Here is a 72089-nt window from a genome sequence, read left to right as displayed (position 1 = left end):
GGTATTATGAAATAGTCATTTAGAGATAACTAGATAAGGTCCATTAGGATCCGGTAATACTAACGTCAAATCAAATCAGACTTTGGGTCATATTTGAATTCATCAAGATTTCGGACAAGGCATTAACATAATTATCATTTACCGCAATATCCATCTTTGTTTGTCTAACGGCTCATAAAGGTAGGACGGTCTCACCTAAGGTAGGTCGTTAGTTCAGAACATCTCATAACAGGAGCAATGCAGCATCATTGATGATGAATTCGTCGTATTTGTACTCGGGCGTACAAAAGGACAACTAGGCCATGATCAGGCTCGAGGATGCAATTCTAACGTTCATGAGCCAATATCCTAACATTAAGCTAACAGAGGTTTAGAGGTAAGCATGTGTGTGACAACAGTTCAGGGCTTTTCAATGTAGGATTACTAGTTCTAGTCTATTGTAAGCTCAAATGCATGGCTTATCGAATTGGCTTCAACTAGACGGGACACAAAACACTAGTAGTTCCCGATTAACAAAAGAGTTTACCTTTAGAGTAACACTAGTTATTCTTTAAAGTAACATTAGCATTTAATAACCAATGTGGGAGTCGAACCCACATCTTGTGCATTGCACAATGCTCTACCATTTGAGCTAGATGGTTTTAAAAATATTATAACATAGATACTTATAAAGTGAATCAATATACAAGCTTCATTCGAATACTTATCATATGAGTCGTATCCCCATGTCCTAAAATATATAAAGGGACAAAGATATACTTCGTATGTGTTACAATAACAATTTCGAGCATTACAATACAACAGTTATGTGATACAAACTTAGAATGACAATACTCATATGATAATAGTCGACAAAGATAATCTTGTTACAATAACCACAAATAAGTGTTACACTAATAGGTAATTTGTGTTTCAATATAAAAAAATTGTGTTACCAGCACCACTTACAATAACAATAGAAGTAAAATATATGTTATAATAAAAGCAAATTTGTGTTACAATAATAAACAACTATGTTTTACAATGACGGTATTCTTGTAGAATATGGAGCCAAAAGATAAATGTGTTATAATAACAACATACAGAGAGTCGGAGACAATAGACAAATGTGTTACAATAACAATAAACATTTGTTACAATAACTACAAACATGTGTTACAATAAGTATAAACATGTACCAGACAACTCTCTCCAGAATGCCTTATTACTAATTCAGCTTATCGCAAAAACATAACAGGGTATCTTGTTCATCTCAACATTCAAGCAGTCACAAAAGGCTCCTTTCAGCATCAACAAAATCTCACCAAGTGGTAAAGCGTTATTAGCGATGCGACATATCTAGACAATAAAAGCCTAATTTTATGAGTCAAGATGTCAGATTAGAGTCATAAATTTAACTAAAATATAATCAGATAAATCTTCAAAGATATCACCAACTAAAATTCAATAAGAACAATAATTAACACTAGCATAACCTCAATTCCTTATCTTCACAAAAGAAATAAAAAAAAAAAAGAATTTTGCGGTACATCGATATACAATAATTGCGAGAATTGAATCCATATGATTCATCACAAAGTTCAAAGAAAGAATAATAAATATACATGATTGATCTTCTTCTATGTTTATTGACCATAAATGCACCAATTTACGCCTGCCTTCGCCATTTTTTTCCTGATTTTTGTTTGAAATTGGGATGAAGATGTGGAGTTGGGGAGAAAGAGAAAGAGAGAGTATAAAATGAGGAAGAATTAATGTTTTTGACTTCCGCGTGTTTTTTGTTTCAATTTTGGGTAAATCATGGACGTTGATTTATTGAGATCCTACGGTCCTAATTGGTAGGACGGACTCATTTAAAACCCCGGACTCACCGGATCCCCGCTGTATATATATATATATATATATATATATATATATATTGATATTGATTGATTTGTGGATTATATGAGATGTATTTTAATCGAATCGAATATATAGAATTAAATCAGATGGAGGGGGTAGAAGTTTACCGTGATACATAAAATTCCACTGTGTAATTAAAATAGGTAAAAGGTTCAAGGCCACGCCCACTACCTCAAGAGCACTCATCCCTTTATAGTGTGATATACACTTGAAGAAATAACAAAATACGTTTTTTGGATCTACATTGGTTAGTTTGCTGCACAATATTGATGATTAGTACGGAGTAATTGATTTCTGCAACGTACATGACAAACTAAAAATATAGATCTCTCCAACGTACAAGCCATATGGTAAAAATTATACGCATTCATTCCTTTTCACAAACAAGACAGACATCAAATGCCATTGTGATCATTATAAGTAGCAAAAATTACATGACAAAAAGCACTTTTTTCGTTATCATCCATTCAAATTCTAATTTTTTATTTCAAGCAAAATGGGAGACTGGAAAATATTTTCCGCAGTGCCAGATTGCAAGCAATACAAAGTAAAGGCATCAGGCAACTCTCGAGTTCTCTTCGACGACCCATCTAACATGAAGCTCAAATCTCACAAAAAGTTTCTGACATCCAGCGACTTGACGTCTGGCATTTCCTCATCCTTGAATTCCTCCCTGTATAATAGAGGGGAAAAAGTCAGAGACAGGGCTTTTTAGATGGATGAAACATATCATTCACAGCACTAATATAATGTAATCAGGTAGAGACAATGTCAGCGCGGAGCTCCTTGTATCAGATACAGAGACTAACATGCGTGGCATAGTCAGTCAAAACATGTTATACTTCATAGAATACTTGTGCAAAAAACAATCTGTGGTCAGAATATTTTAGGGCAACCTAAAAATGGCTATCTGAAACTTTATCTGAGCCGGAGCAATAAAACTGGAGTGAAGAGATCTAGAAATAACTATGCAGGCTACTATGAAGTATAACAGAATTACAGAAGGCATGTCATGTATCAAAGGAACACAGCAGACATACTTCTTCTTTTGAGCTTCCATGGCATCAACGCAATCCTTCTTCAAGCCTATCAGCTGACCTTTTGCGATTGCAAGCTCCAGTTTCTCCTCATATTTGGGCAAATCCTTTCTGCTAATTCCAAGCCTGTTTGATCCAATAATATTGATCATGAAGAAGAATTAACAAGAATCTTAGGATAACCGAAGAAAGTAAGTGTCGATAAGGGATCTTGCAAAAATTAAGAGATAAAATAGTACTGACAACTGATTACTGGTATCCATAACAGATGCAGAGCACAAACTAGTAAAAGCCATAAAGACATACTCCCGAGGCCCGCCCATTTTATATGTTCTTCACAGTTTCTATATTTGGAAACGCTATTTGTTCTTCCCACTGCTTTTCATTCCTCATATGGTGTGCTCTTGATTATAAAATTACAAAATTATCCTTCTAATCGTTGCAAACTTATAAAAATTACCAATACTAAACCTAAGGTAATTCATTAATCCCTCCCACCAGCCACCTTCTTACCGCCAATAAACAACCACAGCCCACCTTACCTCCGACCACCCAAGCCACCGATCACCACCCACCTTACCCCCGACTCAACCCCCTTCCACCAACTGACATATATCTTGACTAACCGACCACCACTACTATGAGCAGTCGGCCACCATACCATCTCCGACCACCTACACCAGACGAGCATATCCATGGACAACCACGAACCTCCTTCACTACCTTCTATCGACGACCGTCCTTCGACCACGATACTACTTGTCCTTACCGCGCCCTCATTTGACCACTCCTTGCCCAGATCTCCCTTCAATCTCCTATTTGCCCAGATCTACAATCATCAAAAACTAACCTCTAACATATTATCCGTCCTTCGACCATGATACTTGTCCCCACCGCGCCCTCATTTGACCACTCCTTGGCCATCTCCCTTCAATTTCCTATTTGCCATATCTACAACCATCAAAAACTAACCTCTATAACATATTATCAGGCCTCCTATGTATCGTAACTGATGCTCCAGGGTGGCGTAAGTGATCTGGTGTTGGTGAGCGGTACTCCAGTGGTTTTGTTGAGCCCGGCGGTGGTGAGCGGTGTTTTGGCGGCGGTAACGGCTGATGGTGGAGATGCATGCTCATGTGATGGCTTTGGTGGGATAATCTCATTAATCAAATCATGTTTTGTTTTATCTATTTCTCAAGTTCATGTTTAGTGATTTTTATATAATACTTCCTCCGTTCCATTTAATTCTTTACGTTTGCTTTAAACACATATCAATGCACATTTTCTTTTGTTCATATATTTAGTTACATGTTACTAAAAATTATAAAAATTTGATATTCATAATGCACTCGGTGAGACAATTTAAGAAGTTGTATTGAAGATTTTCCTTATTAATGAATAGTGCCGAAAAAGCAAACGTAAAGAAATCAATGGAACGGAGGAAGTATTCCTTAAGGGTGTGTTTGGATAGCAAAAGTGGAGGGAAAGGGAGGGGAGGGGGAAGGGAGGTGGAATGGGGGGTGGATGTTTGGATACAATTTTCCTCCAAATCTTTCCCCTATTGTGGAGAGATTTTGATTTGCCTTGGAGGAGGTAAAATGGATCCCTCCCCCTCCATTTCTTTCTACCTTTATTATTTACTATCCAAACAAGGGATTTCAAATATCTAAAGATGTGTTTGGATATCAAAAGTGGAGGGAAAGGGAAGGGAGGGGGAATGGGGAAGTGGAGTTTTCCCTCCAAATCTTCCCTAGGGTGGAAGGATTTTGATTAGGCTTGGAGGAGGGAAAATGGATCCCTCCAAATCCCTCCCCCTCCATTTCCCTCCTACCCCTATTGTTATCCAAACAAGATATTTTGTATCCCTTCCTCCACCTCCCCTCCCTTTCCCTCCAGATCCCTTCATCCAAACAAGGACCAAGAATCGTGCCCATATGAAACGAGAAGAACATTTAGAATGGGAGGGAGTACCAATTAATGCTAATTCCTTAATTTCCACATTGCTTTATATGAAGAAAGAGTTGATTTGCTATATTCTCATTTCCAGTAAATCACGTTAGTAAAGGACCAGAAACTCAAAAATGATATGGAAAACTGCTCCAATAATTGTCAATATGCTGACATCACTACTTGTTCTAATATTGTGGACTGTTATGACGTGTTTTGGCAAAGAGATTAAAGACATCATAGAGAGAGGGAGGGAGGGAGGAGTCTATTCAGCCCCAAACTATCTTATGATAATATAAGAATGAAGGAATTTTGGAATAGCACCTAAAAGAAGTTCAATCCTAACATATGAATTATACCTAGTAAAAGGTTGCAGATGATGAAGAAAGCACCTTACCTCTTGTTACCCTTATCGTACTCAGCCGTTAAACGAGCCATTCCTTCTTTATCATCTCTCATGAGAGGTTTTTTAATTTCCTTTTCAACTTTTTCCAAGGCTTCAAACATCATCGCCTCTATGCCGATGTCATCAGGTAGGCCCTTACTGCACAATATTATCAAGCAAATAAGAATCACCTACAAGACTACCGCCGGATAATTATATTAGGGCACAACCAGTATAGCAATAATGGAACCTAAGAAAACGCGACAACTCTGTTGGGGAAGGTGTTTGATATCATTCTTGATGCAATTTAGCCAATTTTCATAATGGATCATCTAAAAACGAATCTGGCATAGTGTTGAGGCAACGTACATCGCCATTCTGCCCCTTGCCCCTTATAGACATTTTTTAGAGGCACACGGTATTATTATGGTTTTGATTAGGGACATAAGGGAAGTTGGTTATTAAACAGACAAGTCGAAACTTCATAAAAGCAAACTCACTTGATCCTGATCTCCTGCAACTTCAAAAGATAAGCGCGAACATCGGGAATACCCTGTGTTTGGGTTTCAATTGTACGTTTAATTTTTTGGGACTCGCTCATGAGCCCAGCCCTGCATCATAAACAACATACAACAACATCAGAGCCTTAATCCCAAAATGATTGGGGTCGGCTGACATGAATCATCCTTTAGAACCATGCATGGGTGGTCGCACACACAAAAAGCGAAAATATAGAAAAGGAAAAGTACAACATAATATAAGGAAAAAAAACTATCAATATTATCTAAGTACTAAACCTATTATGATTTATGAAGGAAAATCATAATGAATAAGAAGCTTAACTAAAGTATGATAATCAAAACATTTTTCTATCTTTCAAGTTCGAAACAAAAAGACAACATGTTATCTGAAGAGAACAATCAAAGTGAGCACGACAGTCTGCTATACTGCTATCAGAATATCAAAAAACATAATTACCCGGTATGGTTTAAAAAAAGGGAAAAATAAGTAAAATAAGAACCCTTTTCAACCCTCGGATGACTCTCATAAGTCTCATTGCATGATCTCCCATTATATTTAAGCAGAGAGTACAAAACTAGGCATAAAAATCAACAAGAAAAATAAACAAGTTGGGAACACAGGAATATGAATTATACACTCTCTAACTCTTTAGAATTACCCCCGTTTTTCAAAATGTAATTTTGAAAAATGGGGAAGTTCGAAGTATAGGTAGGAGTACATGGTAATCTAAGATAATGTGAGGGAGGGGGCGGGGGCTAAGACATACTTCTCTCGTGCCATCTTCAAGACATCAGCATAGCGTTGTACAGCAGCAGGGTCATCAGGGTCGATGGTGATCTTTTCCTGACGGAAAACACTAATGGCAGCATCAAACTTCTTCTTGACATCCAGAAAAATGCCCTTCAACATCTCTTTTGAGCCATGCCGATGTCACAGAGACAATTAAAAGGTAAGATCAATAAGGCATATTACTATGTCATCAATATAAGCAACTGAAATAGATGCAACGGCTGTACTTTTGTTTCATAGCACGTATAATGGCTTAAGACACACACACACATATGCATACGCACGAACTGATTATGGGCACCCTAAACCGACAGAGAGTACATGAAAGAGTGCACTTAACACACGGTTCGCTAAGTTTATCCAGTAACATAACTGCTGTGGTTGGATCAGACATGATGCACAAATAAGTCATTGACGCTCCCCGACCACAGAAAGAAACCAGCTTTTCATAACGGTTCGTGCACTCTTATATATTCAGCATTCTAAAGAAAGGCGGAGTGGAAGAGGTGAGGAGAAAGAATAAAGAAAATTCACAATGGAGACCATATAATGCTCCGCAGTTGTTCAATCGGTGTGTCTCATTGCACTCCATTTAAACACAATTTCAATTTCTTTTCATTCTCCAATGTCACGTTATGACAAAATATATAACAAGCCACTCACCATCTCCCTTGAGCCCTTTGGGAGCAGGGGGAGCAGGAGGAGCAGCAAAATAGCGAACAGCAATCACACGGTCCTTTGGTAATACAATCTGAGCATTGCATAGCTGCAACCACCAATAGGTAAATTCATAAGCGGAACAAACATGAGGTTCTACTAGCACTATTTCACACAATATGAGAAGACTCAGCAAACAACACTAGTACTTAAACTCACACGAAAATAATCCTATTCAAATCTTCCTATCCACCAGCCTAATTTAATATCATGCCAGAAAGCAGACAAATTAGCATCTCAAACATCAACCTTTCAACACATTTTGAGACATTGATGACTTATGATGAATGATGGCAAACCTCTCTAACAAACTAATAACAAACTATTGAGTTAGTTATAACTGATTCTATACAGCAGAAAGAGGAAGCTGACTCTGCATCGTTTCACACATTTTCAGACCCACTAGCGAAATACAACCTAATGTCGCGGTTGTGGTAACATGAAAGACCATTACATTGTTGTGCTATGGCCGAAATGTAGAAACAGTCTTGTAGCTGAATAGCAATAACTCAAACTATAATTTCTTGAATCACAAAATACGACCCAATCTCGCGAAAATGTAAATTCAATGTTCACTAAAACACGAATCTTTATACAATAATATAACTGAATTTCTAAAAGTAATAAATCTATCACAATGATGTAACATATATCAATAACGAGCTAATTAAAAGCACAAGGGATGTTAACAGATCAAAACTACACCACATTGCTCGAGATGCTTCTCATATAATAAAAATCGCATTGTGAATGAGTAGATCGAGAGAAAAAGTAGATCAAATGGAGAGATACCTGTTTGGATTTGGAGAGAAATCGAGAAGCAAACGCCATGATCAAAATCGAAGTTTCGAAACTGAATTCAGATTACTAGGGTTCCAACAAAATCCAATTTCTGATGAGAGGGAGGGGGTGAAAATGTGTGAGCCGACCAACCCAGCAAGCAAGTATCGACCACCTTTATATTTGGATTTTGTCCCTTCGTATTCGGGGTGAATGAGTAATCAATTTTAGATCGTTAAACGGATTATTCAGTTTGAGTTTGTGTGGGTGAAATTCGTTGTCATTATGTTTTTAATGTAAGAGTTAGCGCATTTTTTTTTTGATCAAATTGTATCAATCAATCAATCAACTTAACGGAGAATCGAATCAATCAATCAATGTAATTGAATCAATCAATCGATCCGAATCAATCAATCAAATAAAACTAAAAAGATAATAATAATAATAATAATAATAATAATAATAATGAAAATGAAAATGAAAATGAAAATAAAAATAAAAATAATAATAATAATAATAAATGTTATAATAATATTATTCCTTATTATTATTATTAATAAAATATCAATATAATATAATAATAATCTAATAAGTAATATAAAAAATAAAATAGTAATATATTAATAAATATAATAATAATAATAATATATTAGTAATATAAATAATATTATAAATAATATTATAATATATTAAATAATATATTATATTAATAATAATAATAATAATAATAATAATAATAATAATAATAACTGAAAAACAAATATGATAAGTATAATATAAATATTATAAATAATAATAATTAATATAAATAATAATAATAGATGTAATATAATAATTAATTAATATACTAATAATAAATATGTTATTAATAATATTAATAAAAATGAATATATTAATAAAATAATAAATATAATAGTATAATAGTATAATAATAATAATAGTAATAATAATAATAATAATAAATATTAATACCCTAATATTGCCATTAATCATAATAATATAATAATAAATAAATAGTAATAGTAATATAAATAGTAATAGTAATATAATAAATATTAAAAATAAATTTTAATAAAATAACAACAATAGTAAATAAATTAATACAATAATAATGATAACAATAACAATAAGAAAATAAAATAAAATAAGAATAATAATATTAATGTTGAAATAAACTACTATGAATTGAACTGAACTGATCTGAACTGAACTGAACTGAATAGAGCTGAACTGAACTAAACTGAACTTAATAGAGCTGAACTGAACTGAACTAAACTTATTAGAACTGAAATTAAGTCCAAAAGAACAGGGCCTTAGTCTCCAATTGTATTACTTCTAGTCCATACGTGCACATCTAACCCAAGTTTGTGACTGGGTCCGATCATGGTGGCTCAACGTATGTTCCTAAGTGGGAGACGTTGTGGCTCCACCTCTCCCTTTTTTAAAATGAATTCATTTTACGTCGATTAGTTTAACGTTGTTTTTATTTATAATTCGTTGTTTTGTTTTACATTGAATTAGTTTTAAAGTATTTTGATTCGTAGTTCGTTGTTTTGATTAGGTTGTTAGTTTCCATTTATCTATAATAGACCGCCCCAAACCTTGGGTCGGGAGCTGTTGCTCATGGTAGCTTACCAAGAGTCAGGACCCACGGATCCACACCGGTCATTTTCAGTGCATTTTGCCCTCTTTCATGCACATCACGGGAACTTTCCAGAATATCGCCCATCCTAAGACTACTCTTGAATAAACAAGCTTAAACTGTGGAGCTCTTATCATACGTTTCCAAACAAAAAAACAACACTTTATTTATATGAGTAATACTCTCAGTCCCTTTAAACACTAGTCCTTTAATCTTATCAATGGACCTTCTCGATTAATGTGTGGTGCTACATGTCGATTAAATTATTTGTCGATAGCTTAACTAGATTGTTCGGGGATATGGGTAGTTTGGGTAGTTCATTACAATTGTCCGCGATAACAAGTAATTTGTCGATGATGAATAGTAATTAGGATCAATTTAGAGAGGCAACGGGTATTCATTTTAAGTTTGTTTTAGTTCATTGCCGATCTTTAACAAATAGTTAGTCTCCTTTAATACTGAGATATCTCCTTTATAGCTAAAACGAATCAAAAGCTACACCATTTATATAGATGTAATGGACTAACTTTTGTTACTCCCCTAGATACTATACTTTTCTCTCATCTATATAATTGGCTAAGGCTGATATTTCCATCTTAAAACAAATTATTCAGTTGGTTTTATGTAATAAAAGTACGATTTATGACTCTTAACATTATATATTCTTATTTATTTATTTTTTTGAAAAGGTAAAAAAAATTAGGTTAATTGAAATTAACCTATAACATACACGCGAATGTGAGAGGTGAATGAAAATGGAAGACTTTCAATATTCCATCGAAATTGATGCGTGTATTTTATATAAGGTTTTTGCCTCATTTTTACACGCATTTCTGTACTATTTATGTAGCATCTAGCTACAAATACCCCCGAATAGTCTACTTTGGTTTGTCTTGTGAACATTGCAGGTACGGACCAGAAAGAAGATAAACCGAGCCTAAATTTGTCTTATTTGCATGAATTTGTGGAGAATAAGGAATCGGAGCTTGGAATCTATCACTTAAAAGACGCGTGAGCTGATCTCGAAAGGTGTCAAGAAGTCCTACGTGCTAATATAGCTCGATCGACCACTTATTAGTCGATTGAATGCTTAATCCTTTGAAGATTTACTCGATCGAGTTGTTTTGATACTCGATCGAGAAGGCTGATATAAGAAGTACTCGATCGAACTCCATTTCTGTTCGATCAAGAGGAATTGCTAATTTTTTCCTCGATCGAGTGGTTTCGTTCCACTCGATCGAGAGGTTTCACCTTGTACGTGTGTTTTTGCCTTATTTCGAGTTGGGCTTTGTAATTAGGATTTAAATTAGGTTAAGTAGTACGTGATACTACTTCTTCTTGAGGGGTTAGACTACGACATCTCTCTCTTCCTCTCTACCCTCTCATACTCTTACTTTAGAACTATTGCTGGGATCGAAAAAACGTGTAATCAGTATCTCTTTCTTTAATCTTAATCTTAATCTTTTGCTTCTCTTTAATTCTTTCTCTCTTTATTTACATTTGTTATCATCAATCTTTTGCTGCTTGCTACCATGTTTAATCCTTCTTGTTTATGTATGATTGTTGCTATTCCAATAATAATGCATAGCTAAATCCTTCACTAAGACATAGGGGAGCCATGATTTTAAGGGAATTGTAAATCGAATTATTAGGTTTAATGCTAGTTTAGTTTATGTTGTTAAATCGTTACAATTAATTGTTCTTGTCTAATTGAGTCGACGCAGTTAGTCAACAAATTACAGTAAACCTTGACCTAGATCGGAAGATTGGAAAGGGTGAGACTTGTAGCGAACATTAGGGCACCTAGTGAGGGCGGAAGCTAAGCTATTTGTGCTTTAGGGCGAATTGAGACCAGAAGGAGATATTCACTGCCCCATAGACCATACTTGCATTGACCTGAGACTTAGATTGCATGACTGAAGAATCATGGTGAACCAACTGTCTTAGCTGTGCTCTCTCTGTTTGCTTAATCTTTACTCCTTCGCCTTTTCTCTCTTTCTTGATCTCATTAGATTAGAACAACCCTTTCAAACCCCCAGAATTGGTTACCTAGACGGACTTAATTAAGGTTGACATTTTCCCATCTCCCTGTGGAGATCGACCCTACTTGCTGCTAGCTTCTGTTAGTTGTATCTAGGTATTTATTTTTGGTACCTGACGACGGAACCAAATTTTGGCGCCGTTGTCGGAGAGGTGGCGTAATTTCGTTGCTTGTATTAAGTTTGTCTCTCATCTCAAGGAATTTATTCCTTGAGATTGATCTCACATTTTTTGTTAGTTCTTGATAAGTCTTGCAGGATATCCGTTCTAGAAGAGAACATTGTTGTACCTGTTTCACTGTAAATTCTATCTGCTGGGATGCCGAATATAGCCAGTCATTCAGAGCCTACGGTGGATTCCCTTCCAAAAGGTTTCCTATTACCCACTACTGATTCAGGTACCTTTGGAATCCACCCCCTTACATACAACTGGTCGAGAGAAATCTCTTCAGGGGGGTACCTGGAGAGGATCCGTGCAAGCACATAGAATTATTTACAGAGTACTGCTCCACCATTCCTCTTGCTGCTGGGGTGACACAAGACAGAGTGAAGGGAGTTCTTTTCCCTTTTTCCTTGACTGATGATTCCCGGGAATGGTTGAGAGATTTAGACAGGGAGGCTGCCAGTGTATTTGACTGGAATTCCCTTGCCTTAGCCTTTTACAGGCGATATTTCCCACCACAGCGCACTAATGCGTTGAGAGCTCAAATTACTGCATTTGAGCAACTACCTACTGAAGACTTGAACGGGGCTTGGACTAGGTTCAAGAAGCTCGTCCGTTCTGTGCCTCATCATAGTTTCAAGCGCTGGTTCTTATGTACCCAATTCTACAATGGGTTGTATCCGGACCAGAGGGCTATCCTTGATAATGCAGCTAAGGGGAGATTTCAGAAGAATGTAGAGGATGATCAAGGGTGGCATCTTATTGAGGAGATGGCCATCCATGTTGCCGAATACGGAAATCCCCGCGCGAGGAGGTAGGCATGTGATTATGTGAACGAATTGGTAGTAGCTGAGGTGGAGAGTCCTAGCGGAAGTCTAGGTAGTCCGGAGATTATACAAACCATGGGTGAGTATGAACAAGTGTGTTTTATCACTGAGCATGAGATAATATGTGGTAGGTGCGGTATAGAGGGGCATGACCCTATCGGTTGTATGGCAAATGTAGAGCGTGTCCTTGCTTATCAAAAATTCAAGCAAGGAGTTCCTTTTTCCAAATTATATGAAGACTTGACCTCAACGAGTGCTTCTACTCCTTCTACACCAACGCCGTAACCGGATTCCCCCTCTAAAAATGGGGAGTTAGCCGAATTGAAATCCTTGGTACTGAACCTAACGCAACAGCTTGGGGAGAAATGCAACAAGGATAATACCACTATTGTGGAGCTAAGAGAGCAAGTTGCGCAATTAACACTCGCGCAAAACCAAGTGAACCAACCACCCTCGTGCGACCAAATCAATGCCATTAATCTCCAAAGTGGTCTCACTTATTATGAGCCAAAAATGTTGGAAGACGGGGTAGTGACAGCTGATGATACCCCGGATGACGAGTTGGAAGAGCTAATTGACGATATCCCTGCTGAATACCGTCCTGCTACTCGATCGAATGAAATTCCTGTTCGATTGAGTGAACTAGCCTCTCCCATTGCTCGATCGAGTATAATTCCAACTCGATCGAGAGGTGCCCAATTAACAGATTTCGATCAAGGAGTTTATTCCTCTCGATCGAACACTTTGGCAGAAAAAGTTACTCGATCGAGTGATTCTGGGACTCGATCGACAGAACCAGAAATTCAAGAACTCGATCGAGAGGTTCAAATGCCTCGATCGAGTGATTCTCATGATAAAACCATTCGATCGAGTGAAGAAACTGCTCAATTGAGTGCCAGAACCAGCGGAGCTTCAATTTTAATATCTAATTCTGCTACCGTGTCATATTCCCCTGCTGTGAAGACGTCACGTACTGATAAAGGTAAAGAGAAAGTCGCAGGCCCACTCATTGCTACCAGAGTGCCCTATCCAGGACGTCTAAAGGACGCCAAAGTTGAGCGACAGTACGGTAAGTTTGTGGACGTTGTCAAGAACCTCCAGGTAACTGTCCCTTTTACCGAACTTATTACCCAGGTACCTACTTACGCTAAATTTATGAAAGATATTGTGACGCGTAAGAGAGAGCTAAGTGAATTTGAGACTGTTGCTTTCATGGTAGAGTCTAGTAATTTACTTTTAAATAAAGCTCCACCTAAAATGAAAGACCCGGGTAGTTTCTCTATTACCTGTATTATAGGCAATGAAGTAATAGATAAGGCTCTTTGTGATTTAGGAGCCAGTGTCAGTGTCATGCCTCTGTCTGTCTGCAAGAAATAGAATATGGGTCACCTTAAAATGACTAATATTACATTACAGATGGCCGATAGATCTGTAAGACGATCCTTGGGTATCTTAGAGGACGTGCCTGTGAAAGTAGGCAATTTCTTTATACCAGTAGACTATATTGTTTTAGAAATAGCTGAGGATACCCGGACCCCAATTATACTAGGAAGACCATTCTTATGTACAGTTGGGGCCATTATTGATGTCAAACAAGGGCATTTGACTCTTGCAGTGGGAGATGACGCAATTACTTTCAGTCTGCCTAGTACTTTGGCTCGACCAATGATAGATACATGTTATTCTGTTGATATTGTTGACGAGTCTGTCTATGACTTCTGGTCGGGTTCTTTTATAAAGGACCCACTAGAAGCTCTAATGCTTTTGGATGAGTGTGCAGATAACCCAGATAACAATGACGCTGTGTTGGATTTGCTCGAAGCTGCTTTAGATGAGCGTGAACTCACCGACGTTGAGGGAGAGAAAGTAGAACAGATGATCAGTACTCTTTGCGCCATAGAGGTAAAGGTACCTGAGCGTAAGCCTTTTCTCTCTCATCTTAAATATGCTTTCTTAGATGATACCGAGCAATATCCAGTCATTGTTAGTGCTAAACTTGATGATGATCAGCTGACTGCTTTGTTAGATGTGCTTAAGAAAAACAGGAAGGCTATGGGTTATTCGTTGGATGACATCAAGGGGACTAGTCCCGATATTTATATGCACAGGATTGAGCTGGAGGAAGATCACAAACCTTGCAGACAGGGCCAACGCCGGCTGAACCAAAAGATGCAAGATGTTGTGATGGCTGGTAATGAAGCTGCTTGACGCAGGTATAATCTATTCTGTTGGTTATTCTAAGTGGGTGAGTCCAGTTCAGGTAGTTACTAAGAAAGGAGGGACTACTGTGGTCACGAATGACAAAAACGAGTTAATACCTACTAGAGTAGTAACTGGCTGGCGGATGTGTATCGACTACAGACAGCTGAACGCCGCCACAAAGAAAGATCACTGCCCCCTTCCTTTTATTGATCAGATGGTAGAAAGGCTAGCTTCCCATAAGTTTTTCTGTTATCTGGATGGGTATTCAGGGTTCTTTCAGATCCTTATTCATCCGGACGATCAGGAAAAGACTACCTTCACTTGTCCTCAGGGTGTTTTTGCTTATCGCAGGATGCCTTTTGGTTTGTGTAATGCCCCTGCTACCTTTCAAAGGTGCATGATGGGGATATTTTCTGAGTACATTGAGTCTATTATGGAAGTCTTTATGGACGATTTCAGTGTCTATGGAAGCGATTTTTCTAACTGTTTATCTAACCTTGATAAAGTATTGCAGCGCTGCATTGAGGTTAATCTTGTGTTAAATTGGGAGAAGTGCCATTTTATGGTCAACGAGGGAGTTGTCTTAGGGCACTTAGTTTCTGACGGGGGTATAGAAGTTGACAAAGCAAAAGTGCAAGTGATTCAGCAATTACCTCCTCCTGTTAATGTCAAGGGAGTGAGGAGTTTCCTTGGTCATGCTAGCTTTTATCGCCGGTTTATCAAGGACTTTTCAAAAATTGCTAAACCACTTACACAGCTGCTACTTAAGGACGCCCCCTTTGTATTCACCGATGAGTGTCTTTCTGCTTTTAACAGGTTAAAGCAGGCCTTGATTTCGGCGCCGATTATACAGCCTCCCAACTGGGATTTGTCGTTTGAGATTATGTGTGACGCTAGTGACTACGCACTAGAAGCGGTGCTAGGCCAAAGGAAAGACAAAGCTTTGAATGAAATTTACTATGCGAGCCGAACTCTGGATGAGGCTCAAGTGAAGTACACCACTACTGAGAAAGAGCTGCTAGCTGTGGTTTATGCTTTAGAAAAATTTTGTTCTTATTTGATAGGGTTAGAAGTTACTGTTTTTACTGACCATGCAGCACTGAGACACCTTCTTGCTAAGAAGGAAGCAAACCACGGCTGTTGAGATGGATACTCCTTCTTCAGGAGTTTGATTTGCAGGTAAAAGATAAGAAAGGTGCTGAGAACGTTGTAGCTGATCATCTGTCAAGACTGTCACAGCAAGAGGGAGAAGATTCTGTACTAATTGATGATTCTTTTCCTGATGACTCTTTGTTTGTTGTTTTGTCTTCTATTATTAACCAAGATCCTTGGTATGCAGATTTAGCTAACTACGTCGTCAGTGGCACGTTGCCGCCTGACCTTTCTCATCAACAGAGGAAGCGTTTTCTTTATAACGCTAAGCAGTACTTCTGGGATGACCCCTATTTATTTAAGGAATGTGCAGACGGTCTCTACAGACGGTGTATTCCACATTGGGAGACCAAAGTGATCTTGGAAGGCTGTCACTCATCCTCTTATGGTGGTCACCACAGTCCATCGCGCACCGTGGCTAAGGTACTTCAGTCTGGTTTCTACTGGCCTACCTTGTTTGCTGATGCTAAGGCTTTTGTTTCGGCTTGTGATGTCTGCCAACGATCAAGGAACATTTAAAAGAGACATGAGATGCCACAAAATGGTATCCTAGAAGTAGAGGTTTTTGATGTCCGGGGCTTTGATTTCCAAGGACCCTTCCCATCTAGTAAAGGTAACAGGTATATCTTGGTAGCTGTTGATTATGTGTCTAAGTGGGTGGAGGCAATTGCTTCACCCCATTGTGATGCCAGGACCGTGATTAAAATGTTTAAAAATATTATATTTCCCCGATTTGGTGTCTCTAGGGTCGTCATTAGTGATGGGGGAATGCACTTTAAGGAAAAAAAAACTAACCTCTATTTTGTCTAAGGTTGGTGTTCAACACCGGCGTGGTTTGACGTATCACCCTCAAACCAGTGGGCAAGTTGAATTCTCTAATAATGAGATTAAAGTGATTTTAGCTAAGGTAGTTTCTAAATCACGGAAGGATTGGAGCCTTAAACTAGAAGACACATTATGGGCTTATAAGACTGCCTTTAAGACACCGATTGGTGCATCACCTTATCGGTTAGTTTATGGGAAGTCATGTCATTTGCCTGTTGAGTTAGAATGTAAAGCTTGGTGGGAAATTCGTGAATTTAACTTTGATCCTAAGTTGTGTGGTCAGAACCGTCTATTGCAGCTAGATGAACTGGAGGAATTTAGGCTCAACGCCTATGATAGCTCACGCATCTACAAGGAGAAGACGAAGAGATGGCATGACAAAAGGATCTTACCTCGCGAATTTCATGTCAGGCAGAAGGTGTTGCTGTTTAATGCCCAACTGCGATTATTTCCTGGCAAGCTGAAGTCCAGGTGGAGTGGCCCTTATACAGTGACAGCTGTCACTAAATTTGGGTCTGTCGAGCTAGAAGGTTCCGAGGGAAATAGGTTCAAGGTGAATGGGCAATATGTGAAGCATTACCACGAAGCAAATGATGCAGACAACCATGTTGAAGTCTTGTAATTCAACGAGCTTGATAAGCCAGTTAGTTGAAGCCAGAAAGGTCGTGCGCGACCTCTTAAACCTGCGCTTTCCGGGAGGCAACCCGGATTGTTTTGTTGTACTTTAGTTTAAACTTATTTTCTTGCTTTCTTTCTTTTAGGTGTGTGTTGAACTTCGAACGGTGAACTATGCGTCTCTTGTATTTCCTATACTTCTTTTGTACGTTTTGCAGGTGCTGTAGCTTGATCGAGTGGTTTTTCTACTCGATCGACTACTTTTGCTGAGAATTTTACTCGATCGAGCCTCTGCTTTCCTCGATCGATATGCTGCAAAACCGTTTCTCTCGATCGAATAACCTATCTTCTCGATCGACCCCTTTTGACACCAAATCTTCTCGATCGAACTATTCTGATCTGTTTGATCGAGCAGTTACGTGGTCCAGCTGCTATTTTTCGCACTACTACAAATGAGCACTTGGACCACGGCTAAATTCGTGGCGCACGTGCTAAATTTCCGTGGCTAAATCATTTTGCCACGGGAATACCTTTCGTGGCGCAAGTAGCCGTGGCAAAGAGATAGCCACGGGAAAAACAATAACGTGGCTATTATTGAATTTTTGGCCACGGATTCTCACGTGGCTAATAACACTCCCGTGGCCAAAAAAAATTCCCGTGGCGAAAAATTATTTCCCGTCGCAAATAATATATATGAAAATTAAATAAATAAAACGTAAAATAATTTTTATTTTTCACAATGGATATTTTATTAGATATGGAACCGTGACAATCTAGGTACTTGTTTCGCTAGTTAACTCGATTCATTTGAACGTTATTTGGTTTAACTAGCCATGCATTCGTGCGCATCGGAGAGGCTTCCCAGGAGGTCACCCATCCCAACACTACTCTCACCTGAGCACGCTTAACTGTAGAGTTCTTTTCATGTGCTACCGAAATTAAATGTTGATTTTGTTGATATAATTAGCATTTTGAATCCTTTTAAGTTTATTTTTTTTCTTTCAAATCTTACCTTTAGTACTATTTAATTACAAAAATGTAACATGATTTACAAATTTTTGCGGGAAAAATATTATTTGGCCAAAACAATCAAATTTTCGATATTAACCTCTCAACTAATGATTATGACATCATTTTTTTTATTTTGCCGAAGTCAGCAAAACCAGTTCTCCAAAAAGTAAACTTAATCGTGTTTTTCAAACATTTTTTTTATTTCTTTAGTTTATCGACGTTCTTATTTTCATTTCTCCTGTACTCATTTTTTCGTATATTTTTCTCCGCAAATTCTATTGTATGACTGTCGTATCTGCGATATGAAAAATGTGACCATTTTTTGGTAAAATAATAACCACTTTTATAACTAAAGGTCTTTTTTTCCTCAAAGTGGTCACTTTTAACTATAACCCCACTAAAATTTTGGTCTAGGGTTTCCTAGGGCTCCGTCAAATTTTCTTTGTCTTTCTCTCCTTTTCTTCGAGGCTCATCTCACGTCTCTTGCGTGAGATTAGTTTTCTGTTATCGTTTTCTTTCGTTTGTTTCTTTGTTTTCTTTGTGCAGGTGCCAATGACAAGTGAATCTTCGGGGTCACGTCGGAACGGAAAAAATCCTATCGAGGAGGATGATGGTCCGATAGAATGGGACGAGGGTTTAGATGAGGGCCGTGATAAGAATCCTCTTATGTTGGTTGGGAAACTGTGGGCATCTAGGGCTATCAATGTCAAGGCGGCAGTGGAAACGATGATTAATCTATGGAACCCTACGGAGCCGATGATGGGCAATGTAGTCGATGCGAAGGAAAAAATCTTTATCTTTCGATTTGGTACGGACAGAGACAAAGCTAGGGTTTTGGAAGGACAACCATGGCATTTTGACAAGTTTCTCTGGTGCTTCAATGAACCGAATGAGTCGGGTAAGATTTCTGATGTTCCACTTTCTTTATTTCCAATCTGGGCTCGCGTCTATGATCTCCCTGTCGTGGGTCGCACAAATTTGACGAATGCTAAGAGAATGGGGGACTGCTTGGGTACCTTTATTGATGCTGAATTCGGTCCTAATACGGAGATGGATAGAGCAATAAGGTTACGCATACTCTATGATGTCACGAAGCCATTAAAGACCTCTGTACCAGTCCGAATGAGAGGACGAACTATTAACTTCAATGTCAAATATGAAAGACTCCCTACTTTTTGCTACGGTTGCGGGATGATTGAGCATGGGGAGAAGGATTGTGATGAAGGGCCGTATGAGGAAGACGAACTGCAATTCGGGGATTGGCTAAGGGCTTCACCATGGAAGGTTGTCAAAACAGCCAAAACAACCTCCGGAAAAGCGGCTAGGAATTTGAAGGAGAGATTCGATGAGGCTCCTAGGGATGATCCTGATGATGTTATTTCGAATATGATCACGAAATTACAGACGATTGCTATTGATCTTCGTTCGAAGAAGCAAGGGGCAGGGATAATGAAGGGGCAAGGGGACAAGGCTAAGGATGCGAATGCGAGTTGCGAGGAGGGAGGAATTAGCAGGTCGGGGGGGTCAGATATGGCAGGGGGAGGGATAGAGGAAGGTGGGGAAACTAGAACTGAAGAGTATAGAGGGCAGGAGGTGGGAGCACAGGAGGATCTTAATTCGATGGTAGGGATGCAAGACGGTTTTTCTGTCCATAGTACGGGTGAACGGAGGGAGATGAGGGTGAGTCAAGGGAAGAACGTGGGTGGGACTTGGACAAGGATTGGCAGACCGGCCAATACGGGTTTGAAAGGGATGGGAGAGCGTGGGGGTGGAGACATTACAGGGAAGAGAAATAGGGAGGGGGAGATGGAGGCAGGTGCTCAAAAAAAGTCGAAAACAGACGGGGGCGTCTTAATACCTGAGGCGGAGGCTGCCGGGGAGCAGCCCCGCCAGGCACAATGAATCTCTTGAGCATCAACTGTCGGGGCTTGGGCAACCCCGACACGGTTACTGCACTTCGTGCCTTGGTACGAAAGGAAGCCCCGACCATTTTGTTCTTATGCGAAACTAAATTAAGTGGTCGTGAAATGAGGAGGGTGAAAGAGAAATTGGAAGGGTTCTACGGGATGGAGGTTGATAGTGTAGGGAGATCTGGTGGTTTAGCTATGCTGTGGCGAAAGGAGGTTGACTGTACTTTTCTTTCAGCTTCAGTTCATCACATGGATTTTCTTGTTCGTAGTGAGAGAGGGGAGTGGAGGGTCACTGGCTTCTATGGCTGGCCGGCGGTGACTGACCGCCACTTATCTTGGGAGTTACTTCGCATTCTTAGTAGACAATCTTCGGTGCCATGGGTTTGTATGGGTGATTTTAATGAAATTCTGTACTCGACTGAAATGAAAGGGGGGAGCAGACCGCAGTGGCAAATGAATAATTTCCGAGCAGCTGTTGATGATTGTGAGCTTCGAGACATTCCATGGGAGGGCTACAATTTTTCTTATGACAATGGGCAGGCTGGGGACTCTAATAGACAGAGTATGATTGACCGTGCTCTATGTACGGCCTCTTGGCGGGATCTATTTCCGTATGCTAGACTTTATTATTTGGAGCGGGAGTGGTCGGACCATGCACCGATTAAACTTGTCCTTAATAGCAGAGAGGAGGGGCGTCCTAAGCAACGGCAATTTCGTTTTGAACAGATTTGGGTCGGGGAGGAGGGATGTGATGAAGCTGTGGAGCGTGGGATGGCACGGGGGAGGGAAAATTTGGTCACGGTTTTGGAGGAGTGTTCTCGGGAATTACGCGCGTGGAAGAAAACAAGTATAAATAAGATCTCTCGAGCCATGGAACGAAAACGCCATCAGCTAGCCAAATTAAATGAAGGAGACCGATCCGAAGGGAATATTAATAAACGGCGAAAACTAGTGGCTGAAATTGCAGATTTGACGAGACAAGAGGAACAGTATTGGAGGCAAAGGTCGAGGGCTCTATGGTTGAAGGATGGTGACCGCAATACTAAATTCTTTCATACTCGAGCTGGGGAAAGGCGACAGAAAAATCATATAGCAAAGCTTGTGGATGATGAGGGGTTTATTCGTGAAGGGGATGATGCCGTGTCAAAGGTGGCGAATGATTATTTTCAGCAGCTGTTTACCTCTGCGAATCCGACTTTTGGGGATGATATCATGGCGGGGTTGGAGAGCCGTGTGACTGAACCGATGAATGCCATTCTGAGGCAGGATTATTCCGAGGAAGAGATTGTTGATGCCTTAAACCAAATGCATCCACTTAAAGCCCTAGGACCCGATGGGATGAATGGCCTCTTTTATCAGACTTTTTGGAGTACAGTGGGACCGGAGGTTGTCAGGACGGTGCTTGGAATTTTACGTGGGGAGTTATCACCAAGAGCTTACAATAAGACCCATATTGTTCTAATTCCCAAAAAGAAAGCTCCGGACAAAATTCGTGATTTCCGACCTATTAGTCTCTGCAATGTCGCGTACAAGCTAGTTTCGAAAGTCTTAGCAAATCGTTTGAAGCAATTCCTCAGTGATATAGTGTCTGAAAATCAAGGGGCTTTTACGCCTGGAAGAGTAATTTCCGATAACGTGTTGATGGCCTTCGAAATTTTCCATTTGATGAAGCAGTCAAGAGCAGCTGATGGTTTCATGGCTATTAAATTAGACATGGCTAAAGCTTATGATAGGGTGGAATGAATTTTTTTGGAGAGAGTTCTTAATACTATGGGCTTTGATAGACACTGGACTGCTCGAGTCATGGATTGTGTGTCGTCTGTTTCCTTCTCTGTGCTAATTAATGGAAGCCCGTCACAAGAATTTCGACCGTCTAGGGGCATACGACAAGGTGACCCTTTATCCCCGTACCTTTTTATTCTCTGTGCTGAAGTCTTATCTAATATGATGCGAAGGGCAGTTGAAGCTAATTCCCTTCACGGTATCCGAGTTGCTGCGGGTGCTCCTTCTATCTCGCATTTGTTGTTCGCTGATGATAGTATTTTCTTCACAAAAGCGAAAATGGAGGAAGCGGAGGTAGTGCGTGATATTTTAACCCGCTATGAGCAAGCATCCGGCCAATTGGTTAATATCGATAAGACTACTATGTCTTTCAGCAAGGGCATTCCTTTGGAGTGCAGGGACAACTTGGCGAGACGTTTGGGGTTTGTAGTGGTCGATGAACAAGCTCGATATCTGGGCTTACCCACTGTGATAGGCCGGTCAAAGAAGGCGCTGACGGATATCATTCGCGATAAGTTAAGTAAACGACTCGAAGGATGGCGCGGGAAAATCTTGTCTAGGGCTGGTAAGGAGGTTCTTTTAAAGGCTGTGGCCAATTCACTCCCTACCTATGTTATGAGTATTTTTAAAATTCCCGTCCATTTCTGTGAGGAAATTCGCTCGCTTATCTCGCGTTTCTGGTGGGGCCACGAGGAGGGCAAACACGGCATTCATTGGGTTGCATGGCGGAAATTGTGTCAACCAAAGGGGATGGGAGGTATGGGCTTTCGAGACTTCCACTTATTTAACATGGCTCTTCTTGGCAAGCAAGTTTGGAGACTTTTAACGGAACCGGAGAGTCTCTGGGCCCGAGTGATGCGTGCTAAATATTACCCGGATGGCGGCTTGATGGATGCTCCGTTGGGGCATAACCCAAGTTATACTTGGCGGGGAATCATTGAAGCTAGAAATGTGATACGAGGGGGTTTAAGAAGGCGGAGTGGGGATGGCTTGACTACCCGAGTGTGGCAGGATGCTTGGCTACCAAACACGCATTCGGGGCGGGTTATATCTCCTATGGTTGAGGGGCACGAGAGTCTAAGGGTCGCGGATTAGTTGGAGGATGGGAATGGGAGCTGGAACGAGGGGCTTCTCGCAGCTTTGTTCCTACCATTTGAACGGGAAAGGATTCGCAATATCCGGGTTAGCCCGAATAGACCCCCGGATGAATGGGCTTGGTGTGCGGAAAAGGATGGGGTGTTCACTGTCAAATCGGCCTATGGTTTCCTAGCTGCTAATGGAGATGCTTTGGAGCTGGGGGGAGCGTCTGATTGGGGAAGGGAGAGGTGGCTTTGGACCAGGATTTGGAACGTTCCGGTATGGCCTCGTGTGAAGCTTTTCTTTTGGCAGCTGTGCAGCGAAGCATTGGCAACGAGGGCAAACATAGCAGCTCGAGTTCGAGGTGAGAATTCTTTTTGCTCTTTATGTAATTCTTTTTTCGAGTCGAGTCTTCACCTTTTCAGGGATTGTCGAGTGGCACAACGGTTATGGGAGGGGTTGGGTTTGGATGCTGCTGCTGCCGAGAGTGGTGGAGGAGTGAGGGACTGGATTGAAGCGAGTTGGAGGGAGCTCGGGGTGCGTGAACACAGCCTTTTCATGGTTGGATGTTGGGCCTTGTGGGAACATCGAAATAAGGTCATATTTGGAGACAATTGTGTTAATCCCGAGAATGTTATTCGAAGGACTTGTGATGTTTTGGATGAGATTGAAGGGGGAGGTTTTTTGAGGTCGAAAACGGGGGGTAATAGTGGACGTTTGACGAGGACAAGAGACAAGGGGTGGACACCGCCGCCTAGGGAGTATGTGAAGGTGAATGTGGATGCCGGGGTTAAGGAAGGGGAGGGCGTGGGGATGGGGCTGGTGTGCCGGGACGAGAAGGGATGTGTCTTGTGGGGTGCATCGATTGTGCAGGTGCAAAGTTGGGACCCAAGGGTTGCTGAGGCGGCTGCTGTTCTCGAAGGTGTAAAGGAAGCGGTTCGTTTTGGCCATACAAAGATTATCTTGGAAAGCGACTGCCTAGCTGTCATTGATGCGCTGAAGCGGAAAGCTGTGGGAAGGAGTATTTTCTCACTTGTTATAGCTGATATTTTAGCTCTTTGCAATTCTTTTATTTCTATTATTTGGTCTTTTGTTAGTCGAGCAAACAATTGTGTGGCTCATGAATTAGCTCATCCTTTTCCTAGAGTAGCTAGTAGTTTTGTTGGATCGGAGACTCTACCTCCGTCTGTGAACAATGCTGTACTGTTTGATTTATCGGTAATTCAATAGAACCTTCGGGTTTCCCCTCAAAAAAAAAAAAAAAAAAAAGTAGTCACTTTTTTTACCCAAAAAACACAAAATAGACTGTCGTACAAAAGAATCACTTAATTCCTAATCTGTTTCCTCTTTGTTAGGATTTATCGTTTCTTTTATCAAATTTTTTACATTATTTGCATATGTGACTTTAAATTTTTCACATGCGCTCATTTTCATGAAAAAAAATCTCCATTGAATTTTTATATTGATAATTTTTTCAATATGTTTTTTGCTTAATTGATTTGTGGGAGATCAGTTTTTTACTTTCATTTCTTAGCGCACTTATTTTATTTAATCAATTTTTTAATCTAATCGCCGTTTCTTTTCAACTCCTAAAATTTTTTTTCCCAATTTTTTTCTCAGCAAGTTATATTTTACGGAAATTTTCCATGGTAGCCTCGAATTTTGACAGATTACACATGGTACCTCATATTTTCAGTTTTTACATATGATGGTACTCCTGTGTTCACCTTTTTCACTCCCTGAATACCCTTTGGCAAACTTTCGTCATAACGTCGCTACTCATATGCCTTGTGATGTCTTTTTTTGTTATTTAAGACACTAACTATTAACCATCAAATACCTAAATCCTTTTTTTGTCTTATAAACTAACATTTAGTACCTAAATAATAAAACAATAACAACTTAACATACTCAATCACTCATCTAATTCCTTATAGGATTAACGACGTTATGACAGAATTTTGCGAAAGGGTATTTTGGGAATGAAAAAGGTAAGCACAAGGGCACCATGTGTAGAAACTTAAAATAAGGGGTACCATCTGGCAAAGTTCAAGGGTACCATGGGAAATTTCTGTAAATTTTATAGCAAATTCAAAATTTTCATGTAATATCTTACACATAATGTCGTAAATCAAATTTTGAATGAAACAGTTTAACAATATCCTTGAGGTTTAATTTTTGTGCCCATGGTACCCCCTAATGTAACAGTTGTTAAATGAAGGTTAAGTTTTGATGATGTGGGAATAACTTAGTAACTAAAAATTACGGAAATTTCACGTGATATCCCTTAATTTTGTCAGATTTCCCATGGTACCCCTATTTTTCATTTTTATTTCATTTTTATTTCATATTTTATAATTACTAATTCATTGTCACAACTCACATCATCAAAATTTAAAGGCCATCTAACAACCATTACATTAGAGGGTACCATGAGCACAAAAATGGAACCTCAAGAATATCATAGGCAGATTCTTAAAAGCAGAGGTAACATAGAAAATATGACAAAATTAAGGGATATCATGGGAAATTTCCGTATATTAATTTTAGATTTCTCTAAGATAGATGGTAAATAACTTATTTATTCAATTTGATATGCTATGCCTTTAAATATGATACATTCATTTAAGATTGTTATTCAAGATTATAAAGTTTAATTTTAAAAAGTAAAAGAAATTCACGACTTTAATAAACAGAATTATATATTAAAACAAATTTCTTAAATTATCAATGTTTTGAAAAACCTACAAAACATAAGTGTGATTTATAAGAAAATCAAAAAAATTAGACGATAAACTTTTCTTTGCTTGCATATAAGTTTATAAAATTTTAAAATTTCTTATTGAGTAAATAAACAATAAAAAATATTAACTAAATTAATCAAAGCGTTTCTAAAATTTCATATTTAAATGTATTTTCATATTATTATATTTGATTAAATTTCATTCATATTTTTTTATTTTCTAAGCAAGCAATTTTTAGGTTTGCCTTAACATGAAAATATCTTAATTTAAGTCGGAAAAGATACTCGCCACTGGTGTTTATTAGTTTGTGGCTAAATTTTTTTTTTGCCACGGAACAATTCGTGACTAAATAAAATTTCGCCACGGGTGTGACATAGCTCGTGGCTAAAATGATTATTTCCCACGGGTGTAGCCTAATTCATGGCGGAAGTGACTTTTTGCCACGGAAAAAGTTATCCCGTGGCATAAAAATTTTTCCAAAATAATGAATAAGTTTTTCCTGTGGCTAAGCAAAATTTAGCCACGAATTATAAATTCCTGTGGCATAATTCGTGGTGCAAGTGACAAATTATTGTAGTGTCGTCTGTTGAGCTGCTTTGTGACACTCCCATACTCCAAGTGCCTTAGCAGGACCACTCAGGTATAGGAACGTCACTGTCTCGGTTACCCGAGGCAATGATAATCATCAGACAATAAAGAAACATACATAAATAGTAAATAACTGTGGACGCGGGCCCACGGGGCGCTTGGGAACAAGCATTTGCATTTGTGGAGTCGCCACCAATTTATTGTGGAAAATTGGAAACCGTGCAAATACCTCGTGCCATGTCAAGACACAAAGTAATGACATGAACACCAAGAACTCGTTACCCTTAGCATTCTATGTCTAGAATGACTCTCGTGGATGCCAATGAACACGGATATTCACAGAGATCTGGAGTAAGGGGTGAGGGTACGTATTAGGAAGCTCTTTTGATCGAACACCTAATCCCGCCCGCCTCGATAGCGGCCTCTACTAATGATTAGGGAAATTGTCTATACTCGATATATTGTCGATTTATATGCATGCAATGCAACATCCAACGTTTTAGTCCTAGCATGTGAGAATTAATACTAAGTCGGTTAACACGTAATTTATCATACAAGTGGGTCGAATTGGGATTTAAATTGATTACATGTGAGAGCATACAAGCAATACAATAAAAGAAATACAATAAAATACAATAAAGAAAATTACAATAATTACATCGGATTTAATAATTTATGTCGAAAATACATTTAAAACGGATAATTTGAGAAAGAATAAATAAATAAATTAACGAACAAGAATTAGGGTGATAATACGATTAATAGTTAATTAATACGTAATTAATAAACTAGGTCAAGGCAAAACGGGAGTTCAGGGACATAAATCAACCAGAAAGTAGCAGCAGAGTAGCTCGTCCCTTGAAGAGGCGATTCGATTCTTTGCGTCCGTTCCTTGGCTTTCGATTAAGGCCGTGAAGCGGAATTGCGAGTTGTTAATATTCGTTGATGATTTTAATGATCGATTATATTATTTGACTCGGATGAAAGTGATTAACAGATTATTTACATGTGATTAAGGTCATAAAAATAATAAAACATGAAACAAAACAAATTAGGACTAATTAATACAAGATTAAAAGGATTATTACGGATTAACAAACTAAACAAGTTAATTAGGCTAAACAGATTATTAATGACGAACTAACGATGGCAACGGATGAATAACAAATGGGAATATCAAAGATCGAATTCTAGATACTCAATATGGGTAAATCGAATCTCTAAAACCCGAATTTGATTTTAATGACGAAAACCCGCGAATATGAATTATTTGGGATTTAAGTCGGGAATTAAAAGATGAATTAATTATGAAGAATTATTAACATGTTAAAATTATTATATTCAAATTATCGGGTTAAAAGAAATATGAACAATTGAAATCGAAACAAAACAATCGAATTATCAAAAGACGAAGGAAGAAGAAAGGAAGCAGGAACTGCGGCAGCCTCACGAAGAGGCGCAGCAGGTACTGCGTCCCTTCGAAGAGGCGCAGCAAATGCTGCGTTCTTTCTCGGCGGTTGTCCTCTAATAATCCGTAAAAAGGTTTTAAGACATGGTTTTACAAATCGGTTTTAAGAATACTTTCGACATAAATCTTACATTAATGATTACAATAAATAAAGAACGATAAATAAAAGAAGGATTTACACCCTCAGACTTACATGTTTGACGAAACGAGATGAACTAAGTTAACGTTTAGTGATGCTCGACTCGAATGTACGACGAAAGTGCCCTCTAGGAGGAAAACGAACAAGATTGATTAAGTTGGTTGAATGTGGAGTTGGTCAAATTGGTCGGTCATGCAAAACGAGGCTGGTACTCAGAAATATCCGAGCTTACGTGGTCGAAAGTTCAAGCACGTAGGCGCCAAAAAGTAAGAACGTGGTCTAGAATGTGTTAGGATTCATTAATTCCTTTTCTATACATTTCATACAAAAGTGATTATTTAGTCATAAAATAATAACTAGATCTTATGCATGCAAACTAAAAACAAGATTAGAGAAGAAATCGTCAATTTTACTTTGGGATTTCGGATCAAAAGGGCACCAACAAATTCACCTATTTGTTAGTTCTTGAGCTTCCTTATAATAGATGAATAAAGGTTCAAATTAGAACCTCTCCCAAAAGCTTATACCCAAGGTGTTACTCTTAATAATTAATAATATTATGAACTAGTAATATTATTAATCTAGCTTAAAAATTTGACCCAAAATATTATTTTTGGTCTCTTGTTATTCGGCCAAGAGAGGAGAGAAATTAGAGTACATTCTTTCTTTAACTTCTCTAAGTTTTTGTAGTGAATGAAAAATGAAAAATTACACTAGTGAAAAGTGTTGTAGTATAGTGTAATTATAGAGCAAAACCCCTTGGCTTTCTCCTTTCTCTAAAACCGGGTGGGGTGGGTTTTTAGGGCCAATGCATGGCCTTTCCTTCTACCCATAAATTATAGGTATGTAAGACTAGGTTTTTAGTGTGATGATTGCTATTTTAAATAAAATATAAAGCACACTTCAAACTCTAAAACCACCCTATTTTTCGGTACATATCATGTAAAATGGAAAGTCCATTTTACACATTATTTTGTCAATTTGTCAAATGTCACATGTTACTTGTCATGTGAAATTGTAATGTATTTTTAACATATTAAAAATCAACATACTCATAAAATATGTCATATACAAAATCGACTAGTAACTCGTAATTACTTGTACCAAAACGGTTTATCGTATTATAGATTACAACGTCTTGTATTTATAATAAAATATTCATCCAATTTCAATTGTTTCGTAAACAATAATTTATCTAAGTAATAAAACAATTTGATTACTTAGTCCGTATCTTATTTAATCTAATTACAATAAGACACGTCAATTATACTCACAAAATCGTCCGTCAATTTTAAGCAACTTAATCAACCCGTATCTACATACGATTAATTAAATAATTAATTAAGAGCGTCACCCTTTAGGTATGACCTAAGAGGATCAACTGATCACCACCGTCGCACGACAGTAATGTCAAACTCTCGTCAGCCAATCATTACCGATATGTGTGGACCAGTTAACTATAAAATATTACTTCCCACATGTATTCTTAAATAAAAGATTTAAACATGTGATCATCATGTTCGACAGTTGTGATCGCATTATTGTCGGAGGACACTTATTCCAACAATCTCCCACTTGTCCTCGACAAGTGTGCGTCACCAATTCTCTTGTCCTATTACTATCTCCCACTCAATGCAAGGTGTCTTTCGGGTCTTACTTGCAAGTGATCATATCAAGAGTGCTTTCCTCGATCTAGAGAATAACTGATTGACCGGAATTATCTACCATAGATGCCTTCCGAGCGTGGCCACGCATTTCCAGTTCATTACTCCTCGAGTGGCCCTGAGATATTGTTTTAACCCTGACAAGGGTGGACAATTCCTATCGCACTATTCCCTTCGATTAGCCACAGCCATCATAACCCAAAATATGCCCATTTGACCCCATTTACGAAGGTCGTAGTAACATAAATCAAAGTTAATATGAAACTGTGCCACCTTAGGCGAACAGTCTTTAGTTAAAGAATTGACTCATTAGAATAATATAGTAGCTCTCGCCACGACCAGGCTATATAAATTTGCCAGAACTCTATAAGCGGTCATTAGCCCGACAAAGTGTTCCTAACAGTCTGCTATGTGATTGCTAGTCATCTCACATGACTCCATGGCACTTGAACTTGCCATCAATCGCATCATACTCTAGTCACTTCGAGACGTCACCTCATGTAAGTGACTATGTGCGAATACAATGTTAACCGTGTTCACTTTAACGGGGTTCAATTGTCTCTACAACCCGTTTGGATGTAACACAGTGTAAGGTGAGTTAATAATAACTCAAACGACAAATGTGGACATCACATTCGGGTAGTCAATACCATATTACCACCTTGTGATGTATATTGTAAGTGTGTAAACACTAGTCATTTGCAACATGAGTTTAACACACCATGTATCCATGTGTTCAAACTCTTGAATTGCATTTTCCTTTATTTTCATGTTTGTCTTACATAGCATGAATCTCACCAAGTACATATCTAGTTTCCCAAACTAGGTTTAAGTTCTTTATTTTGAGAGAACTTTCTTGTTGTTTATCACATAACAAACGAATTATGGTGGATGACATAACTTGCACTAGTCAAGTGTTCTTCCAACTCATAATGTACCAGGTATATGTTTTGTAGGATCTTGCAACAATTGTCAAGATGATTAGCCTAGCACTTCTCATAAGTCCCAACAAATTTGAAAATACTAGTTTTGAGTAGCTTCTTACTATAACCAAGTATCTTTTCAAACTTCTTATTTCTCCTTTTAGCTTAATTACCTTAGGATTTTCATAAATCCTTACGTGTTTTCGAAACTTAAATATGTGCAACTTCTTGTCACATAACAAAGTGTTCTATCAAACACTAGAACAACTCATTTGTTCTCCTCGAGAATTCATGACGATTCTTATATGGCTTACCAATGACTCATCATGCTCTTAAGCATATGATTCATTATAGGACATGTGCATGATTATTCTAATGGCGGAAACATTAGTAATCTTTAATCATGTAATCAACCATTCTTAGTTTTAATGAATGGCCGTGACTGCTTACGGTAATTCCATTTTCATCGATATGAATAACCTACGTTTCTCGTTGATTTGATGTGCATATCTCAATGCCTATCCAACATCCCATGTTGTGATTAGATTCATCTTAGTCCATTTTCATCCAGAATTGAAAACTCAAATACTTCTTTGTGAAAGACAGTACTAGCTCGTCATTCTCAATAAGTGATGAGTTATAAATTTTACAAGATGATTGCTCCCACTAAATTTCATGTCTTCACATGATAATTTCAAACTCCCACTCAATTCCACATGTTTCGTATTTGACTACTCAATCGAAGCATTTCAAGAATTGAAATCAATTTTGCTTTGCCAAGTTATTAAGATAAAATCATATATGTTTCCAACATATCTTTTCAAAATACTTATTTTGAAAAAGTTTCAATCTTAAACTTATGGAAAGAGATTTTAATCTCTAACTCATTCATTTTTATAATGATGCGTAGCAATGTCATTACTTAAATGTGAAATCCCATTTAATACACGTCCTTCTCAAAATACCCTTATCGGAAGGAGGTTTAACCATTTCATTTTCATAATGAGGTTAAGTAACGACACTAGCGTGGTTAACAATTAAATTAGCTTTTGTAGACATCGGCATATCTTTCTTTGCAACTTTTAATCATAAATCTCATTTATATTTAAGGATGCAACTTTGTTTCATTTAGGCTCTTAAGTAAATATCAATTTTGAAACTCTATTTATATCTAGGTCATAAACTAGCAAAATCTCTTGTTGAGACTTTTCTTTAGTCATTTTCTTTCAAGAACTTTCTTTTGGTCTCCTCGTGTAGTTATCTTAAGAACATATTCTTTCGATTACTTCACTTAGTCTCTTTTGTAATGTAGATCTCATCTATTCATGTATACTGTCTATTTTGGTATACAAATCATTCTTTCTTTCGTAGATCTCATTTACTCAAGCATACAAATTATTCTTTGTATTCTTTGTGTCTTTATTTTTCTCCCACTCTTTCTTTAGAATAAATACACTAGATATTCAAAGATAGCTTATGAGACACAAATAATGATTTTGAAGTAGAAGGAGGACTATCTCATAGATTGACTAATAGATTTTAGATTTGATGAGTGTACTTGGTAATTGACATTCCTTTAGGAGAGTTCATCAACTTAACATCACTTTATAATTGATCATACACAAGTTTCAAGCTTGTGGACATATAATGAATCCTATCATTATAATTGTCTATTGGTTCACTTTAAGTAGATGTTCATATGTTTCTATGTACAAGCATATAAAGACGAATTTTTAGAACAAAAAAATACGATAAAAGGGGTGACTTGGGTTGCAGGCCAAGCCACCAAAATCCAAAATACAACTATAGTTTAAAAGGATCACACATTTCCTTGTCGAACACGTAAATCAAAATAGTTCTAAAATCCATAACATTAAAATAAAGACAATAATAAAAGCAAAGCTTCATTGGTAGCTACTCCTAGCTCCTTCATGATTTCTTAAGCTTGCTTCTCTTTTCCCTTGTCTTTGCTTGGAGGAGGCCCTATTTACAATAAAAAGGGGATACATTATCACAACTTATATCAAAATACCATAGTTAAATTAGAAACATAAAAGAAAGTATAGTCATTTACCTACTGGAGTGATCTTTCCAGCTTTGATGTCACCAAGATACTTGGAACAATTCCTCTTCCAATGTCCAACACCATTACAATAATGACATTTATCAAGAGGACCCTTCTTGGGTTTGGAAGTGCTACCTTCAAAAGTCCTAGCCTTGGTGTTCATGGGAGCTTGCCTCTTACTCTTTTTCCCATTCTTCTTGAACTTCCCCTTGCTCTTAGTGCTTATATTTAACACATCCTTAGGTGGGCTAACATTTAGCCCCATGTCTCTTTCGGCTTGCACAAGTAACTTGTGCAACTCCTCAAGAGACACGTCCTTATCTTGCATATTGAAATTCACCCGGAATTGCACATATGCTTTGACTTTGGATAAGGAGTGAAGAATCATATCAACAATGAGCTCCTTGGGGATTTCAACCTTTTGAATTTTCAATGTCTCGACTAGCTCCAACAATTTGAGCACGTGAGGGCTAACCTTTTGGCCCTCCTTGAAATCGAGATCAAAGAATGCCGAGGCCGCCTCATATTGGACGATCCTCGGTGTTTGTGAGAACATTGTCACAAGTTTGGAATAAATTTCATAAGCGGTGCCCATTTTGAAAGCTCTCCTTTGGAGATCCGCCTCCATCGCAAAAATTAACACATTTTTAATTGCGGCGGATTCCTTATGGTAAGCTTCATAGGCTTCCCTTGTTGCGGCACTCGACCTAGCATTAGGTTCGGGTGGAGAGGCCTCCATAAGGTAACGAACCTTATCGTCACCTTGGGCGGCTAGCTTGAGTTGGGCATCCCAATCGGAAAAGTTTGACCCATTCTTTTCAAGTTTACGACGATCCATGAAGGATTGGAGCCATGAAACATTAGTGAGAGCGTGAGCGTTGTTGTTTGGTGCGGCCATTTGTTATGAGAAATAAAAGTGGTCTACAAAACAAAAATAGAAGGAATAAAACACTTGTCGTTTTTAAAATAATAATAATACTCGTAAATTTTAATTTAAACAAGTTTTATTGCATTTATCTAGTGACCACTACCCAACTTTGATAAATGATTCCAAGACCCAAATTCATATCAACTTGGGCACGCTTTGGCGATGCATCCCTTATCAATATAACTCGGTGGATTAACCCTTTAATCGATTCTACTTTTAGAACTCTTGGTCGATAAAATTACATTAATTTTTATCTTTAGCCCAAAACACATCCGGCTATGGTCGAGAATACTTTTGTTGAGTACAACCCAAATTTCGAATAAATATGTCTATGATCCAAATTCACATTAACTTGGGCACGCTTTAGCGATACAACCCTCATCAACATGAATTCGGTGGATAGACATTTATCACCCACTTCCCTTACGTAACAAGGTTTGTACCCCGGTTTGGCCGAGCGCACTCCCTCACGATATAGGTTTTCATGGTTTCTAATTTTTGGTAAGGCTAAGTCTCAATTGTTTATTTAGCGAGAGGTCATGTCAATTTATTATCTATCATGTTTTAAGTGAACTAAAGCGGTAAACTACGATAATTGTAATTGACACGGTCGATAAACTCGATTTAAAATGCATGTTTAGTTATGGCGATTTAGCGATGCATGCAACATATAAATAAAATGCAAAGCATAAAAATAAAATCCTAGTATGGCCTTCCTAAAATAGTAAATCTAATAAACTATTACAAATGCGGAAACCAACTCCTTTGGTCCCTTGAACTTCGGTCTTGGCACGCAAAACGAGGCAACACCGTCTTCTTCGGGAACTCCGGGAAATTACAAAATAAATTACATAATATCCTATTATACATTTGAAATAAAAATTAAATAACTATTAAATTACAAATTGGTGATACGAGATCACAAAATTACAACCGAATCGATATTCCCATACATTTCGGGTAATATCGACTAAACACTAAGGCCATACTAAGTAAAATTACATAATTCAAAATTATATAAATCAAAATTATGACAATAATAAATAAAATGCAACATTTATAATATGTATGAACATGCCAAATTTTAAGCTAAATCGCCTTTATAGAGCCAATATCGTATATTAATCGGGTTTTACGGATTTGCGTGATTTAATTTATGAAATCACAATATGTTACATAAACTAATATTTATGTTCAAGTTAATTATCCTAAATCACTTAGGACTCAAAATTTAGTCTTCACTAACACTTTGACAATAATTCAACTTGATTTGATAATATTGTTCATTATGGACTTAAAATTACAATTTTATAACATAAACTTCAAATTAAATCAAAATAATTTCAAATAATTTCAAAATTTGAAATTCAAACTTATGAACATTCTGGAAAAATACCATGACTCTCATAATGTTCAATACTTAGGTGAAATATTTCGAAAAATTATCGAGAAAAACAATGTTGCGGTTTATCGGTTTTAACAAATATGACCATTAAAATATGAGAAAATTTATTTTCATCAACTTTTCACTTTTAGATCTGAAATATATGATAAAATGCAACATGTGACGTTTTTCTTTAGTCATGAAGTATGTTTTAGCATTATAACTAATTATAGTCACTATTTATGTGATTTTTCATCAAAAATTCATAAATCATGCAAAAAGACTTCACTATAGCCAAACATTTTACACACATCTTGTAAAATTGCATGTGACAACATACTAAAATTTCATGATTAAATTCGAAATATAACTCATATTAACCTATCTACCCATTTAAATACGATTTTAACTTATAAAATTCATATTTCGAGCAAAACAACATATTTTAACATGAAAATTTACAGGCCATCATTATGTATTACATGTGAAAACATATCCAAAAACCACTGGAAAATTCAAAGTTTAAGTAATTTTCGTCCAAAAATGACATTTATATATACAAAATCACATTTTTATGTCATAAATTAACAAAATGAACAATATAATCCATAAATGAACCAAAATATCCCAAATACATTTTAGGACCAGAAACTTTAACATGCAAAGTGATTTCGTGATATATCATAATAAACACAAAATTACAAGTTTTGTTTGTTAATAAGATTAACTCGGAAAAACAATAAACCGATTTGCATGCAAACAACCTAAGGCTCTGATACCACTTGTTAGGATTCATTAATTCCATTTCTATACATTTCTTACAAATGTGATTATTTAGTCATAAAATAATAACTAGATCTTATGCATGCAAACTAAAAACAAGATTAGAGAAGAAATCGTCAATCTTACTTTGGGATTTCGGATCAAAAGGGCACCAACAAATTCACCTATTTGTTAGTTCTTGAGCTTCCTTATAATAGATGAACAAAGGTTCAAATTAGAACCTCTCCCAAAAGCTTATACCCAAGGTGTTACTCTTAATAATTAATAATATTATGAACTAGTAATATTATTAATCTAGCTTAAAAATTTGACCCAAAATATTATTTTTGGTCTCTTGTTATTCGGCCAAGAGAGGAGAGAAATTAGAGTACATTCTTTCTTTAACTTCTCTAAGTTTTTGTAGTGAATGAAAAATGAAAAATTACACTAGTGAAAAGTGTTGTAGTGTAGTGTAATTATAGAGCAAAAACCCTTGACTTTCTCCTTTCTCTAAAACCGGGTGGGGTGGGTTTTTAGGGCCAATGCATGGCCTTTCCTTCTACCCATAAATTATAGGTATGTAAGACTAGGTTTTTAGTCTGATGATTGCTATTTTAAATAAAATATAAAGCACACTTCAAACCCTAAAACCACCCTATTTTTCGGTACATATCATGTAAAATGGAAAGTCCATTTTACACATTATTTTGTCAATTTGTCAAATGTCACATGTTACTTGTCATGTGAAATTGTAATGTATTTTTAAGATATTAAAAATCAACATACTCATAAAATATGTCATATACAAAATCGATTAGTAACTCGTAATTACTTGTACCATAACGATTTATCGTATTATAGATTACAACGTCTTGTATTTATAATAAAATATTCATTCAATTTCAATTGTTTCGTAAACAATAATTTTATCTAAGTAATAAAACAATTTGATTACTTAGTCCGTATCTTATTTAATCGAATTATAATAAGACACGTCAATTATACTCACAAAATCGTCCGTCAATTTCAAGCAACTTAATCAACCCGTATTTACATACGATTAATTAAATAATCAATTAAGAGCGTCACCCTTTAGGTATGACCTAAGGGGATCAATTGATCACCACCGTCGCACGACAGTAATGTCAAACTCTAGTCAGCCAATCATTAGCGATATGTGTGGACCAGTTGACTGTAAAATATTACTTCCCACATTTATTCTTAAATATGTGATTTAAACATGTGATCATCATGATCGACAGTTGTGATCGCATTATTGTCGGAGGACACTTATTCCAACAGAATGCAAAGGGAGAAGAGAAGGGCGGACACTCGCGTGAGAAATATGTGAGACCGAAGGTCTCTATTTATACTAATCACACGGAGGAAGTAGGGTTTTTCGGAGAAACTTTGGAAGTGAATCTCGAAAAGATATGAAAAGATATGAAAAATACGTAGAAAAGGACTTGGGAAGAGGCGCAGCAGGCTGATGAAGAGGTTAAGGATGCAATGTTCTCTATTCTTGGTGGAAAAGCACCAGGCCCTGATGGATTTAACAGTCAGTTCTATAAGGACTCTTGGAGCATTGTGGGGAAGGAGGCGTGCCATGTTATTAGGAATGTTTTTAGGACTGGGAAAGTTCTAAAGGAGCTTAATACTACTGTGCTCACCCTTGTGCCTAAAACTGAAATCCCTGATAGTGTGTTACAGTTTAGGCCTATTGCTGTTTGTAATACAAATATACAAATGTCTCACTAAAGTGATGTGTAATAGACTTAGCTTTATTTTACCTGATATCATCAGTCCTTCACAGGGGGCTTTTATTCAAAATAGAGATATTGTGGGTAATATTCTTATCTGCCAGGATCTCATTAAGCTTTACAAGAGGAAGGTCTGCTCACCAAGGATTATGATGAAAGTTGACTTGTAGAAAGCTTATGACTCTATTGAATGGAGCTTTCTCAAAGATATGTTGTGTGCCTTGAATTTCCCCCCTCTTAGCATTGAGCTTTTCATGAGTTGTGTGTCCACTCCTTCCTTCTCATTAGCTCTCAATGGTGAAGTCTTTGGGTTTTTTAAGGGTCAAAGAGGCTTAAGACAGGGGGATCCCCTCTCCCCCCTGCTTTTTACAGTCTGCCTAGAGTACCTCAGTAGGCTTTTAGGGGTCCTTGATAGGTATAAAGGGTTCAAGTATCATCCCCTATGCTCAAAAATGAAGTTGACTAATTTGTGCTTTGCTGATGATCTGCTCATGTTTAGCAGAGGTGACCTACATTCTGTTACTCTTATGTTGAGGGCATTTGAGACCTTCTCTATTTCTTATGGGCTGAAGATGAACAATGGTAAGTCAAATTTCTATACTAATGGGATTAGTGAAGCTATTGTGAGTAGTATTGAAAATGCACTTCATTCTCCCTAAAGCAGTGCTTAATCAAATTGATGCTATTTATCGAGCTTTTCTTTGGTATGGTCAGGAAACCAAAGAGACTCCTGCACTTGTGTCTTGGAAGCAGATTTGTAAGCCCAGGAGGAAAGGTGGGTTGGGTCTAAAGAACTTGCACTTATGGAATGTTGCCCTGATGGGCAAATACGTGTGGTGGATTGAGAAGAAGACTGACCATCTTTGGGTTAAATGGGTGCACTCCATTTATATTAAACATTCAGCTTGGATTGATTATGAACCTTCTATCTCTACAAGTTGGTCTTGGCGCAGGATTTGTGCTGTTAAAAATCAACTCAAGCCCTGGATGTTTGAGGAGCAATGGAGACAGTCTAACTGTGGTTATACTGTCAAGGTGGGTTATAATTGGCTTGTTGATGATGGAGCTGATGTCCTTTGGCATCACTGGACTAGGAACAGGTTGATTTTACCTAAACATGCTTTCTTTATTTGGCTGGTAGCTCACCAGAGACTACTCACTCAGGATAGGTTAATTAAGATGTAGATTGCTGCAAGAAATAGGTGCCTGTTATGTGATACAGATGAAGAGAACATTGAACATTTATTCTTCCAGTGCTCTTACAGTAAGAGGTGTGTGAGGTTGCTAGAGGAGTGGCTGCAAGTCAGTATTCCTCTGCACGGGATTATTGACTGGTGGATTAAGCTAAGGGAACGTTCCCTTTTAAAGAAACAAGTGTGGGTTAATATCCGTATACTACCCTTTAATTGCAGGACTATAACGTAAATTTAAACATGCAATTTATAGTCATAAAACATAAAATACAATAGAAACGATAAGTGTATAGAAATCAACCTCGGGTCCTTTAAATTGCGGCGTAAAGAAATGCAAATCTAAGCGATTTCCTCCTAATCGTTGCACCCAAGACTTTGTCCGAGATATGCCCTTGTGCTAGAACAGTGTTCTCCGATTGCCTTGCAATATTGGGAGAACTGATGTGAGTTTGCTAGAGATGTGAGATCTCGGTTTCTCCAGAGAAGAAAATTCTTTTTCGAAACCCTAATTTCTTTCACTAATCAAGATTAGGTTAGACAAGAGGAGAAGCTCTCCTTATGTCCTGGGATGGCTCGGCCAAACCGTGAGGAGGGAGCCTCATGGGCTTTTTAATTTCCTCTTCACTTAAGCTCGCGGTCCGGTCCAAAACTCGCTAAGTGTATATGACGCGGTCTGATTATAAACTGTTATCGGTTATCGGAAATTAAGGCATCAGCTAATAATACGGGTTAGCTGAATTATTAATTCGTGTCCGACAAAACAGTATTGTATAATTACATTCAATATACATTTAATTAAATATAAATCACGTATATTTAATTTTACGAATTAACAGGTTAATTCGCCTTAGCCCATGATATTTAATCCGTATTAAATATTATATCTCAACATCACATATTTGACTAATTACTAGTCAAATAACTCGGACTAACTGGTTAGTCAATTTTGGCATCTACATGACAGTATTTTCATACCGTCACATCTCTCGAACGTATCCTATAGGTGTGACTTTTAGGGACCAGTTGATCACCGCCATCTGTATGACAATAACGTCAAACTTATCTAGCAAGCCAACCGTTATTGATAAACGTGGATCAACTGATAATAATACCAAAGTATGCCCTTTGATCCTTTTAGAGGTTTATAAGTCCTTGCACTAACTGTTAAGGACACCAACCCCAACAACAAGTGGTGGCTGCTGCAGTTGCACATCTTATGTATCTCATTTGGTACGTAAGGAATAGATGCAAGTTACAGTATGGGCTTCCTCTTCCTGTTGCTTTGATAAAACAGGTGAAGGAGTGTTTGTTAATGAATTTGAGAGGTAGAAATCTTGTTATAGGTACTAATGTAACTAGAGAGTGGATAAAGAGTGTGTGTCCAAATTGTATTTAACTAGAGAGTTGATAATCTCTAGTTAGCTCTTGTATGATGGGATTTTATTAATATATACACTTACTTTCCCCAAAAAAAAGGCGCAGCAGGCACTGCGTCTCTTGGAAGAGGCGCAACACTTGCTGCGTCCTTTCCCAAGTGGTTTCCTCCTGCGGAAGAAAGATTTCCGTGTTTTGATTATGGAATAACGGATTAATCTTGTTTTCCTTAATATTTCGTGTGAATATTACGGGAAATTCTTTGCCAAAGATTAAAAGATTGCAAAATATGGAGTAGAAACATCCGGAACATTCCAGAACATCTTGACTCGGTTTTAGAAAATGAAGACGGTTTTTTGACCCGGACTCCAAATGTACTCTAATTACTGCCGAAACGACCGTATCGGTACGTATATGACAATTAAGAGGTAGACACAAGTGTTTGAGCGATCAATAAGTGACGATAAACTCTCCTTAACGAATCCTCCTCCTATCATACATACATACAATTGTTGGAAATCATATTTTAAATATCACATATTTTGGTTTAAAGTTTTAGTCATAAAAACTTAAAGATCTTATGCATGCAAACTAAATACCAAAAGATGAGAAAATCTTTTTCTCACCATCAAATTTTCGGCCATTTTGGGCACCAACAAGATCTCCTACTTGTTAGTTCTTGAGCTATAATGAATAATAGGATGATCTTCCAAAGACTTCAAGTGTAGAAGCCACTCCTCTTGATTGCACCCAAGATTATACCTTATCTCTACTAAATAATATTAGCTAGATATTAGTTTAGTAGTTTACCTTAAAATTGATCAATAATACTCATATATTACACTAATAATATTAGTAATTTGATTTGAACAAATTGATCATGATTTCTCTAATTTTTGAAGAAAGATGAACAAAGTAAGAGAGAATAATGCATAACCTTTGCATGTGGTAAATGAATCAATGATAAGATAGAGAAAATGAGAAAAAATCTCATCACACAAAAAAGGGAGGTGCCGTGAAAGTGGAGTCAATATGCCAAAATATGGCATCTACTTTTCCTTTTTCTCTTTTCTAAATATGTAGGTGTGTAAGCTAGTTTTAGGCTAGGCATGATTACATTATTTTATCTCATAAAATAAGTCACCCACTAACTACTTCCACACCAATATTTCGGTCCATTACATAAAATGGACTACCATTTTATTTTGTCAATTTGTCAATTGTTACACAATATGTCACATGTAGTATGATACATGTTATTAATTAATTTAATGCATATTTATCACATAAATATCATTTCATGAATTAATTAAATTACATACAATAAATTGACTAGTGATACTTGATCACATAAATAAAATGGGTCATATAATTATAATTCACAACATCTTGTAATTACAATTAACCATTCATTCTTATTTCTATTGTTTCTCAAACAATAACCAATTTTAGTAACAAAGTATTTTATTACTAAAATAAATCTTATTTAATCCCATTACAATAAGATAATTATTCTTTCTCATAAATTGAATTGTTTAATTTTAAGGAATTGATTAACTTGAATCGTCATACAATTAATCAACTTTACAGATTAGGGCATCATCCTTTAGGTGTGACCTTAAGGGATCAACTGACCACCACCGTCCCACGACAGTAACGTCAAACTCTAGCAAGCCAATCGTTACCGATTAATGTTGATCAGTTGACTATAAAATGAATCATCCCTTACGTATTCTTAAAAAATGAGATTTAAACATGTGATCATCATGATCGATAATTGTGATCGCATTATTGTTAGGGACACTCCAACAATCTCCCACTTGTCCTCGACAAGTGTGCGTCACCAATTCTCTTGTCCTATTACTATCTCCCACTCAATGCAAGGTGTCTTTCGGGTCGTACTTGCAAGTGATCATATCGAGAGTGGTTTCCATGATCTGGAGAATAACTGATTTGACCGGAATTATCTACCATAGATACCTTCCGAGCGTTGCCACGCATTTCCAGTTCAATACTCCTCGAGTGGCCCTGAGATATTTTTATAACCCTGACAAGGGGGTGGACAATTCCTATCGCACTATTCCCTTTGACTAGCCACAACCATCATAACCCAAAATATGCCCATTTGACCCCATTTACGAAGGTCGTAGTAACATAAATCAAAGTTAATCTGAAACTGTGCCATCTTTGGCGAACAGTCTTTAGTCAGAAGAATCGACTCATTAGAATACTATAGTAGCTCTCGCCACGACCATGCTATATAAATTTGCCAGAACTCTATAAGCGGTCACTGCCCGACAAAGTGTTCCTAACAGTCTGCCTATGTGATCGACTAGTCATCTCACATGACTCTATGGCACTTGAACTTGTCATCAATCGCATCACACTCTAGTCACTTCGAGACGTCACCTCATACAAGTGACTATGGGCAAATACCATGTTAATCCGGGTTCACTTTAACGGGGTTCAACATTGTCATACAACCCGTTTGGATGTAACAAATTACAAGAAAAGAGTTTTTAAAGTAAAAACTCGAACGACAAATGCGATTATCACATATGAATAGTCAATGCCTGATTACTATTTCATATTCTATAATCTAATTTGATCTTGTATGTAGTTATTCATTTCAATTCAATTGAAATGACATGACTCATCATGTTTAGCCTATTATTAGGCCTTGCTAAGTAGGTCTTAGCAACTCCCTGCTCAACCTTACTACATACTTGTTTTCCTTTCGTAATGTATACATTTGCATTACAAAACTTTCTGAGTACGTGTCTAGATCCAATCTAGACATAGGCTTTCTTGCCTTTAAAATAGCTCCCACTGTTTTCTCAGTGTGCGGAACTCATCCCTCTTGCACATCCCATGATTGCAAGTGTACTCAATTTCCGTTGTAAATATTTCTCATTGTTCTTTATTGCCTAGAACGATTCTAGAAAATCTATTTCTTAAATAACGTAGCCACAATGGTATCTTAACCATCCTAATGTGTTTTGATTATGGTTTTGTCGGAAACCATGCGCAATCTCAATTGTCAATTGTCATTTGTGTAACACCCTTACACAAAATTGCATCAAAAACACTTTGCTTTACATCCTTAATGCTTCTGCAAGCACTTAAGGGCAATCTTTATGGCTTACATGGTAAATATTACTTAAATCGATTTGAAACAATTCATCATACTCAAAGTATATGAAGTGTTATACATCATTTCTTATTTAATTGATCCGACAACGGAAGCAAATGGAATCAATCAAATATGTTCAACTTGATTGAACTAATCATGAATCTTATCAACATAAGACTTCTTATTCGACGCTAATATCATGTGGATTTATCTCCATAAATCTGGATATTAAAGATGTACTATATTTCTCCAAAAGTCTTAAATCATTCCCAATGATCAATATGTCATCCACATATTAGACTAATTAAAATTTCCGTAACTCCCACTAAACTTCATGTATAAACACAACTTCTCGACTTATCGAGAAAAGTTTTATAACATGATCAAAACATTGATTCCAACTCATTGATGTCCTACTTAAGACCCTCTCTTAAGTTTCACATTATCTTAGGATTGCAAGAATCTACAAAACTCAAGACATGTATTGAATACATTCCTTCTAATTGAAGAAGTGGGTTTTAGATTCACTCGCTATATGTATATCATCATAATAAAACACAATCCCTAAGAAGATCCAAATAGACTTAAGCATTTCAACTGGTGAAAAACCCTTTGCCCCCAATCAAGCTTTGATATCTAACAATTCACTTGGAATTTATTTCGGATTTTCATGGCTATAAGCCTTGTATTGAGTTGTGACTTAAACACTCTCATGTAAGTCATATGTTCATTACTTTCCAAAAGTAATCAACTTGAATCAAACAATTTCTTTGTAAGTTGCAAGCTCTTTGCTTTCTAAAAGTAACACTAATTCATAATTTTCAACAAATGATGACTTTAACCTCCCAGGTTTTGAAGAAACAACGTCTTACACAAAACATCTCATGTAGCCAAGAAAGACCAGTTTCTTGCGACATAACATTCTTTGTGGCTTTTGAATAATTTCGCCCACTCTGTCTTCTATAAATAAACTTGTATTTTAGAAAGACAGCTTCACGAGCCACAAACCCGTTGTACTCGTGATTATAATAAGGAAAAATGAGCATTTGTTTCTTTTGAAAACTTACAAACATGGTACCCTACCATTTCATATCTCATATGACTCGTTTTAGATTTAGTGGAAAAATAATTTAGACAAAATGATAAAATCCCCAAGAGGATCAAGTAACTCAAAGTAACTTGATTAAAGTCCAAACCATATCGAATAACGTTTGATTTCTTTATCCAACCACACATTATCCCATAATGTGTGCAAAGAGAGATTAATTTGTGATACTATATCATATTTCCTTTGGCGTATATCAAAGTCTTCACTTTGATAATCCCATCACGACTAAATCGTGATTCTTTGAACTCTTTGAACTTCTTCAAAGATTTCTCTATTTACCTTATTAATTGAACACATTAGCGTCAACTTAAATCGTTGTTAAAAGAAAATGATCAACCTATTTTGGATCAATAATTTACAACCTCGATCTCCTTTTCAACCAAAAGGCACGAGACATCTTGCTTTGAATACAAGATACACATATACCATAAGACTAACAATCTAATGGTTTCAAGAGTACTCGATAACTCTTTGCGTTCATCATTCCAGAATTTAAGGTTTAATATTGAGTTACCAATTTTGAGTCTTGCATCATCTACATGATGTATCATTCTAGTTTGGTTTAGAATATATTCACCTTGATAATGGACTAGCCATACATCAAATAATGGTGTATAGGGCCACAAAAGTGAAACCTCTTTTGTATCTTAACAAGATTATATTCTTATTCAGAGTTTATGCACTTAATAGTCATAATTAAGTACAACTTTAAACCCAAAACTAGATTGAGTACACAATGACTATATCTCTCAACATCATAGTTGCTAGTCGTCATATTCTAATCATCCTATGTATCAAATGCAATGATGAAAACCACCATCGGTTTCTAATATTGACGAAGTAGTACTAGCAAAATTTATGTTAATCAAATAAACATTTAAAGAAGAAGGTCCATTAGATGTCCCACAACTAACTTGTTGATTCTACAATAATTTGGGGTAGTTTCCTTTCTAGCGTCCAACAATTAAGACAATGGAAACTTTATCGGTCGGAATTGATAGGTTTAGTATCGTTATTCTCAATAACTTTACTTTTAACATTACCTTGTATCAATTCCATTCTAATTTTGTTTCTTTAAACCTCATCCTTTTCTTAACGGTTTAAGAGAATGCTCCCACTCATTTCAATGAGTCTTTGCTTAGAGAAGCAAAATTGAATTTCGTGAAGACTACTCTTCAATTCATTTGTTTAGTCTTAAAACTTTCATTGAAGTGGTTGCAGTATTTTGGTCAATTTTGATTTCAAACAAATCTAGTTACCAAAATGATGTAACGTTTCAAAGTACTTAACTCAATTAAGCATATGAGAAACAATTCATTGTAAGTAGATATGTTAGTCAAGAATCAAAAAACCCTTTTGATCACGAATAACTTTTATCTATACTCTTCACAAGAGATCCTTACAATGGATAATACGAGGTTTTTAGAAGAAAAGTTCAAATTTTGTCTTTAGTTACGATGTTTTAATGGAGATTTGAATCAAAAATCGAAATGATATCGTATATGAATTGTGGTAAAGAAATAGAACAATATGATAACGGAATAGTGGAAAACTTAACATTTATCATTTTATTAATACTTGTAAATAACAAATAAAGCATTTCCATAGTGACCTCTACCCAACTATGATAAATGATTCCAAGATCCAAATTCATATTAACTTGGGGCACAGTGTGCCGAAATACCCTTTATTAATATAACTCGGTGGATTAACTCTTTAATCGATTCTACTTTTAGAACTCTTGGTCGATAAAATTACATTAATATTTATCTTTAGCCCGAAACACATCCGGAAATCGTCGTGAATACTTTCGTTGAGTTCAACCCAAATTTCGAATAAATGTGTCCATGATTCAAACTCATATCAACTTAGGGCACGGTGTGCCGAAATACCCTTCATTAACATAAATTCGGTGGATAGACATTTATCACCCACTTCCCCGACGTAACAAGGTTTGTACCCCGGTGTGGCCGAGTGCACTCCCTCATGAAATAGGTTTTCATGGTTTCTACTTTTTGGTAAGGCTAAGTCTCAACTGTTTATATAGCGAGAGGTCATGTCAATTTATTATCTATCACATTTTAAGTGAACTAAAGCGGTGAACTACGATAATTGTAATTGACACGGTCGATATACTCGATAAAATGATAATGCATATTTTAGTTATGGCGATTTAGCGATGCATGCAACATATAAATAAAATGCAAAGCATAAATAGAATCCTAGTATGGCCTTCCTAAAATAGTAAATCTAATTAACTATTACATATTCGGAAACCAACTCCTTTGGGCCCTTGAACTTCGGTCTTGGCACGCATTTCAAGGCAACACTTTCTTTAATGGATCGCCTTCTCGAGTGGCACCGTCTTTAAGGATCTCTGGAATAAATAAATTACATAACAAATTACATAATTTCCTATTATACATTTGTAAATAAAATAAAAATAAATATATTAAATTACAAAACGGTGATACGAGATCACAATAAATTAAAACCGAATCGATACTCCCATACATTTCGGGTAATACCAATTAAAACTAAGGCCATACTAAGTAAAATTACATAATTCAAAAAATTACATAAAATTAAAATATAACAATCATAAATAAAATGCAGCATTATAATATGTATGAACATGCCCAATTTTATGCTAAATCGCCTTTAAGGAGCCAATATCGTATATTAATCGGTTTTTACAGATTTGCGTGATTTAACCTTTTAAAAATCACAATAATTACATAAAATCATATTTATGTACAAGTTAATTAAACTAACCATATTAGGACTCAAAATTAGTCTCCACTAACATTTGACAATAATTAACCTATATTTCTAAATATTGTTCATAAATGGACTCAAAATACAAAATTTTTGCCATAAACTTCAAATTAAATCATAAAAATTTCAAATAAATTTGAAATTTGAAATTTTAAACTCATGAACATTCTGGAAAAATACCATGACACTCATAATGTTCAAAACTTAGGTTAAAATTTCTAAAATTTATCGAGAAAACAATGTTGCGGTTTATCGGATTTATCAATTATTACCATAAAAATATGAGAAAAATTATTTTTATTAAATTTTCACTTTTATATCTGAAATATATGATAAAATGCAACATGTGACGTTTTTCCTTAGTCATGAAGTATGTTTTAGCAATTTTTACTAATTAAAGTCACTATTTATGTGATTTTTCATCAAAAATTCATAAATCATGCATAAAGACTTTATTATAGCCAAATATTTTACACAGATCTTGTAAAATTGCATGTGACAACATACTAAATTGTTATGACCAGATTCGAAATATAACTCATATTAACCTATTTTCTCATTTAAATATGATTTTATGAAAAATCCATATTTCAAGCATAACAACTCATTTTATTATGAAACTTAACAGGTCATCAGTAGATAATATATGTGAAAACATATCCAAAAACCACTGGAAAAATCGAAGTTTAGCTATTTTTTGTCCAAAAATGACATTTTTATCATAAAAATCACATTTTAATGCCAATAATGTATAAAATGAACAATAAAAATCCATAAATAAACCATAATGTTCTAAAACTCACTTAGGACCAGAAACTTTTAACATGCAAAATTATTTCATGATTTATCTTCATAAATCCTAAATAACAAGTTTTATATGTTAATTAAATTAACTCGGAAAAACTGACCCGATCTTGCATGCAACAACCATAATGCTCTGATACCACTTGTTGGAAATCATATTTTAAATATCACATATTTTGGTTTAAAGTTTTAGTCATAAAAACTTAAAGATCTTATGCATGCAAACTAAATAACAAAAGATGAGAAAATCGTTTTCTCACCATCAAATTTTCGGCCATTTTGGGCACCAACAAGATCTCGTACTTGTTAGTTCTTGAGCTATAATGAATAATAGGATGATCTTCCAAAGACTTCAAGTATAGAAGCCACTCCTCTTGATTGCACCCAAGATTATCCCTTATCTCTACTAAATAATATTAGCTAGATATTAGTTTAGTAGTTTACCTTAAAATTGATCACTAATACTCATATATTACACTAATAATATTAGTAATTTGATTTGAACAAATTGATCATGATTTCCCTAATTTTTGGAGAAAGATGAACAAAGTAAGAGAGAATAATGCATAACTTTTGCATGTGGTAAATGAATGAATGATAAGATAGAGAAAATGAGAAAAAATCTTATCACATAAAAAAGGGAGGTGCCGTGAAAGTGGAGTCAATATGCCAAAATATGGCATCTACTTTTCCTTTTTCTCTTTTCTAAATATGTAGGTGTGTAAGCTAGTTTTAGGCTAGACATGATTAAATTATTTTATCTCATAAAATAATTCACCCACTAACTACTTCCACACCAATATTTCGGTCCATTACATAAAATGGACTACCATTTTATTTTGTCAATTGTCACACAATATGTCACATGTAGTATGATACATGTTATTAATTAATTTAATGCATATTTATCACATAAATATCATTTCATGAATTAATTAAATTATATACAACAAATTGACTAGTGATACTTGATCACATAAATAAAATGGGTCATATAATTATAATTCACAAGATCTTGTAATTACAATTAACCATTCATTCTTATTTCTATTGTTTCTCAAACAATAAACAATTTTAGTAACAAAGTATTTTATTACTAAAATAAATCTTATTTAATCCCATTACAATAAGATAATTATTCTTTCTCACAAATTGAGTTGTTCAGTTTTAAGGAATTGATTAACTTGTATCGTCATACAATTAATCAACTTTACAGATTAGGGCATCATCCTTTAGGTGTGACCTTAAGGGATCAACTGACCACCACCGTCCCACGACAGTAACGTCAAACTCTAGCAAGCCAATCGTTACCGATTAAAGTTGATCAGTTGACTATAAAATGAATCATCCCTTACGTATTCTTAAAAAATGAGATTTAAACATGTGATCATCATGATCGACAATTGTGATCGCATTATTGTCGGGGACACTCCAACAATAATCACAACCATATTCACATAAATCACCCGAAACCCCCAAATCACCCAATTAGGGTTTAACCAACTTTAACAAAACATTATAAAATTTATATGAAAAGCTTACCCTCGACACAAGGATCACAACGGCGTAAAAAACAAGATGATCCAACGAACGTAGCCTTGGAGATTTGCTAATGATGCGATGAGATGAACTTACTTAACTCCTTTCTTCTCAATTAGATTTTTAGAATAGTTAAAAAGGTTTAAGAAAAGTGACGGTATCATTATATATTAATCTCGCATCATTAACAAAACCCGTCAAAACTCAACCCGTAAAATTACTTACTCGATCGAGTAAGGCACTTACTCGATCGAGTAAGGCACTTACTCGATCGAGTACCCAACTTACTCGATCGAGTACCCTACAGGCAGACTACTGTTTTGCGTCAAAAGTACTTACTCGACAGAGTAAACCCCACTCGATAGAGTAGCCAAAGACTCATAAAACCGTAGTATTATAGTCTTCCCTCCTTAAAAAGAATTTCTTCCCCGAAGTTCAAACCACAACAAAACAAAAACACACTGACACCCTCCCGACACAACAACAAAAACAAAACTCAACATAAAACTCCAAAACATACTTACCAAACCAAACTCAACCCGACTCAAAACATACACTAACTATATCAAAATACAACAACGCAACTAAGAACTTAAAACAAAACTCCAACCTACAAAACATGAACTCTTAACACCAACTCCACCAACTATGCCTACCTCCACAACACGGCTCACGATATTGTATCAACTACATCATAGTCTCCCTCGACACCAACTCCAAACACTACCAACTACTATCCACAAACGCTGCTAGTTCCGTAACATATTATCCAATAGAACATCCAATATCAAGACACTCATAAACATCAAACGGAATGTTACATTCTACCACCCTTAAAAGAAACTTCGTCCTCGAAGTTTACTCACACTTATAAACATCATCATCCAACTGCCAAAACTATGGAACTCATAATCATCATCATCCAACTGTCAACACTATCGAAATATTCTCACATTCCTAAGCATCACACTACTACAAGCATGGCCATGACCTTTTAACAATATAAACCACAATACAAATCCATCCTTTATACTACACTAACACTCTACTTCCAATTACATTACAACCATCAAACACTCTTTGCCGCATCCTACTCCTCTTAAGATAAATGTTACGTCCTCGTAACTCACTAATACTTGATCCTTAGATATATCTTTTCATTATCCTCATCACCACCACATGTCAAAGATAACCGCCTATAACCTCATACCTATAACCCTTCCTATTTCCAAGGCTCTCTTACTTAAACAGTTCTCATACCTTAATTCATTCTGCACTTTATCTAACCAATACCACAAAATCCTTAGCATAACCAACACTCCAACACTCCAACACTCCAACACTCCAACTCTTCCACATTACCGCAACACAACATACCTCTCTATATAAAACACCTATCGCCAAATGCCTAACTCACGATCCACACTTGTTACGTACACTCTTACTAGATCCTCAAATTCTTTTCTTTCATTACTGCAAAACTCATACATAACTTAACATGACACTAATTCCCAACACCCTACACTCACTGTCTCAACAAAAGATTATAAACCACTTACAGCTCTCAGATCAGTACAACACATGTTCCACTATTCAGTTGTCATTACTATGTCTACCAAAGTCGCATCTTAAAACAAGATCAAAATTACTGTAACAACCACTCACAACTGTGTCCCATTAACGGAATATCGCTATACCATGCCGGCAACAGAAACATACACCACTCCCTTCCATATCATACTCTACACTCACACCCAAGCTGAAACTGGTAAGAAATATCAATAAACAAAACAACCGTCTATCTGTCCAAACTGAAACTCACAGGAAACAGCAACAGACGAAACAACAACTATGTATAATTGGTATGCACCTTCGAAACTCGAATCGTAATCATCCCGCCTACTCCACCACAACCGGTGACGGCATCGCAACACCGCCACCAACAGCCGCACCGCAACGCAAAAATACCCGCATCACAACACGAAGTACCGTGCCCGGATCACCACCCGAGGCACCACAACCACACCAATAGTCATTACAACTTACACAACCCCATAAACACTGACTCAGCATAACTTCTCGGACAAGAAAAACTTACTCAAATCCACTGTAATAAATCACAACGCAACATATTATATGAATTAAACAGGTAATAACCTCATGAATATCATCCCCTTACCATATCACAGAATAACATATATCATGAATACATACAAGTATAACCAGTCATGCCAGATCACTCAAATTATTACCTTTTTAATCATCATTCCACTAGGTTACCGCATCCAACATATATTACAGAACATTCAGATAACAACTTTATAACTATCACACCATACCACTTCCCGTGAGGTCAGAACCTCACACAAACATTTAGATACATATTAGACTCGTAATGACATCCAACCAGTCAATCCTGATCACGTAAGTTACCACCTGATAAAGGTTACCTCTCGCCCGAGCTTAACTCGTATGCCCCTCATAACACATTCTCCCGTTCGTACAACAATCATTTCCTGCCAAACGTAACCATAACATTAATACTTAACTACTAGCAACCGCCTGCTATAACAATATCTTATGCTCCCTCACAACCATATACATCAATCATGTCTCTACAAAATCAACCTCTTTAGAATGACCATCTTTCCTATTTATCATCACCCTTAACCACTAGTGACAACACCTCAATACTACCATCGTTCGGACATCAAGCCTCTTACACTCATCTCTAAACATCACGGTTTCTTTCCTATCTTTGGTTAACATCCCAAATAACGAACATCAAACCCATCAACCAAATTACCTCAACATTATTTCCAAATCCATCCTTAATTGTATCGTCACCCAACTCACCACCAAGATCTCATATCGTGCAAATTATTTACTCGGCTTCTTACTTTCCTTAATTCCCCGAAACTCATGACTAATCATGTCGTCATGAAACCCCTACATAACCGTTAACTCAAATCCTTATGATAGTATCACACATCTCGACGATTCATTACCTCTTTATCACATAACTCCGGTCAACATTTTTCTCAGCTTACTTTTTACCTTTCTTTTCTCTTTACACTCAACAATACCAATTAATATTTCAATTCCTCATTACTTGTATCTAACTCTTTAGTGCTCCGGTTACCTTCTCATTGCTCCAAAACTCGAATCCCATTATTTCATATCAGTATCATATCACTCTTTCTTACCATGGATCTTCTCTTATCATGCTATCACTTACACTTATCACCAATCAATCCAGAGCATTTCATGCTATCGCTCACACATATTACCAATCATTTTTTTTAGAATCCCAAAACTCATTTCATACCGCTACTTGCCCAAGGAAATCACACATTAGTTTCACCTCTTGATACTACAAATTCCCAAACTCACTCACTATCTGTAAATCCACGTCGCAACAGGTCTCCATAAAGTTCACGTATACTACTCCTCTCAATCCCTCTAAAACGTCCTTTCATTACATATATTTTTAACCCACACGATTCCTAACCATCTCCCTCCATAATTCGTTATACATCTCAAATTGCCACTATCCACATCCTTCCTTTCAATCTTTTCATTCTCACGTTCCTTAAACTCACATTATCCTTTGCCCACATTCACTCACTTTTACATTACTCAACACACAATCATATCACTCATCTCATCTCACAAAACATGCTCCATGCCTTAATAAGCTTTACCAAACTTTCTTTTCTTTTCCACTACCTATCACAACCACATACAACTCATGTCCTCCCCACCGAACTCATACTCACCACAGATGACACTCCTTACGTCACAAGATTGGGTAACTTACGCATCAGGACCAACACATACGTAAAACAATGCATAAGGAAGCAAAAGAACATCTTTGAATTAAAAATAATAGGCAACGAAGTCAAAAGATAAGCATATGACCCGGAACAGGGGTCACTAGATCGAGTACAGGCCACTCGATCGAGTGAGTGACTTACTTGATCGAGTAGGTGAAGGTCAGAAGCACGTAAAACAAATTACCAGGGCTACTAAATCGAGTAAGGGTTACTCGATCGAGTAAGGGTTACTCGATCGAGTAACAAGAGGGTCACTCGATCGAGTGAGGGTCACTCGATCGAGTACCCTACGCATTTCTCAGCACTGTCCAATTTTCGTAAAACAGTCATAATTCACTCATTTCTTGGTCGTTTTGGGCGTGTGACCTATCGTTAGAATCGTAAAAGAACACGCTATCACCTCCAATTGGAATCACATCAAAATCATTTATGAATATCAAGTTATAACAGTTTAAAGACAACTTTGTTGTAATCAGACGACATAACTATTCGATTTTTACTTCCAAACAACTTAAACAACAACAAGGTAAACAAAAACAACTCAATACTCATAAATCCAGTATCCCTAACCACATGTTACTATTTACAAAAGCCAAACAACAACTTCCATCATGCACATACATTATTCAACTTACCACTCATGTAATGCCTACATGCTTTTATTCTATAACCTTACATAAAAAGAATGACAATATATATAACATAAAATTCCCATTCATGTGTTACTAAAATATCAACATTATAAAAAAAATCCACTTCAGTCATATAAACATGCTTAAATCATGAAATCATATTTTTAAGCAACATTATCCATCAGCCATCATACACTTTATCTAACGCATGCATATAGTATCCAGCTTTATTATATAACTTTACGGAATAAAATCATGTATAACCATATCACATCGTCCAATCTCATGTTACTAAGATTGCCACATTATAAATAATTCATCTTGCAATACATTATTCATCACATATTATCATATATGAACTACTTCCTTTTTCCACCACATCATTTATCATTCTCATATACTTTTTCAACAATTCCAACCAACATTGTAAACCAATTATCATTCAACATGCTTTCAACCAACAACATACAAAATCACACTGATTCATGCCACACATCACTATATAGGTACACAATTCATAAAATAAACACATAGCGATCCCGACTCATATCCCATGGTGACCGGTTCAAAATTGTAGGGCGAGTTCGTGACTTTAGGACGTCTCCCAAGTCTTTGCATTAGCTCCTACAACTTCTACCTTGGGTTCATTTTAATTTGACTCCCTATGTTCATTAGGTTCATTGGTTACAGGTTTCAAGATCGTCGCTCTGATACCACTTTGTGACACCCCCATACTCCAAGTGCCTTACCAGGACCACTCAGGTATAGAAACGTCACCATCTCGGTTACCCGAGGTAATGATAATCATCAGACAATAAAGAAACATACTTAAATAGTAAGTAACGTTTAACGTGATTACATGCCAAAAACCAAAACTGATAAAGAGATACAAGTTCTCCAAAACTGTCTACTATCAAAAGACTATAAAACTATCCGACACAGCGGAAGACTTTTAAACTGCATCGTGGTGACTCATTCCAGTTATCCCATACGCATCAGCTCATACTTGCTCAATAACTGCTCACCACCCTCGAATGGATCACCACAGTTTTTAAAACATTTAAACGGGGTCAGTACTGATTACATAAAAACAAATGCCACAAAGAAACAACGTCACAAACAGCTGAAGCAGTTCACACAAATCCCCAGTCTCCATATCCAAACTCCACACAACTAACTACACACTAAAGTGTATAGTCCTGTCAGAGTACCTATCGCAACAAGTACTCCACGCCGCCAGTGGGGGACCGCAGCCGTACCTACCAAATCCCCGCTCATCTTCATCGAGCGATAAACCCAAGTTCATTAATGTGCACATCCCTCCTGTGGCGGGTTCCACAGAAGGCGAATCAAGGGCGTGAAGCCACTCCCGCAAGTGACTCCACTTAGCCAGGGACGCACTCCGAAGAACACGGACAGGTAAACAGTAATCACAACATAAAACCAACAACCGTCTGAATCAATCAATAATACGAAATCACAACCGTCTGAATCAATCAACAATCACTAACTACAGCACGATCACCACACATTATGTAATTACTACTGAGTAGGGAAGCCTACCTGGAAAGCAAAAACCACAGACGATCAAGCGGCTAAGTAAGAATCTCTCCTCAACGAATCCTCCTCCTATCATACATACATACAATCACAACCATATTCACATAAATCACCCGAAACCCCCAAATCACCCAATAAGGGTTTAACCAACTTTAATAAAACATTATAAAATTTATATGAAAAGCTTACCCTCGACACAAGGATCATAACGGCGTAAAGAACAAGATGATCCAACGAACGTAGCCTTGGGGATTTGCTAATGATGCGATGAGATGAACTTACGTAACTCCTTTCTTCTCAATTAGGTTTTTAGAATAGTTAAAAAGGTTTAAGAAAAATGACGGTATCATTATATATTAATCTCGCATCATTAACAAAACCCGTCAAAACTCAACCCGTAAACCTACTTACTCGATCGAGTAAGGCACTTACTCGATCGAGTGCCCCCTACTCGATCGAGTACCCAACTTACTCGATCGAGTACCCTACAGGCAGACTACTGTTTTGCGTCAAAACTACTTACTCGACAGAGTAAGCCTCACTCGATAGAGTACCCAAAGACTCATAAAACCGTAGTATTACATGCTGCGTGGCTACCCATGACCTCCCATGTTCATGGTTGGTTTGAGGAGGTCCCTCCCTACGCTGTCCAGTAAGTTTTCCGACTCCCGCTTTCACCTTAGTTTGCATTTCTTTCCCTATTTTTGGTACAATGAGGGCATTGTACGGTTTGGTTTGGGGAGGTATGCATCCATATCTGTGTCTGCATGTTTACTTGCATTTCCGTTTGCACGTTTATTCATTTTTCGCATGCATCGTTGTTTTTAATTCAAAATCACAAAAATTCAAAAATTTTCACGTTTATTTTGAGTCGGAACGATTGAAATTTGACGCTGCATTGAGTCTATACCTTTGCCTTGCATACTTTTGACCTTTTGTTGACATGGTAATGTGCATAATCTACGAGATTTTGTTTCTCTCTTTTCTGAACGAATAGACTTGACTCACGTATTGGCAAGCTACTTTACATTCTAAGGTTAGAGCTTTATAAACTTGTGACATTCATGACCGGTTTCATGTAGGATGTGAGTAGTGTTGAATATGTGTCCTCCGACAATAATGCGATCACAACTGTTGATCATGATGATCACATGTTTAAATCTCATTTTTAGAATACATGTGGGATGTAATATTTTTACAGTCAACTGGTCCACACATATCGGTAATGATTGGCTGACTAGAGTTTGACATTACTGTCGTGCGACGGTGGTAATCAGTTGATCCCCTTAGATCATACCTATAGGGAAATACTCTTAATTGATTATTTAATTAATCGTATACCGATACGAGTTAATTAAATTGCTTAAAATTGACGGATGATTTTGTGAGTAAAATTAACGTGTCTCATTGTAATTCGATTATATTAGATACGGTCTAAGTAATTGAATTGTTTTATTACTTAGATAAAATTATTGTTTACAAAACAATTTGGAATTGAAATTGAATGAATAATTTATTATAAATACAAGACGTTGTAATTTTGAATTTGATAAACCGTTTTGGTACAAGTAATTACGAATTACTAGTCGATTTTGTAAATGACATATTTTATGAGTATGTTGATTTTTAATATGTTAAAAATACATTACAAATTCACATGTCAAGTAACATGTCACATTTGTCACAATTTGACAAATGACAAAAATAAAATGGATTCTCCATTTTATGCATGTACCGAAAATAAGGGTGGGAGTATATAGTTTATATTGTGTTGTTTATATTTAATTGGAGACACAATCATAACCCTAGGTTGTAGGCATGCAAGACTAGACATCTTGAGAAGAACAAACCTATAACTAGGGTTGCATGCCTAGTCTCTTGTGAAGAGCAAAAATGAAAAATATTGGACAACCTACCCAAGCCCCTTTTTCGGCCAAAACAAAAGAAAAAGAGAAGGAGTTTTCTCTTTAGTTAATTATTCATTCAAAATCTATAATTTCTAGAGTAAGAAAGAAATAGACAAAAAAAAAACTCTCTACTATTTGTGAAAATCCTAGAGAAATAAAACTCACTAATCTCTTCTCCTCTTAACCGAAATAGAGGACAACAAATTAATATTTTTGTGTCAAAATTTTAAGTAAGACTAATCCTAATACTAGATCATATTATTTTAGTCTTTAAGAGGTTTCCTTGGGTATATGCTTTTGGGAGAGTTCTAAACTTGAATCTTGTTCATCCATTGTTGGAAAGCTCAAAAACTAACAAGAAGGAGATCTTTTTGGTGTCCATAAAACCGAAATCATATAGTAAGAACAATGATTTCTTCTTTACTTCTATTTATGTTTGCATGCATAAGATTTGTAATTATTTTATGACTAAATAATTTCTCACATATATGAATATGACTAATTAATGAGATTAATAATTTCTAACAAGCGGTATCATGAGCCTTAGGTTGTTTGCATGCAAATCGGTTATTGTTTTTCCGAGTTATACGATTAACAAATAAAACTTATAAATTTGTGTTTATTATGATATATCACGAAATTTATTATGCATGTTAAAGTTTCTGATCCTAAAATTGTTTAGGATATTTTGGTTTAATTTATGGATTTTATTGTTCATTTTATATAATAATGGCATTAAAATGTGATTTTTATGATAAAAATATCATTTTTGGACTAAAAATAGCTAAACTTTATTTTTTTCTAGTGGTTTTTGGATATGTTTTCAAATATATTATCTACTGATGGCATATAAATTTTCATAATTAAATGAGTTGTTATGCTCGAAATATGGATTTTTCAAGTTAAAATCGTATTTAAATGGAAAAATAGGTTAATATGAGTTATATTTCGAATCTGGTCATGGAAATTTATTATGTTGTCACATGAAATTTTAAAAGATGTGTGTAAAATATTTGGCTATAATGAAGTCTTTGTGCATGATTTATGAATTTTTGATGAAAAATCACATAAATAGTGACTTTAATTAGTAAAAATTGCTAAAACAAACTTCATGACTAAGGAAAAACGTCACATATTGCATTTGATCATATATTTCAGATCTAAAAGTGAAAAGTTAATAAAAATAAATTTTCTCGTATTTTTATGGTAATAATTGATAAATCGGATAAACCGCAACATTGTTTTTTCTCGATAAATTTTCGAAATTTTAGCCTAAGTTTTGAACATTATGAGTGTCATGGTATTTTTCCAGAATGTTCATGAGTTTAAAATTTCAGATTTTTGAATTTATTTGAAATTTTTATGATTTAATTTGAAGTTTATGGCAAAATTTTTGTATTTTGAGTCCATTTATGAACAATATTAAGAAATATAAGTTAATTATTGTCAAATGTTAGTGAAGTCTAATTTTGAGTCCTAAGATGGTTAGGGTAATTAACTAGTACATAAATATGATTTTATGTAATTATTGTGATTTTTAAAAGGTTAAATCACGCAAATCCGTAAAAATCGATTAATATACGATATTGGCTCTTTAAAGGCGATTAAGCATAAAATTGGGCATGTTAATACATATTATAATGCTGCATTTTATTTATGATTGTCATATTTTAATTTTATGTATTTTTTGAATTATGTAATTTACTTAGTATGGCCTTAGTTTTAATTGGTATTACCCGAAATGTATGGGAATATCGATTCGGTTGTAATTTAATGTGATCACGTATCACCGTTTTGTAATTTAATAGATTTATTTTTATTTTAATTACAAATGTATAATAGGAAATTATGTAATTTGTTATGTAATTTATTTATTCCGGAGTTCCTTGAAGACGGTGTCACTCGAGAAGGCGATCCATTAAAGAAAGTGTTGCCTTGAAATGCGTGCCAAGACCGAAGTTCAAGGGACCAAAGGAGTTGGTTTCCGAATTTGTAATAGTTTATTAGATTTACTATTTTAGGAAGGCCATACTAGGATTTATTTTTATGCTTTGCATTTTATTTATATGTTGCATACATTGCTAAATCGCCATAACTAAACATGCATTTTAATCGAGTTTATCGACCGTGTCAATTACAATTATCGTAGTTCACCGCTTTAGTTCACTTAAAACGTGATAGATAATAAATTGACATGACCTCTCGCTAAATAAACAATTGAGACTTAGCCTTACCAAAAAGTAGAAACCATGAAAACCTATTTCATGAGGGAGTGCACTCGGCCACACCGGGGTACAAACCTTGTTAAGTAGGGGAAGTGGGTGTAGATACCCAGTATCTGCACCTTCCAAAAACCACCCGATGATGATCGGACTGTAACGTGTTTTTGATATGCGTGCGTGGATTGGCTATACATGAGACGGTTTAATGCACTAATCGAATGTGAAAAATGATTTCAAAAGTTTTCTAACTTCATTTGCATTAAAATAACACTATTTAGAGTTAAAACCGTCTTCGGACCCAAAACCGACTCAGAAACCCGCAACTCGAGTCAACCTGAGTCAACCCGAGTCAACCCAAATCTCGAATGTCAAAAATAATGCCATGAATGTTTTCATCATGTCATTTCCGTTAAAATAACTCTATTTAGAGTTAAAATCGTCTTCGGACCCAAAACCGACTCGGAAACCCGCAACTCGAGTCAACCCGAGTCAACCCAAATCTCAAATGTCAAAAATAATTCCATGAATGTCTTCATCATGTCATTTCCATTAAAATGACCCTATTTAGAGTCTAAACCGACACCGAGCCAAAAACCGACTCAAAATTCAAATCCCGACTCACACGGGTCAAACCCGAGTCAAAGACACAAAATACCTACCCCAAATATCACCCAAGAGGAAGCTTACACGGCTAAGCAAACCTCAAAGACCACAAATCACAACCAACAAAACATTGGTTAGAACAAATGCAAAATCCAAATTTGCGAAAGCGACAACACACCCCATTGAGTCACGGGCTGGCTCGCGACTCTTTAGGCTGTCTGCTTAGCCTCTAAGCAAACACAACCGACCTACCATCCCACATTTCTCTATAAATACCCACCATCACACACTATAAAATTCACGCGAGCGTCTGCCCCTTCACCTCTCCCTTAAACTTCTATACTCGACTTCCTAAGTCACAAAATCGACACGTGTTTACGACCTACCGATCGTAAACACACGCCTTACACATATTGTTTGGTACCGTCGCCATGCATTCGACCGACCCATTCGACCAACTCAATTCATCAATCAACATGTTTTAATTAACATATTTTCAAACATATTTTCAAAACCAAATCCTTTTTTAAGGCACCTTTTTTATTAAACTTCTTTGATCGCGAGTAGTCACAACGAGAAAACCGTCTCTAAAGTCGTCTACCACGCAAACATCAATACACGTAAGTTTGAGGGTGTAAACAACTCACTTTAAGTCATGTCCTTACTGTTTTCATGAGTTTACATGCATGAACAATGCATAACACGATCCAAAACATGGGTTAGACGAGCCAAAACTGAGTTTTGGCTCGAGGGTAACCCCTTATGGTGCACACAGGCTCGCGCCTCAATGGGGTGTCCAGGTCAGAATTCAACCGTGATTGTTCTCGTCTTTCCCCTTTAATCTATTTTCTTATTTGTAATCGGTTTTTACCGTTTCAAATGTTTTAAATCACTTTTATGACAAGCTTTTTGACCATTATAAAAATCATCCTTGGTTCTTTATACCATGACGGTTAAATCCGTGACCCGATGATATCATTGGTTAATTACATTTTAATGGGTATTTTAACACTCTTTTATTTTATTTAGCATTTTTTCTCATTTGTTTACATTTGTAAATATATTAGTCATAATTCATAATCATCCTTGGTTCTTTATACCATGTCGGTTTAATCCGAGTACGATGATTAACTTGACTAATTACAAATAAATGAACTTAACATAATTAGTTCAAATCACACATTTTCCTTTTACCATTTGATTATGCTTTTCAAAACATGCAAATCCGACAACGAATATTACTAACACAATAGTAATTATTCTGAGTCATGCAAATCATATTTGCAAATCTTTCATCATAAATACGGTTTTAAATAACCTTTTCAAAAGCCAGGAGACGCCCCCTTGGGTCGGCTCATGGCTCGCGCCCCAAGGGACCGCCTGTTTTCACATTTCAAAACCAGGGCAGAGCCCCTTCCATCGCCAATAGGCTCGCGCCCCAAGGGGGCTGCCTGGCACGGTTCTGTCTCGTTTTTAGCACTTGTCTAGGACGATCTTGATTACGGTTAATTCGAATACATGACGGATCAGATTGACAAGTTTACGTTTTCACACTTTGTCATTTGACACCCTTTTTCAACAAATGGATTGTGTTAAGCATCATGACCCGAATTTGGTAAATGGATGTTTAATTTCCGTTTTCAAATGCAAATCAATATAAATCCAACTTGACATCTTATGCTTGATATTTGGATTAACAAACCGACTTAGAAAGCTCACATGTTAGGTTAAAACTTTTGGATGTGCATTCATGCATTTACACCGTTTTATCAACTCTTGCACTTAAACAACCACGATCGATCAGTAGAGGCCGTTAACGCGGGCGGGATTGAGTGTCCGATTAAAGGGCTTCCCAATACGTACCCTCACCCCTTACTCAGAACCTTTGGATAGTGGATGGCCTTATCCAGGGCGTACGAGAGTCATTTTAGGCATAGAATGCTAAAAGGGGGACGAGTCCTTATCTTTAGTACCTATGTCAAACACCGCTTTTTGCCTTGGTTGACCTAGGTATAAAGTGGATTCGAACGGGTTCCAAGCATCCCACAAATGCTTGGTGGCGACTCCAAACATCTATACATCGTTTCGCGGCCGTTGCCGAGACGATACCGACCGATCTAAAGCGATCCGGTCGAAAGCATTTTACGCCGCCGAGCGTGGCTTTCAAAGAGACCTCTGCATGTCCACAGATTGGCCTGGCGTGCAGGTGGCCCGTGACCGCGGACCGGTAGTCGGCCTAAATCCGCAGACCGAGACGTGGCCCATGTCCACATTTTGGCGACTCCGCTGGGGAAAACTAGGACACTTGTGTCTTTGTGATCCTTAGAGGTGAAACTCGAACGAGGTCATGGTTAAAGTGCATTAATTGATATTACGGTCATAAGTCGGGTTCCTTGTCTGGGCCCATAACCTAACCCTTTATCGACCAATTGGCTCATCTCGTCGGCGTGAGTTTTCTCATCCCCGCGTTCCGAATCCCGATTGAGTCAAGCATACCATTGACGTTACATATTTCTGTTTCGTCAAAGAGCTTTCATCACTTTCGAGCACGAGGCTAGGGCACCCTCCTTACACATTTTGTTTGGATTGGTATCCCTCTCGCAAATCGGGGTTTGATTGCTTGGTGTGTAACCCACCCTTTTAAGCCAAAACCCGTGTCAGCATAATGCATAATATAATGAACTGTGAGTGCTTATGTGCTACTTGATCATAAGTCCTTCCGTGTCATTTTCAAACTTTCAAAAACACCCTTTTTGCGCCGTTATAATGGCCATTTCAAACCTCGGTCTTTCGCCGACCGATGCACGCCTTTCTAGGCCGTCGTAATGACGATTTTCAAATCCGGTTTTTATAACCATTTCAACACGCCTTTCTAGGCCGTCATAATGACGATTTTAAAACTCGGTTTTTATAACCATTTCAACATGCCTTTCTAGGCCGTCATAATGACGATTTTCAAATCCGGTTTTTATAACCATTTCAACACGCCTTTCTAGGCCGTCATAATGACGATTTTAAAACTCGGTTTTTATAACCATTTCAACACACCTTTTTAGGCCGTCGTAATAACGATTTTCAAAGCCAGTTTTTCACAATCGTTTCAAACCTCGGTCTTTCGCCGACCGTTGCATCACCTTTTCATACCGTTGTAATGACGATTTCAAACATTGGTTTTCACAAACCACTTCAAAATACCCTTTTACGTCGTCATAATGGCCATTTCAAACCTCGGTCTCTCGCCGACCGTTGCATTCTCAAATCACCCTTTTACGCCGTCGTAATGACGAATTCTACCCTCGAATTTTCAAAATTCAAAATCAAGTTTTAAACAGAAACGTTTTTTCAAACCGTCGTAATGACGATTTCAACCCGTGCAACTTTCCAAAATTTCGAATCTCGTTTTCGAAATCAAAATTGGCTTTTCTAAGCCGTCATAATGACGATTTCAATTCTCACAATTTTCAATTTGCATACCATCTTTCAAAGGTTAAAACGGTTTTCTAACCCGTCGTAATGACGAATCTAATCCTCACAATTTCCAATTTCAAATCTTTGAAAACTAATTTAACCGTTTTCAAATTTCAATTCAAAATCAAATCATTTGAAAACGAATTTAACCGTTTTCAAATTCCAATTAAAAATCAAGTCCTTTGAAAGCCAATTTAACCGCTTTCAAATTCCAGATCCAATTTCAAATCATTTGAAAACAAATCTAACCGTTTTAAAATTTCAAATTCAATTTCAAATCTTTGAAAACAAATCTAGCCGTTTTCAAATTTCAAATTCAACTTCAAACCCTTTGAAAGCAAATTTAACCATTTTTAAATTTCAATTCAAAATCAAACCATTTGAAAACAAATTTAACCGTTTTCAAATTTCAATTCAAAATCAACCGTTTGAAAACAAATTTAACCGTTTTCAAATTTCAATTCAAAATCAAATCTTTGAAAACCAATTTAACCGTTTTCAAATTTCAATCCAATTTCAAATTATTTGAAAACAAATCTGACCGTTTCCAAATTTTTAACCCAATTCTAAATCCTTTGAAAACAAACTTAACCGTTTTCATGGCCATTGTGATGACGATTCCAAATTATTCGATTCTCGATTTTCTAATCCGTGATTCGGAATTTCAAAAACCGTCTTTGGAAACAAAACTTTGTTTTCAGAGCCGCCGCAATTTCAACTCAAACTGTCTTTTGAAAACAAACCTAAGACAACCCTTTCAACTGACCGACTTTTGAAGATCCTTACTCTTTGGAAGCTGTCCATAAAACGACAAATGAATCTTTTTGAAAATTTCTATTTTCAAAAATTTCAGTCCACCTTTCTGATTCAGCCTCGAGTCGATTAGAGTCCAGTCGATTTCAAGTCAAGACGTCCAGATAACGTCGGATCTCAGCCGAAGTTAGTACCTACCTTCTGGTCTAGGTCGTGTCGCCTAATTGTCGAGACATCTTCAATGGCGTTATCAGAGTCAAAATCTGTCGGGTTTTAAACCTGCATTTCCCCTAATTACGGGTCAAAGGTCAAGTTGGTGTACATGTCTTGTCCAACGGCATCACGCCAAAAGTGCACATCCAAACTGAGTCAGAAGACGTCTGTCTAGGCATCATTATGCCAAAGTCGACACTCGAGTCTAAGTTCAACTTCATGCACCAAGAGTTCAGACACAAGAGGTCATTCACGATCTTTAATGAACTCATAACCTGGTCATGCCGTCGTGTCTTCACGACAAAACTACCTTTTGTACATATGTGTCGTACTTGCCTTTGTTTGTGCAATCCCTTGCCAAGACAAGTTATAACGCCTATCGTTATGTCAAATAGGAACCCCTTGGGTGCCATCAATCTTCAACCAGAAACTTAACAAGCTGATCAAACTTCATCTGCCATGACTTCTGCTGAAACCAACAACATGGTCCTTCGACTCCTAGCTACCGTGGAAAACTTGAGCACTCGTCTCTCCCAGGTTGAGGACAAAATGATTACCGGGAATTTTCTCTCTTCTAATATTGAGCAAAGGGTTAAGCTCCTTGAAAGCCGGCTACTGGCCAACGACCAAACCAAAAACAGACGACCTCATAGGTCCTTCCCTGATCTGGGTATGCCTTATGCCACAGCCTTGGAAAGGCTAACCTCCCAAAAAAAACTTCAACCAATTGGTCCAACTCCAGACCCTCTACCAAACAAGCGAGGTCGTAGATGGGACGGAAAACTGTTTTGCCAATATCACCAAGGTCGCGGACACGATACTGAAACTTGTCTCCCCCTGAAAGGTGTCATCCTTGATATGATTGAAAAGGGTGAGTTACCATTACCTCCCTCAACAAACAACAGAAACAATCCTCCCGAAAACCCTATTGGACACAGTCAGGAATCTTCCCTAGATTGCTCTCACCTCAGCCCTCCTGACGATGAGGAAATTCATGCAATTGATGAGGATGGCATACAAAGCGGTATAATGATGCTTTCTGTCTCCATCAACAACATATTCTCAAAGCTGCAAGTGGCTATCGATGATTTGAATACCCGGGTAGCTAATTTGGAGAAAAGGTTTGGTAATACCAAAAATGATCCTAACCATCAAGGAAACCAACCCTCCGTTCACCAACCAACAACTGTTGAAAATGAGGAGGAGTCCGATGGTTCCCACATCCATGAACCTACCAATAAAGAAATTGCCTCACCAAAATACCCTTCAAAATATCAAGCAACATCCCAAAAACTTCCCACTAACAACAACCCAATCCTGCTTCTGCCCAGGATTGACAAAAACAAAAACATCCCTAAAAACACAAATGTGGGAACCGTGGGAAAACATCAAAGGGTATTCACAGATCTGGGAATAACATATGGCACTGCTCTGGAGATACTTGCTTCAGAAGGAATGCTCCAACCCATTGGTCCGACTCCGGACAAACCTGAACACAAAAGAGGTCGTTCATGGAACGGAAAGGCCTATTGCCAATACCATCAAGGCAAGGGTCATGACATCAAAACCTGCTTCAAACTCAAGCATGCCATTCAAGATATGATTGAAGCTGGCAAAATCATAATTGCACCTCTCAGTCAGGACAATCCTCCTGAATGTCTAAAGTCAAACATCAAGGTTGAACGTTCTCAAAGGACATTCACTAGGCTCAACACAACCTATGCCGAAGCTCTTCAAAAGCTCATAACTGAAGGGAAGCTACAACCAATCGGGCCCACTCCGGACCCGTCTGAATGCAAGAAATCCCGTTTTTGGGACGGCAATGCCTATTGCCAATATCATCAAGGAAAAGGTCATGATACTGAAACGTGCTTCAAACTGAAACATGTTATTCAAAATATGATCGACAATCATGAACTGATAGCTTCATACCTATGCCAACCAAGTGATGAAAACAACCCTAATCAACATCTCTTTCTACAAGGAGATAAAAGCCTCATCGACTATTGTCCTCATATCATCCCCAACAACGAGAGTGAAGTGCTCAAGTGGGTCAATGCTCAAGATCAGGCATTCAAGCCGCTGGATGCTGCGAAAGAAACCTTCGAGGAGGAACATGATGATTAGGAGTTCGTATCTACGATTAAGTCCGAGTTCGAGTCCGAGTCTTAGGCTTTCTCATATCTATCCTAGTGTATGTCCTTTTATTCCTAAGTGACAACTGGGGGCTGTCCCCATGAGTCATATGTATTCATCGAGTCTGTGCTAACATCTTATTTATCTAAATAAAAGCACAATTTCCAGCTATCATATATTCTCCTCTTTACCATTTCCCGTTGACAACGAGAATTGATTTGAGAGTTGATTTAAAACGAACAATATGTTCCAATTCAATGTGAGTACACTCGAGTGACGTTCCGTACCGAGTAAGCAGAGGACTCGAAACTTCGTGTCCATTTTCTTTACCTATTCCATGTCTAGCAATAGAAACCTTTCACTAGCACCCTATTTAGAACGAGCTTCTATCAAAGGGATCCTACGACGAACCCAGATAACAAACCAGAACATCTCCTTGTTCATGATCAATGACGGAAGGCAAGCCCATTCCCCACAAAAACATCCCATCGCCAAATTTCAACCTCTCACCAACGGGTACATCCCCGTCTGCACCTTTACCTGCCTCGAACGAAGGACGGCAAAGAACCAATAATTCAAAAGCCAAAGCGAAAGGCCAAAATCAAAGGCCTAAGCCAATAGCCATTAAATCAAAAGCCAAAGCGAAAGGCCAAAATCAAAGGCCCAAGCCAATAGCCATTCACCCAAAGCCAAAGCTCACAGCCAAAGCAAAAGCCAAGGCTGAAGCCAAATGAAAAAAAACAACAGAATAGTGAAATTCAAATTCGCTATCTCTCACAAATTCCAAACGACGGAATCAAAAACCGTCCGTTCAAACAAAAATGAGATAGCGAAATTCAAATTCGCTACTTTCACAAATTCCAAACGACGGAATCAAAAACCGTCCTTTCAAACAAAAATGAGATAGCGAAATTCAAATTCGCTGCTTTCACAAATTCCAAACGACGGATTTAAAAACCCGTTATCTTCAAATCAAAAAACGAAATAGTGAAATTCAAATTCGCTATTTTCGCACAATTTCAACTGACGAAATTCAAAACCGTCACTTTTCAAAACAATGAAATAGCGAAATTCAAATTCGTTATTTTCCCACAATTTCACTTTTCAAACTTCGGACCAACAAGTCCGATACCAACATCCAAAGTCCAGGACCAACAAGTCTAAAGTCCAGGACCCATGAGTCCAACACCCAAATACAAAGTCCAGGATCAATAAGTCCAAAGCCCGGGACCCATGAGTCCAAAACACCAAGTCCGGGACAAATAAGTCCAAAGCCCGGGACCCATAAGTCAAAAACACCAAGTCCAGGACCAACAAGTCCAAAACCCAGGACCAATGAGTCCAAAACACCAAGTCCAGGACCAACAAGTCCAAAGCCCGGGACCAACGAGTCCAACACATCAAATCCCGGACCCACAAGTCCAAAACACCAAACACTAAAACCTCGACCAAAACTGCTTCACCCCTAAGTCCTTCTAGAGACTCTTACAGGGAGACCTATCTAGGATCCTGGGGATTTCCCTCAAGATTAAAACCAATATCGCTTCACCCTTAAGTCCTTCTAGAGACTGTTATAAGGAGAACTATCTAGGCTTCTGAGGATTCCCCTCATGCTTGTAATATCACATCTTAACCTTTAAGGTCCAGACATGGAAATCTGATCCCATATTATTTACCAACCATTTCGTGCTCAGGCCACATTAAGTCGGAGACTCTATTCCGCACCACACTACAAGCCGTTACCCTTCGGCCTAAACACCACAAAATTCTTGCTTCAGATTTTTATCTGTTAAGCAAACCCATTATTACCAAGCTCCACATTCCCTAACGTTGAAGCCATTTTTCACCACAAACCCCACGGAGTCCTCGAATGCTTTGCTATCGAGAAGGAGACATACCTATTCTACCCTTAGAGTCCACTTTTTAGTGTGCTCAAATGATAAGGAACTTTTTCACAAGTTACACCTCTTCAATTCATGATCAAGAGGTATTTATCTCCAATCAACCTTCTAGTCACCAAACGAAATTTTCCGTCGTGACGCTCAACCCCAAATTTTTATCTGTCAAACAAACCTATTATTACCAACCTCCACATTCCCTAATGTCGAAGCCATTTTCAGCCTGACCCAGATACGGAGTCCTCGAATGCTTTGCTACCGAGAAACGGGACATACTCAATCTACCCTTAGGGTCCACTTTTTAGTGTGCTCACATGATAAGGAACATTTTTACAAATTACACCTCTTCGATTCATGATCGAGGGGAATTATCTCAAATCAATTTCTCGAGTCACCAAACGGCTTTTACCGTTGTGACCTCCACACTTAAAGGTCCTAACATCTCGCTTAGGCACACATTCAGAACTACGATCTGGTTTGATTTCACTTCACGTGAATACGTAGGCAGTCCTTCATGGGCACAACCATCCACCTCAAAATCACTTTAAGGTCCTAACAACTCGCTTAGGCACACACTCAGAACTACGATCTGGTTTGATTTCGCACACACGCGAATACGTAGGCAGTCCTATTACAAGGGCACAACCACATCCCCACACATATTCAATTTTCACACCTTTAATTTGCAACCCTTTGCACACACAGCTCAGAACTACGATCTGGTTTGATTTCACAAACACGCGAACACGTAGGCAGTCCCTCAACAAGGACACAACCGCACACCCATTTCAATCTCATCCATCAGCATCAATCCTCAAAAGCATCTCACCCAGCTGCAGATTTTAATCTTATACCTCTTTACTGGGGGCTTCTTCCTTAAGACGTCGCCCATTCCTTGTTCTCAAGTTCCCACCTTCTCACTCTGGGGGCTTCTCTTTAAAGACGCCACCCATCCTTTATCCTAAAACATCTTTTGAGTCTCAACTACAGTCCAAAATAAAACCGCCCATAGCCTAGGGCTCGGTTCAGACGATGACAAGGTCTTGGTTCCGCTCTCCGAATTATCATACCTCGAGAAGGGATCTCAAACAAGCAAACGGAGGCAAAGATGTCTGGCAAGGATAATCAATTCATGTTCCCCAGCCGAGCGGACCTTCTACCTCAGGGATTTGATACGCATTGTCACCCTTTTTCTTGGCTAAGGAGTTGCACTTACATGTGCAAAGTCTGTCAGAGTCACCCCCGTGTCGTGTCGATATTGAGTTGGCATCATGTTCACGATTGCCCATTTGTCAGTCAGTCAGTATACGTCTGTGTGAGTCAGTGTCCCAACGGTCATGTGTCTCCAATCTATCAAATCACGGATCTACGAGCAACGAGACTCAATTTTAAGCTTCAAACCTTTCAAAGCTTCTATCTCCCTTTGCGTGAGATATTACATGCTAGTCGCTTATATGCTAACTGCTCACATGCTTATGTGTTTATATGCTTGCATTCAACATGCTTGTCTATTCCACTGCGGATTTGTGTGGTCACTAACCATGCAGGTAATCTTGAGAAGACAAACTCACTCCAACTGAGTACTGGGTCCTTCCCAACAAACGGCAAACAATCAAGTCCAAGGGCTTTAACCCCGTCGATTACATGGCACACGCTACCTCCCAGCGAGCAGCAACTCATATCCCTGGCGAGTCCTGAGAAGTTTCTAACTCCCCAGCGAGTGCCGATTTTGAAATGGATGTCACACATGCTATTTCCCACAGTCGATCTTTCGACCACCATGGCTGGCGAGCCTTTGTCCGCAAACAACATACAACTCAAGGACGTATCCCGAAGATGCCTCAGGTACAACTCCTTACCACTGGCTGGCGAGCCTTTGTGCGCAAACAATCCAACGACATATCCCGAAGATGCCTCAGGTATGACTCATTCTTATGGCTGGCGAGCCTCAAAACGCATCACCTTCAACACTGGCTGGCAAGCCTTCGCGCGCAAATGATTCAAGGACATATCCGAAGATGCCTCAGGTATGACTCCTTCTTATGGCTGGCGAGCCTTTGTCCGCAACCTTTCCAGGACAGACCCCGAAGATGCCTCGGGTACATTTCCTTACAATGGCTGGCGAGCCTTTGTCCGCAACCTTTCAAGGACAGATCCCGAAGATGCCTCGGGTACATTTACTTATCATGGCTGGCGAGACTTTGTCCGTAACCTTTCAAGGAAAGATCCCGAAGATGCCTCGGGTACATTTCCTTACCACAGCTGGCGAGCCTTTATCCGAAAACGTGCAAGGACATATCCGAAGATGCCTCAGGTATGATTCCTTCTTATGGCTGGCGAGCCTTTACACGTAGTCTAATGGACTTTAAACGACCCGAATCGAAAGTCGACAGACTCTAAAATGTTCCAGACGGCAGGTCCTTGACTCGAATCCCCGAGTCGCCTCGACGTCGCCCTTCCCGACGGCAGGTCCTTGGCTCAAATCCTTTGGAGTCGCCTCGACGTCGCAATGGTCTTCAGGTTGTAATCTTCGATTGACCTGAGATCATACTTTGACTTTCGCCCGTCCAAGCCTCGGTCAAAGTGGGGCTCAGAGATACCCGATGATCGCACCTTCCAAAAACCACCCGATGATGATCGGACTATAACGTGTTTTTGATATGCGTGCGTGGATTGGCTATACATGAGACGGTTTAATACACTAATCGAATGTGAAAAATGATTTCAAAAGTTTTCTAACTTCATTTGCATTAAAATAACACTATTTAGAGTTAAAACCGTCTTCGGACCCAAAACCGACTCAGAAACCCGCAACTCGAGTCAACCTGAGTCAACCCGAGTCAACCCAAATCTTGAATGTCAAAAATAATGCCATGAATGTTTTCATCATGTCATTTCCGTTAAAATAACTCTATTTAGAGTTAAAACCGTCTTCGGACCCAAAACCGACTCGGAAACCTGCAACTCGAGTCAACCTGAGTCAACCCGAGTCAACCCAAATCTCAAATATCAAAAATAATGCCATGAATGTCTTCATCATGTTATTTCCATTAAAATGACCCTATTTAGAGTCTAAACCGACACCGAGCCAAAAACCGACTCAAAATTCAAATCCCGACTCACACGGGTCAAACCCGAGTCAAAGACACAAAATACCTACCCCAAATATCACCCAAGAGAAAG

General features: G+C 37.4%; 1 protein-coding gene and 1 long non-coding RNA gene across 2 annotated transcripts; both read right to left on the bottom strand.

Annotated features, from left to right (window-relative positions):
• Positions 1-2250: 2250 nt before the first annotated feature.
• LOC141586857 (putative ATP synthase 24 kDa subunit, mitochondrial) lies at positions 2251-8258 on the bottom strand. Its single transcript, XM_074408253.1, has 7 exons — positions 8092-8258; positions 7246-7348; positions 6560-6704; positions 5772-5882; positions 5284-5430; positions 2943-3065; positions 2251-2575 (listed from the first exon to the last, which is right to left on the bottom strand). The coding sequence occupies exons 1-7, from the start codon at positions 8128-8130 to the stop codon at positions 2512-2514; spliced, it is 732 nt and encodes a 243-aa protein (XP_074264354.1). The 5' UTR covers positions 8131-8258; the 3' UTR covers positions 2251-2511.
• A 38432-nt stretch (positions 8259-46690) lies between these two features.
• LOC141658777 (uncharacterized) lies at positions 46691-48744 on the bottom strand. The gene is made up of 2 exons (XR_012549416.1): positions 48400-48744; positions 46691-46934 (listed from the first exon to the last, which is right to left on the bottom strand). It is a non-coding gene; the product is annotated as an uncharacterized LOC141658777 (long non-coding RNA).
• Between the last annotated feature and the right edge of the window lie 23345 nt (positions 48745-72089).

The sequence above is a fragment of the Silene latifolia genome, chromosome 6 (assembly GCF_048544455.1).
Source record: "Silene latifolia isolate original U9 population chromosome 6, ASM4854445v1, whole genome shotgun sequence".
NCBI lineage: Eukaryota > Viridiplantae > Streptophyta > Magnoliopsida > Caryophyllales > Caryophyllaceae > Silene > Silene latifolia.
This window is presented reverse-complemented; position numbering and strand designations above follow the sequence as displayed.

What these genes read in the sequence shown, in the direction of transcription:
- LOC141586857 (XM_074408253.1), bottom strand. Translation starts at nt 8,130, where the DNA reads ATGGCGTTTGCTTCTCGATTTCTCTCCAAATCCAAACAG. An exon ending in TTCTCTCCAAATCCAAACAG is followed by an intron (nt 7,349 to 8,091) that starts GTATCTCTCCAT and finishes TGGTGGTTGCAG; the next exon opens with CTATGCAATGCTCAGATTGT. An exon ending in ATGGAAGCTCAAAAGAAGAA is followed by an intron (nt 2,576 to 2,942) that starts GTATGTCTGCTG and finishes TCTATTATACAG; the next exon opens with GGAGGAATTCAAGGATGAGG.